Source organism: Pinus tabuliformis, chromosome 3_1 (assembly GCF_031772625.1).
Source record: "Pinus tabuliformis cultivar Carrire ecotype Pingquan chromosome 3_1, CPIR1, whole genome shotgun sequence".
In the NCBI taxonomy this organism is placed as follows: domain Eukaryota; kingdom Viridiplantae; phylum Streptophyta; class Pinopsida; order Pinales; family Pinaceae; genus Pinus; species Pinus tabuliformis.
The window spans coordinates 709,570,844-709,642,932 of record NC_142301.1 but is presented as its reverse complement, the minus strand read 5'-3'; the positions used below and the strand labels follow the sequence as shown (position 1 = coordinate 709,642,932).

Below are 72,089 nucleotides of genomic sequence, written 5' to 3'. Positions count from 1 at the left end.
GTTATAATAGTCAATCAATTTGTTAAGAAGTAATTAGTGTGTATCATTTCCCTCAAGTAATAAGAATATAGTTTTCCTATGAGTCAACACATGATTCATCTCTATTAGGTTTATTATCTAGCAAATTTCCTTTAAATAAAGTTCCACTAGTGTGTGTAGGAACTATATTATTTAATACATAATCAAGCTCTATCAATTCTATTAATGAGAGAGACCTAGCACTCCTCAACACTCACGGCACACCTTAACATGCTTTGGAACAATACACTAACATTCCTTGGCACCTCACATGTCTTGGAACATCTTTGTACCTAAAACATCTTGCCATGAGTAGGACACCCAAGAACATGTTGGCATGACCTAGCATAGCATATCACTCCCCTATCATGTGTTGGCATGCCCTGTAGTCCCTAGTATGCCCTGGAACACCTTGGCATAATATTGCATTGACAAACATTAGCACTTGGCATGTATTGGAACATATTATTAGTGTGCCTAGCATGCCCCTTTTGAAAACGATAAAGTCTCAACTTATTAACCCTCTTATGTGTTCATTTCCTTGCATTTTAGCTTGGTTATTCATTTTTTTTCCTTGAAACTCCTTGACACATATTGGCATACTCTGGCACCATGCACATCCTAGCATGTCTTAGCACCTGGCATGCCTTGGCACTATTTGGCATATGTTAGCACACCCCAGAACTACCTAGAGCACTCTAGAACTTCTTGACATTCCCTGATATTCCCTGGCATGCCTTACCCGTGCTTAGCATACCTTGTCACTCCCTCCTTGGCATGATAGCTAGCACTCATTGACACTCCCCGACACACCCTCATATTCATTCACTTCCATGCATTTTGACCTAGTGCTCCCTTGTGTTGTCCTAGTACTCCCTAACACTCCTCAGCATGCATTGGCACTCTCTAGAACACCTTAGCACTCTTCGATATGCTCTACCACTTCATAGCATGCATCACACTCCCTGACGCACATTGGCACTTGGCACGTGTTGGCACTTGGCAAGTCTTAGCATGTTTGGCATGCGTTGAGATGACTTGGTATGCTTTGGCATGGTTTAATATTAAATTTATTTGAGATCAATTATTGGAAACTAGATGAGAAGAAACGAAGGAATATTTGGCACTTAGAATGCATTGACACTTGGCACTTGGCACCTATTGGCACCTAGTGTTGGTGTGCCTAGCATGCCCCTCATGGAAAAGGTAAATTTATGACTTATTAACCCTATTATGTGCTCATTTCCTTGTAGTTTAACTTGTTCCTCCCTTTTGTTGCCTTGATAGTCCTTGGCATGCATTGTCACACCCTTGTACATCTTGGCATGCCTTAGCACTTGGCACATCTTAGCTTGTTTGACATGTCTTCGTACTATCTGGCACATGTTAGCATTCCCTAACACACCTTGGAAGTCATGACCTCACAACTAGAATTACATTTTTCCATGACTTTGGAACCTTACATTCACTAGAACACCTTGGCACTCCTAGTTGTCATGCCCTCTGTTATCCTCCATAATGTGCGCAGCGAAATGGAAAAGGAGGGGCAGAAAGGTGATTTTTGGCCTCTTTTTTGCAAATTTCTCAAAAACTGAGCCCTAGACCAGGAAAGTGGGAAAATTTGTTTTGAGAGGGAGTCATAATATTTCCAAAAATGCTTATTTTCCATCATTTGGAGCCCTGAGGAAGAAGTGCAACATGAGCTCACTGCACTCCTAGACAAAAAATTGCCAAAAAAATTGCAAGTCTGCACCAGTTTGCACCAAAACACAAAATTTTCTCCAAATCCTCCCAAAATTTGTCCAGAGATGTCTGATGAGGTATGTTATGCAATCATGGATGCATCAACAATAAAATATAACTTACCCTTCTCCTCTTGGCTGATTAGGGTTTCCTTGAGTTTTTCCTTCAACTGCTTGATTTTGACCTTGGCAACCTGATTCCTTGTGTAATAATGGATGTCCATTTTCTTTTGCAACTTCTTATCCATGTTGGCCTTGTCAAGGAACTTATCAAGGTGGAAATTGACTTTTTTCAATCCAAAACTCCCTATCCTCATTTATTTCCATGGCAATCCTCTCTTCAAAGGTCAATTCTTCCATTGGTGGCTTTTGTTCTCTTTCCCTCTGAAGTGCCTTCCTAATAACCATTGTCCTTGGCCTCTTCCTTGCCACATGTCCTTCATGCTTCTCAGTGTCCTCATGGTCCACCACTTCCTTGCCTTTCATCTCTTGTTTCTTGGCTTTGAATTGCTCTTTCTCCATGACTAGCTATTTTGCCTTAAGTTGATGGTTTTCTTGCTCAAGGAATGAAATGATGAATTTGGCCCTTTCCAAATTGTCCTTGAGATCCATGATCTAAGAATCCTTCTCTTTGATGACTTGTTGCAGGGTTTGATGCTCATCATGTGCCTCCAAGTCAACTAGGTCAAAGTCATGCTCAATGGGCTCCTCATCATGCAAAGAAGCCTCATGATGTGATGGTGATCCTTGTTCTGTTGATGTAGTAGACTTGGCCCCTTCCTCAATTTGAGGAGAAAACACAAGGCTTCTGTCTCTCTAATATGTCTTGGTCACCTCAGGCCTAGGTGCCTTGGAAACCTCATCATGTTTGCTTGATGACCCCACCTCTATGGGTTGTACTAACATGGTTTGGTGCTGGCTCGGTGAAGTAGTTATATGCGTTTTCAAGGTTGCCTCAATGAAGGTGTCCCATGCCATGTTCTTATCTTTCAACTAATGGAGTAATATAACCTTTATCAAGATATGGTGAAAGAGGTTGGGATAATGCACTTTGCCTTTCAATTTCATCCTTTCAGACATTTTGGTTAGGCTCTTATACAAGTAGCTGGACAAATTTAGAGACTTGGCAGCTGTAAAGTGCATGAGCAGTCTTATGTGGTATTGATATAGCCTAGAAAATCTGCCCTCACATGTGAAGAACTTCATGACAGCCTTCATCAATGGTGCATATCTCTCCAACAAGTATCTGAATGGGAAAACATGTGAGTAAGCTCCTTTGTATTGTGATTTCAAGTAGGGTTTGTACTCTTCTAGGTCTAGGTTCATGCCTTTGAACCAGTTTTCACCATGGTTTGGTATGCCTGTAGCTTGAGAGATGGCATCCACTGAAAACATGAAATCAGTCCCTGCAATGGTGACATTTTCTTCCTTCAAGGTGAGGGAAAATATACTTGTGAGATGCTCATGGTAACCTACTTCCTGCACTCTTTGACAAAACCCTAAACAATTGACATCTTCAAAGCATTTCATGAAAAATGGGGAGGAGGTGATTTCATTGCAATTATAGGGCTCAAACCTCAGTATATTTCCCCCCTTTTTGTACTTCCTCTTCTCTGATGGTGATGAGTCAAGCTCCATACTTCAAACCCTAGGTGAAAGGCAAGCAAAAATAGTGAAATTTGCTATTGTGAGGGAATGAGGTGGTATGATGGACTTAGGAGTTGCCTAAATTTGTAAGGAAATTTAGGAGGGTAGGGGATGATGTCAGTGAGTAGGGGAAAAATGAATTTTGGGAAATGAGTGAGGGGAGGGGGTGGAAAAGGCCAAAACACAGGCCTATCCTAGAAAGAGATAGGGTAGATTAGGGTTTAGAGGAAAATGATAGAAAATGAGGGGATAAGGCTTTGTGATGGATGGAAATGGCGTATTAGCTGCAAACAGAGGCGTAGGGACAAGGAATATAGGTTTTAGGGCAGCAACTCATCATTTGAGGATCAAAACCATGAAAATCATGTAAACCCTAGAAGAAGAAGTATTTGATCATTTTCTTGACATATGAGGTAAAGGAGGGCATGAAAATGATTAAACTTACTTGTTATAGAGCCTGGAGGATGAAATGAATGAAGAGGAGCTTTGAAAAATGAATTTTGGTCATCAAACAACAATTTTGGACAACTCTGCCTTGTGCTCAGTGAAGGCTTCCTGTGCGTAGCGTGCTATCCAGGTGTGCAGCGAGAGTTAATTTTTGCCAGTGAGGGCTATGGAATCACAATTTTTTACAAAGTAGAGGGAGGATCTCGATGCTAGGATGGTAGACAAGTGCAAATGAGTGTGAATGAGCTCCTCCATGTGCTTTTATAATTTGATTTTGGTGTCTAAGTGATTAATGAGGTAGGATGGCCCACCTCACCAATTCACTTTCTTTTTTAGTTTTGTAGCCTTAGGACCTCTTCTTGTAACTTTAGAACCTTAGGAACATCATTACATCTAAAAACACAAATTACATTTGAAATCAAGTTTTATTGAACAAATTTACCTATTTCTACTCCTCATTTGCTAGATTTATACATGAAATGACTGATTTTGTGACCTTAACCTTAATGAACTAACGGTGACACCGAGCTAAATGGAAACCATGATGACGTGACTGAAGTGATATTAATGATGTTTTCATGATGTCAGACTCAACTGAGTGATGAAAGTGACCGACATATGAACTTGTTGAGAGTGTAAATAGCCCTAGACACACTAGCTAGTGACCAAATTTTTATTTGAAGACTCACTGAAATGACAAAAAATTGACTTGACACCCTAACAACACCTTGTAAGAGCATATTTGATCACTGGTGACAGACTGAACTAACTGACACTAACACCCTCATAGATAACCTTAATTTTTTTGTGACTTGGGAAACCAACCAATTCATTAGCAAAACAATATTGTGCCCAACCCAAAGTCTCCCTTTCTCTGAAATTTCTTTGTCCATGCCTTATCACAACCATAAGCTTGCCTCCTGCAAGTCCTATTCTAAACTTCTCCTAAAACACTTCATCCTTGGGATACCTGGAATTTGCTAACACTCCTTGGCACACACTCTTATTTGTTTATTTCCAAGCATTTTGACCTAGTTCTCCCTTGTGTTCCCCTGACTCTCCCTAACACTCCTCACCATCCATTGAAATTGTTTGCCATGTGTTAGCACACCTTTTCATTCCTTGGCATTCCCTGGCACTCCTTAGCTATCATGCCCTCACAACTACCCTTACTTTTTTTAGACTTGGCCGGAACCCAACCAAGTCTTGCCCCAACTACAACAACTTAACCAAGTTATAGTTACTACAACTAGACAATGCCTTGTTCACCTAAGAACTGCCTATAACACATCTTAGGCTACTCATGTCTAATCTCAACTCATCCCACTTAACAAGTTACCAATTCAAGGCTCACATCCAACCATGGCCATAAAACAACAAAGAAACACAATTTACATCTTGACATGCCATAGCACATGGCATGTCTAACAATCCCTTAGCCCTATGTGGCGTGTGTTAGCATCCCCTACATTTCTTGGCATGCTTGCACTCCCTAGTACACCCTAGCACTCTTTGACATGCCCTGGCACTCTAGCATGCCTTGGCACTGCCTAACATATAACCTTGTCACTCCCTCCTTAGAACACTTGGAACTCGTTGACACTCCCTATCACACACTCTTATCTCTTCATTTCCATGCATTTTGAACTAGTTCTCCCTTGTGTTTTTGTGGCACTCCCTAACATTCGTTGGCACGCATTGACACACCTTGGCACATGGCACATCTTGGTATGTTTCCTTGGCACTACCTAACATATCTTTTCGCTCCCTCCTTACCACACCTATAACTCACTAACACTCCCTATCACACACTCTTATTCATTCATTTCCATGTATTTGAAACTAGCGATCCCTTTTGTTACCTTGCCACTCCATAACACTCCCTGGCATGCATTGGCACACCCTAGCACCTGACACATCTTGGGATGTTTCCCTGACCTCTAGCATGCCTTAACACTGCCTACCATACCTTGTTACTCCCTCAGCACACCTATATCTCACTGACACTTCCTGTCACAAACTCTTATTTGTTCATTTGCATGCACTAATTTTACCTAGTGCTCCCTTGTGTTTCCCTGGCACTCCCTAACACGTCCTAGCACATGTTGACACACCCTGGCACATGGCACATCTTGGTTGCATGTTTCCCTAGCAATCTAGCATGACTTAGCACAACCTAGCATACCATGTCACTCTCTCCTTAGCACACTTGGAACTCACTGACACTCCCTATCACACACTCTTATTCATTCATTTCCATGCATTTTGACCTAGTGCTCCCTTATGTTTCTCTAGCACTCCCTAACACTCCTTAGCACGCATTGGCACACCTTGGTGCTTGGCACATCTTGGTATGCTTCCCTAGCACTCTAGCATGCCTTGGAAACAATGCATAGCATACCTTGTCACTCCCTCCTTAGCACACCTGGAACTCACTGATTGTAATGTTCTGAACTAGGAAAAGTAGTGCTATGCAAAGTGGACAATAAAAATAACACCATAAAATTAAATCAAACCATCATACAACAAAACTGTTTTGCATGTGTTAGCACGCCTTTTCATTCCTTAGCACGCCCTGGCACTCCTTAGCTATCATGCCCTCACGACTACCCTTGCATTTTTTGCAACATGGGAACCCAACAAAATTCTACCTCAACTATAACAACAACTTAACTATAACAAGCTTGACCAGGTTACAATTACTACAACTAGACTATGCTTGTTCACCTAAGAACTTCCTATAACTCATCTTAGGCTACTCATGTATAATTTCAACTTATCGAACATAACAAGTTACGAAGACAAGGCTCACATCCAACTTTGGTCGTAAAATTAAACAACTAAGCAACAAATTTTACTTCTTGACATGCCATAACATCTAGCGCACATAATAATCCCTTGGCACTATGTAGCACGTGTTAGCATCCCTTGCATTTCTTGGCATGATTTGGCACTCCCTAACACTCCTTGACACTTAGCACACCTCGTACTCGCTAGCTCACACTCTCTGTCGCACTCTTATTCATTCATTTCCATGCATTTGAAACTACTGCTCGCTTGTGTTTCCCTGGAACTTGGCCCTAACACTCCCTAGCATGTGTGAGAGACACACCCTGGTGCTTGGAACTTCTTGGCATGCCTTAGCACTTGGAATGTCTTGGAATTCCTAAAATGCCTTGGACCTGTCTAGCATGTGTTAGTACTTCCTAGCATTCCTTGGAACACCTTGGCACTCCCTAGTTGTCATGCCGTCATAGATAGCCTTAATTTTTTGCAACTTGGGAACCCAACCAAGTCATTGACAAAACAATGTTGTGCCCAACCCAAATTATCCCTTTCCCTGAAACTACTTTGCGCGCGCCTTATCACAACCATAGGCTTGCCTCCTGCAAGTCCTATTCTGAACTTATCCTAACAACCTTTGTCCTTGGGGCACTTGGAATTCACTGACATTCCTTGGCACACTGCACTCTTATTTGTTCATTTCCAAGCATTTTGACCTGATTCTCCCTTGTGACGCCTTGGCACTGCTAGTATACCTTTTCACTGCCTCCTTAGCACACCTGGAACTTGCTAACAATTCATTTCCATGCATTTGAAATGAGTGCTCCCTTGTGTTTCCCTGGCACTTGGCCCTCACACTCCCTAGAATGCATGGATAAAATATTTACAAAATTTGCCCATATCCTACTATCTAGGGTTTGGTTTTTGACTAACTAAAAATGTGATAAATGAAGATCTAATCATGGGATATGATAGAAAAATCCTCAAACTTCATTATCCAAATAGATTTTAGGTCAACCATGCCAAGTTGGAGGTCCACCAAGTCGAATTTCAAAAAGTTCTAGAACCCCGTCAACAATTATGGCCTAGCGAAATTGTGAAAAATGGGTCTCAAAGTGCCACCTATAACTCCAAGATAGTAACTTCTGTGTAAAAAATGAGAGAGAACTTTTTTTTTGGGTATGTTATGAACAAAAACCTCCTCCCATTTTCAAAAATAATTTCCCATTTGTTTAGAATCCAAGCTTGAAGTTGGTCACACATAAATGCAATAAATCCTGGCAGAAGCACAACAAATAGTTGACTTGAAATTTTGATGACTTGAATGAGGTTTTGAGTGTTGTTGAAGACCTATGAAGAAACTTGGAGATGTCCACCAAAAACATCATTTTAGCCTCTTCAAACTTGATTCCAAAACTGACTGTCCAGAAGTGCAGCAAGGAAGACAAACTCATATCTCTTTAACAATAACACCTGTGCAAAACCTGAAGGAGGTTATTGTGCTTGGTTCCATGGTTAACCAAAACCTCCTTTGGTTTTCCAAAATTCATCTCCATTTGGTCATAAATATCTTTTGAAAATGATGATAAAAATAGAGTCAAAAGCACAACAACTCTCCTATAGCAATTGTATTTTTGGCATATCTCCCAAACGGTAAATCCAAATGGTCTGAAATGTTTACAGAAAGTTAATATCATCATAATTCATCTCCAAAAAAACTTTCAGCCCAATTAGAGTCACAAATCTTGAGGAAATCCCAAAATGGTTGTAGATGATGATGACTCATTTCTCGAAAACCGTGCATCCTTTTGCGCTGAAATTGAGTGGGTGTTTTCATTTCATCCCTAGTCATCTCCTATAAGAATTTCGTGGCAAACAGGTGTGAGGTTTAAGAGATATGATGCGAACATGGTGACTAGGTAAAAGCGCAACGCAAAAGAGCAGCAACTTAGGGGAAGGGAATGAGAGGGAAGGGAGGTAGGAAAAATTATGGGAAAAATATGGGGGATAGGTATGGGTGTTAGGAAAATAATAGATGTGGAATTTCTCAAAAATAGTGAGTAAAAGGGGGGGAAGGTCAAAACACAAAGCTAGGGTAAAAGTGCAACAAATTTCTACAGTTTTTGGTAAAATAAGGAAATGAAAGGATTTTGATGAGGGGAATGATGGAGAATGGTCAGTGAAGGATGATGAAGGAGGTATAAGCTTAAAACTAAGGCCTTTGGCTCCTGAATGAAGCTATGAACCATGGAAAAGGGAAAGCGCAACAAAAACCCTAGTAGCAGAATTTTGACTCAATCTCTGAGGAAAGAAGGTGCAAGTATGATTGATAGGGTTTGACTGACCATGATTAATCAAAAGACTCATGAAATATGGAGATGACCTACCATGATGAAATGATATCTTCATTTTTGGAGTGGGAGTAGAAATGACACCTATACAGTGACTCATACTCTTTGCTTTATAACTTGGCAAATTTTTCTAGTATAGACCAAAATTTGGCTTTTGACCTTGATTGACTTGAAAGATTAACAAATCCTGATTACTATGGAACATAGGACCCTAACAAAGACCATATCGGATGTTGATCAATATCACCAAGTTTTATGCACAATCGTCATGCTTCTATACATCGAGTACCCATATGGAAGAGTCCTTATTTCATCTAGTATTTAACCAAGACATACCATGCACATGATTTCAAATATATTTCTGCATCTAACTCTTCCTACCATATCTATGAATACATGAATTCTACTTTCTAAAGAACAACTCTTATTTAAAGATGTGCATACCTCTTTCCTTCATTTTGTCATCCAGTCAACTTCTTTCGTGAACTGCCTCTTTCTTTGAAGAAAATGTCTATGACGAGGCTCCTTTCTCAAGCTGAGAAAATACTTCAATTATGCCTCCATGCTGCAACTAAATTAGTAAACTTCTTTGATGCTTGCTTCCATAATATGCCAGATTGCATCCACAGACTTCTAGTGGAATATACACTTTCCAAGATTCTTCCATATATTAAAGAACCTTTTCATCAAGGATCCTTATGATCCTTTCATGCTAGAAGACTATTTCTATAACATGCCATGCCTGCAAGAGGACATCTTTGAGGTAAAAAATATTTGTCAATGTATCATCAGTGAGAAATTCAGCTTGTTGCAAACAAGGCAACGTCCTTGTCACTGCTACAGTGATATGAAACATAAATAAGGATCCTTTAAAAGGGAAAAATGGTGGTTGTTACCATCTCCCATGGATATGCACGAATTTGCTTGTCAAGGAACATGGATCATTGCTTTATAACTTGGCATCAATGGGATTGTTTACTCCTGGCTCCTTAAGCTTCAAAAAGAAGAAACATGCCCGGTCAGGACTTAGGAGTCAGGACCTCAGAATGTTGACCATTCATCACATGTTCTGGGCATATCTCTTTTCTAGTTGTTGGTGTAAAAGGCAGTAGCATGGCAGCACCATACCAACATGTCTTCAGTGAATAGGTTTGTAGTATTTTCCAGACTAGCCACAACCCAAGTATGAATTAATTTGCAACAAGCCTTTAGGCTTAAATAGAGGTTGTTAAAGTAGCTAAAAAACCTCTTTCCAAATCTGTAATTTTATTACCATTCTAAAAAATCCTTTACTCAAAAGCAAGGGAACGAGTCCTTCCAACTTTCCTTGTCATAATACTAACAACCTTCAATCGCATTGGAATGACTTGGAGGTCAATGATCCATGTGTGGGGTGCCTTCTAAGACTAATATAGTCTCTTTTCCATTATCAAAACTTTCATTAATTATTTTAAACACCATATTAGCTACTTATGGATCCACAATTAATTTTCTTTTATTTACCTTAGTGTGGGTTGTAACATACATATACAATATAACTACTGCTTCTATAAAGAATTTTCTTGATTTCAGTTTTGGATATAATTTATGTTAATTTAGTTGTAGGATGAATCCCATGATTCAAATTCTGATAAACATGCAACACTGGCTACCTTAGAATACATAAAGTTAAGCCATTGTACTAGTCTATAATCAGCTATAAGAGAAGATAAGATAATAGTTATTGAGAGATTATCCAAAATGTGAAACATGCCTATTGTAGATAATTCTATAAGAAGGTTTGTTTACTAGCTTCAGTAAGATTTTTTCTTCCTACATCTTGTATTGGCATAGAGAATATTTATTTCATTTTCCATGTAAAAGCTACAAGGTATAATGAACAATTCTAGAGGTCAAGCTACTGTTTGGCTATTGTTTGTATATCCAACATACAAACAATAGCCAAACAGTAGCTTGACCTCCAAAATTGTTCATTGTTCATATATCATCGCGTTCCTATGTCGCTTGAGGGCTTCCTCCAACAATATTTTGAAAGGATCTCTTGCTCCCTCGTCTTTCTTTTCTTCTGCCATGGGAGCTTGTCGGGGTTTGCGAGGTTGGTCTTGCAAAGGTTCAACCAGTTCGAGCCCTAACTCCTTATACCCTGACTTCATTGGGGACATGCAAAGAGAAAAAATAGAGAAAGAGAAAACTGCTCTGATACCACTAATCTGGACTTATGCACGAATGCGACAAAATATAGATAAAAACATAAACACAAAGATGCAGTAGAAATAAAGCTTCACTTCATTAATATCAAAGAATTGAAATATGCTTACAGATAGAATAGAAATAAAATAGCTCGGGCGATGGTATCTTATATTTGAGAAGAGATGTGGTGGATACATGCCTCTGAACTATGTTACAATGAGGCTCAAGGGCCTTTTTATTATTGAAGAACAAGAGAAATCCCTAAACAACCAAAACCCTAACCTCGGGAGATGGAACACCAAGAGTTTGTGGGCCTCGTTGGGGTTAGTTGGGCAGCCAACTTCCTAGGGTCATTATAATTTGGTCATATTATCTTCGTTTGGTGCATACGATACCTCGTTAGAAATATCTCTCCGAGTACTAAAGGATTTACAGCCTATGAAGACGAGCTTGCTGTAGACCTAAAAAAACTCCGTTTAGGGGGTCAAAATTGCTCAGGAAGTTCAGGACCCAAAAAACTGCTAAAAATAGTAAATGCTGCTAGAAACAATGAAACTAGTGAAACTCGTTGGAGGTCTAGGTGGAATAGGCAGGTGACCACCAATATCCACCTGGATCAGGCCACCATCAACAAGTAGGTCAAGTGTTGTCTTGTTCAGGATAGACTGGTTGTTAAAGGACTAACACCGAGCCCTAGTTGTATTCCTTGTATCAATGTGATTGTAAAGGGTCATGATCCCTGGTATGGGAGCTCTAGCCTGTTGTATTATAGTTTGTAATATAATGAAGAAGGGTTTGAAAAAGTTAAAAATTGTCATGTGCATTAGTTGATTCCCTGATGTGTGTATATTTCATCGTGCATTAAAGTAGATGTGTTGTGGTACTTGAGTGTGTTTGCATCAAAGATTCTAAGACCAAACCCAAATTATCATTTGTCGTGGAAATTCAACACATGCCTTGTTCACCTAAGAACTACATGTAACTCATCTAAGGCTACTCATGTCCAATATCAACTCATCCCACTTAACAAGTTACCAAGACAAGGCTCACATCCAACTGTGGCAGTAAAACAACTAAGCAACACAGTTTACATCTTGACATGCCATATCACTTGACACGTCTTAGAATGTCTTGGAACTATGTGGCACGTGTTAGAATCCCCTGCATTCCTTGGCATGATTTGGCACTCCCTAGCACACACTACCACTCCTTGATATGCCCTGGCACTCTAGCATGCCTTAGCACTACGTAGCATATAACCTTGTCACTCCCTCCTTAACACTCATTGACACTCCCTATCATGCACTCTTTTTCATTAATTTCCATGCATTTTGAACTAGTTCTCCCTTGTGTTTCCATGACACTCCCTAACACTCCTTGGCACACATTGACACACCCTAGCACTTGGCACATCTTGGCATGCCACCCTGGCACTCTAGCATTCCTTGTCACTCCCTCATTAGCACACCTTGAACTCGATGACACTCCCTGTTACACACTCTTATTCATTCATTTCCATGCATTTGAAACTAGTGATCCCTCGTGTTTCCCTGACACTCCCTAGCATGCTTTGTCACACCTTGGCACCTGGCACATCTTGGCATGTTGCCCTGGCCTCTAGCAAGCCTTAGCACCGCCTAGCATACCTTGTCACTCCCTCCTTAGCACACTTGGAACTTAGTGACACTTCTTGTCACAAACTGTTATTCATTCATTTCCATGCATTAATTTGACCTAGTTCTCCCTTTTGTTTCCCTGACACTCCCTAACACTTCCTAGCACGCGTTGGAACACCCTGGCACCTAACTATTGGATGTATGTCTTACACTAACATGGCAACTCAATTTTGTGCCTTACCCCTTCGATTAGACTCCAATAATAACCAAAGGATCATGTCTTATGAGTCTTCAATGCCTAAAAAAATGCTCGACACAATACTCAAGAATTTGTTTTTATTCACTAAAGAATGAGGCTAGTTGTGTTTGTGTCTCTTCCTTTAACAAATATGTCCACTAACCATGTGACATGACCTATTATCACCACATTAAGAATAGTTTGACTAGGTGGCGAAAGGGCCAAGGGGCTCCTTACTCATGTTGCAAGGGGCAACACCCTATAATTCTAGTAGTTGCTAAAAAGACACCCCTTTTATCTAAATCCTTTGCACTTGCATTATAATCTGCAAGTGTAGTTTCATACAAATTAGTGTGCTATCATACCACAAGAAAGTTTATGAAGGCTCTTTATCATAAAATAAGATTTCATTGCATTTCTTTCACAAAAAGAAAAACACTACAACATGAACAACAATCCAAGAAGAATGAAACTTTGTGGCCTCAGGAAGATGTTTTCCTAACAAGATTGCATTCCATCTAATATTAGCAAGGGTCACTAGCAACCCAAAGACTTTGCCAAAGCCCATGTAGATTTGGCCAAGGGACAAAACTAGAACACATGTTTTAGGGTTTTAATTCATCTACAATGGGAGCACCATGAGTTCTAAACTCTCAAGTATATTAATATTCTATTTACAAGTATGTCCCCCATCATTAGTGATTATACAAAAAAGACTCTTTATGGCCTTACCATCGATTTTCATAGGGTTCACCACAAGGAGACCTAGGTTTTTCTTTTGACAAAATAATTTTTTCAAATAACGATCAAGGATAAGGTTAAAATAAAGCCACATGCAATACATATTAGGCTCATGTTTCATGAACATTAAAGAACAACCCCATTTTCAATCTCACTACCAATATTTAGGTGATTGAATTATTAACATAAAAATGAGACCAATTGAATCAATTTATAAACTTGTTCCAAAATAATATTATTAGGGTTAGCTAACATGTATGTAAGCTTGAACCACCACTATCGAAACTAAACCCTTAGATGCTAGTTTAAGTACATAATAACATTTATTTAAAATGAACAATGGTCCATAATTAGTTTCTAGAAAATTTTAATAAAAATAAAATAATATTGATTTAAATTAAGTTAAAGTCATAGTAACAATTGATTTCTCCAAAATTCTAATAGAAATCATAGTATGATCAAAGTTCCAATAAAATTTTGAAGTAAATCGAAAGTATCTCATACTTCGACCAGGATGCACTTTTTCAATTTTTATGGGATAATATTTATTTCAAACTATTATTTTAACCCATTTTTAAAAAGCTATTGAAACGCATCTTTCTCCATAAATTTTAATTAAAATTTAATTCAGTTTTACATTATTAGTTTCATCTCTGATAAAAATGCCGTCACTGGAAAAATGTCGACAGAGGTTCCTGTTCATCACCAGAGCTCGACATCATCAAGCATAGACTTATCTTCACCATATTCAATGGATCCCTTGCTTCTCATCCTAAAGCTTCCTTATAGTGCTCTCAGAGTACCCCGCATGCGCCTGAAGGTGCCCTCCTTTTCGCTGCCCTCAACGATGATTGTCTTCTCCCTCGTCTTGGCCACCTATTTCTTGGTGGTCTTCAGCTTCATCTACGATGTCATCGTCGAGTCACCGGGCATTGGGAGCGTGAAGGGTCCTGTCACATGAACATAAAACCGGTTGTCTTCCTATCTGGAAGAGTGAAAGGGCAATATATTATCGAAGGGCTCTCATCGAGGTTTATGTTCTTACTTGGTGGGGTGGGGATAATTTTGCTGGACTTGGCCCTGGACAAACACAGAGTGAGGAGCGTCAAGGTCTCTTTTGCGGTGGCCAGGGTTTCTTCTTTGGCGATCGCTTATATCATGAGTAAGTTATTCGTTCGCATCAAAATTCCATCTTATTTATGTTAATCGGGGTTATGAATAGCGAATCTAGACGTTTTAGGTCCATTGCTAGTTTAGTAGAACATCTGCACTGTTTGTTTTTTTGTTTTTTTTGTTTTTTTTTGTTTTTTTTTTTAATTTTTATTTTTATTTTATGTTTAGTGTAACAGTTTTGGCCTTTTTGAGTAATTAGCTGGCGTAATGGAAAGGCTTTGAAGCCTTTAAATTTTTTATTGCTAGGTTTTGAAATTCATTAATGATATGGTTTGAAATTTGTTAAATGCGAGGATTGACTTAGCAAAAGAGTTGTTACCCTCGTTTATGTGGATGCTAGGGTTGTATAGTTCAATTGATTAATAGTTATATTAAGATTTATGGTGCCTGAATTGCAGATCAAGGAAAACAATTTTTTTATTTTTTTTTTCCCGAAGAAAAAATCGCAACAAAAAGTTACAATACCTGCACTATGTGCATTCAGCAAAAAAAACCATCTGTCAATGGCCAAAGCCGTGAGTAGTACAACCTCCAAATAATTTGTGTGTGATAAAAACCACCCTGAGATCAAACATCAAAATTGTTATGTCCACACAACGTGGGAGCAGAACTGATATATACTGATCTGTTCATAATAAGTCCTATCTAGCAGTAAATAAAAATCAATAACTGACCTTTGTAACCGAAATATTTACATCAAAAAATCAAATATCTTACAAACTGTTAAAAAAAGGGTAGAGAAATATAATCTGTAGCTTGACACAGAGGAGAAACACAAAGCATCACATATCTATAAAAGAGTGGTGCTGGAAAATTTGGACTGTCCCATTCATATGTTCTGTGACCTGCCAATCGCTCATAGCCTTTCTAGCACCTTCCTTGGATAGAAAATTTGCTTCATGGTTCCTTTCCCTATAGATATGACAGTAGAATATATTATTAAAAGCTTGTTTAATCTGAAGAATTTCTTCTAGAATGGGAAGGTGTGTGGTTGTGACATCTTTGAACTTCATTAAACCAATTAATCACATTTAAAGAATCCCCAAAGACTGGAAGAGAGAAACAATCATATTCTAGAGCCTAGCAGAGTAGAATCTTTAAAGATAGAAGTTCAGAAAAATTATTAGATCCTTTGCCTAGACCAATTTTTGACTTCATGAAATGATGTTCATTTATGAAAAGAACGAGGCCACCACCACAACTACTGTCCTCACTTTGAAGCACCGTCAAAATAAGACCAAGGAATGTGTTGATTGATCTCTTCTTCAATGATATTGCGAGGCACGTGAATAAAGTCTTTTGATGGAAGGAGAGCATAAATTGCACACACTTCAGCTCAATAAGATTGGGTGCGGATGAGGAGTCCCTAAAAGTGGCTTTGTTCCTGGCAAGCTAGCCCCCCAACAAATGAGGGGAGGGATGTTTCTGAGGGTCTCGTTGTTTGACGAATCCCACCGCGACTTCCAAGCCTCAATCAAGCTATTGTTTCCTCTCCAGAAACAAGTGTGAGATAGACTCTTCAACATTTTTACATAAATTACACATGTTGGGACCTTCTTTTTATATTTTTTGTAATTTGTCCCAAGTTGTCACTTTGTTTTTTAATAAACACCATAGAGAAAGTCTTGACTTCTACTATCTGGTGACTGTATCCTAATTTTGGGGTATATACCCGAGAAGGAGAGTGAACCCAACACAAAGGGTCCACCCTATCTCTTTTTCTGACATTTGACCTTCTGAGAGAGATAATATAATCCTACCACATATCGGCATGCTCTCCTTAAAGGCCCAAATGAGCCACATTCTGCCAACCTTGCCACCAGAAAGTAGTCCAATCCTCATCCACAACCTGATTGTGGAAAACTTTGTCGTGCTCATTCAGGAAAGCCACAAGATCCAAAGGAAGTCTAAAATTAGCTTGGCAGCCAACCCATGGTTCCAAACTGATATTAACTTTCTGCCCATTGCCCACCTTCCAAGTGAGGCCACCTCCAATAATATTAAATGAAGCTATAACAACTTTCCAGATAATTGAAGAGTTTGGCACCATTTTATTCAGTTTTCTGATCCATTCATCAAGCGAGAGGGGGAAATGTATTTCCTGAAAACTACCGATGTCCACAGGCTCTCTGTGGAGAGAAGTCTCCAACTGACTTTTGACGAAAAGGTTTTCCTCAAAATAAAAAAATTCTATCAGCCTGTATGGACTCCCTCTTTAACACCATTAAGTCCCACTATGGAAGGGATATAATGAACAATGCTTTAAATTTTGAGAAGATGAGAATCTCGAGAGCTAATTAATAAGCTCCGTAATTTTCACGCTCTCTCTTCTCAAAAGCAAATCTCATTGCCCTAATGATGGACTCACTAAGCTAGTCCGAAACGATGGTTTCAAATCTGTTCACACGTTTTTCCTCAAAATAAAAAAATTCTATCAGCCTGTATAGACTCCCTCTTTAACAAGATAGAAAGATGTTTAAGGCCCCATACACCCCATGATTTGGGCAAAGCATGAAGTATCCCTGAGAGGCAGACATGCTATATTTTGTTGCGTTTAAATTCCCTAAGAGATGCACGGTCATTTCTGTTTCTGATACACCTCCCATGAAATTAAGTGGAACTAGCAAGGTGATCTCTATAGGATTGTAGACTCAAGCATTGAAAAACAGATCAATGAGATCACGTTTCCTCAGCAGCTCGTAATCTGAATGACAAATGAAAAAGAAATAGATATTTCTCTTTACAACAAGCCACTATTCCATTCTGTCTCCTCTTACTTCAGACTTTATCTCACAGTAATCTGATTTGGAAGGCCAAGTCAGAGATGGACATATGCAAGCATTCTGAGCAAGACAGGTACAAATACATTAAACTCAACAGATTGGCAGTTGCCTGGAAAGTACAGAGAACATTTTTTTCGATTCTGCATGGACAGGCAGTGATTTCAACGATATTTAACCATACAATAACTTCTATTTTAAATTCGATAGAACCAAATTGAGATAAATGAGAGCTTGATACGTATTTATGTAAAATAGAGAAACCAAACAGCTAATCAGGATAGAAGCTTGGGGTTTTGTTGTATGCTGTTTGAGTTGACTATGTATTACATGCCCAAGAAATGATGAATGGCAAGCAACAATTTAAAATAGGGCCCATTGAGACAATGTTTGGTCAATCATGCACTCTCTTTGGCTGCTTTCCTTCGTCTTTTAACTGCTCATCCTCGATGTAGATGCACGAAACCTATGAATTTCCTCGATGTAGATGCACGAAACCTATGAATTTTCTTTCCCTATCAAGGCCAGCCTATGATTAATTTTAAATATATTCCTCTTGTATGGGCTTAATCTCAAACTGCAAGAACAAATGACAACGGAATTGGCCAAATAGATATACCAAGCTAGAACAAACCTTTTTAATTCCCCAAAAAATCATAAAATTGGACAAATTACTTATCACTGCTTCTGTCCTGAATCTACAGACAGGTACTGAAAGCTCCTCAGTGAATCCTCAGGCGTGCCCTTCATTGATGCATTTCGAATACCAAATATCTTTGACATAGCAATGACAACATCATAACCAAACTCAGTGACCCTTTCATAGGAATCATTGTCTCCAGCAACACATAATGAAGCCTGGTCAATCACCTCACCTGGCCAATAACACGCACAACAAATTCGCTCCAATGCGCATAGTGGTTTGGCCCTCCACAACCCTCAATTTCTTACAACGATTCAACCTCAATTTTCTCCAAAGATTCGGCCTTCAAAAACCCATGAATTTTCACAATGATTCGGCCTCTAAAACCCATGAATTTGTACAACGATTCAGACTCCAAAGACCCACGAATTTGCCCAGTGATTCAGCCTCCAAAAACCCAAGAATTTGGACAGTGATTCAGCCTCCAAAGACCTACGTATTTGTACAGCGATTCGGCCTCCAAAGACCCACGTATTTGTACAGTGATTCAGCCTCCAAAAACCCACGAATTTGCACATTGATTCAACCCCTTAAAACTCACGAATTTGTACAGCGATTCGGCCTCCAAAAACCCATGAATATGCACAGTGGCTCGGCCTCCAAAAACCCGTGAATTTGCACAGCTATTCAGCCTCCAAAAACCCACGAATTCGGCCACTGCGAGTATCACGGATTCGGCTCCAGTGAATGGCAGACTTGGCCTCAACAATTAATGGATGCGGCCCTCACAAATTTGGCCCTTCTGAACCCTCGAACTTGGCTTGTGCAAATACAACAAATTTGGCCCAGATAGATAATGAACTCAGCCTCTGGAAATACACAATAAATTGGGAGCTAGTGTTTCAATCCTGTTGAAATTTCACATTCCGGGAACAAAAGATAAATCTTCCACTGCTAATCAATCACCTCAGGCTGGTAGGAAAGCAGCTCTGACACCACTGTAATATCCCTTTTTCAATATTCAATACTATTTCTGACAAATTCCTTCAAGATTTTTTCTCGTAAACATTCTGCAAATTAAATTGAAAATAAAACAAGGAATTTGCTGGAAATATCCCTTTTTAAAATTATGAAAGGGCAGACCATTTGACTATCATATGTTTGATATTGATGGGTATTCCAGAAGGCATTATGTCTTCCTTGTTGGGTGGCAGAGTGCCCCCATTTATCTTTCTGGGGCAGATGGTGTGAAGCCCATGTAAGCAGTGTGTTTCTCCCTATCATTGTGTATTTACTATTTGCATATAATTTTCGTGGACACGATGAATATTTCCTTATTTTCCATTATCTTTGGGTTTATTCTGGAATCTGCTATATTCTCTGTTTTTGTGCAATATAGATCATTTATTTTCTTTACAGTGAATTTGCTTGGAAATTTTTTGCTATTGCTTGTAATGTTGGCCCGAAAACTTATTTCAGGTAAATAGCCATCTATTAGAGAGTTGCCGCTGATACCTTGTTCAACACAATTTTTCTGTGCAAATGTCATGTGACATGCCTCATGTTCATTCTTTTCCTCTACTTTCTTGTATAGAATGCAATGACGGAGAATCCCAGCTACCCATCTTAGAGTTCCCAGTGACAGATCACAGTGATTCCTTTGAGGTAAATTAGACAGAATTCAAAATAATTCATCATTAATTTTTCAGATATTAATAGTAAAAACAAATATAGTATGTTGTTCTCCATAACGTTTTCTCAAAAAGTTGAAGACTTTTTTTCATGCATCAAGATGCAAATGCTGAATTTTCAAATACTGAATATTGCAATTTGTAACTTAAGAGAATGATCTTTTGTTGCCATTTAGTCTGGTCACAATGCTGAGAGCTCAGTGACACTGCTGAAGAGTTCCCTTTCAAGAAATTCAGAGAAGTATGAAGATGGAAAGCTGGATGTAAATGTCAGAACAATTAATGTTTCTACAAATGCATCTTCAACTGGATCAGGGACTGGAACTCCTTCTGCCAGTAGTACAACAGGTTTTGGTTTTTCCAGTCCTCGAAAGAAAACATCAGAATTTAATGTGGGTAAATCCATCTTTGATAAAATTCTTAATCCAAGCATTACACAGCGCCCAGATTTTGCTCCTTATAGAATTGTCCTTGGAGACGTAAGGGAAAAGGTTTGTTACTCCATTGATTCTGTTTCTTGTTTGCAAAGAATATGTTCATTTTGTCAAATATCTTGGGGCATCTAAGTTTGGATGTATTTTATGTTTGTTTAGATCAGCTAATGTTTTGAATTGAATTTATCGTAGTTAGGATTAACGTTAAAATTTGAATCGTACCTTGTTCTCCTTTCAAATGTTTCATATCTAATGTGCGTCTGTTTATACACTTGTGCTTATAGCTTATCACTACACGTAGGCGGATTGAAGAGATCTTGGAGGGCATTCCCTGTGATTATGACCCTAATCAGTACTATGAAAATTCAGCACAACTTTTAGAACCTCTGATGCTTTGCTATGAATCAATGGTATTTCTAAAGTTCTCTGTTTGGAGTGAGCATCTGCTTTTCCTGCCGGGGTGAAATGTGCATCATTAATTTAGTTCGTTTTCTGCAGCAATCATGTGGGTCAGATATCCTAGCTGATGGACGCCTGGCTGACCTTATTCGGCGGGTTTCAACATTCGGAATGATATTGATGAAACTTGATCTGCGCCAGGTATTTATCATAAGTATGGTTCAAATGTTCAACTTTATAATTTGAACAATCGACTGTCAGATTTATCAAATTTTGGTGGATCAGGAATCTGGCAAACATTAAGAAACTTTAGATGTCATTACGGAGTATTTAGACATGGGTACCTATAGTGAATGGGATGAAGAAAAGAAGCTGGAATTTCTTGTAATTGTGCTCAAAGGCAAGCGGCCCCTTGTTCCCCCAACTATTGAGGTAATTTACTCCATGCTAGCATATAAATAGTTTGACATGTATGTTTATTATTATTATAGTATGTGCAAAATGTGTTGGTTGTATGATACTTTATAATTGCATTCTGTTTTATGTTAACCCGATTGAAAATTAAATGCTTATAGATGGTTGGGGATCAACAGTTTGCACAACTTCAGTTGGAATCATTGCAATGGCAAAAATGTGGGGAAGATGGAAGACATATTTTGACCATGAAAATTGTGACATCACAAGAGAAAGCAAGGATTGAGAGGAACCACTAACAAACCCTAAAACCTGCAATAAGAAAGGAGAAAACAACACTTGATAAAGAGTGAGCAAGTGCACTAGTTGTGAACCATAGATGCACTAGAGTAAAATACCATAAGAGTGCTATATAGAGATAACTGATCACAAATGTCACACCAAGATAGCGAGAGGGTGCAATAGTGTTAAATTTGGACAACTAGGTCCAAACTCCATGTTCTGATGCTCAGATTAAGAGGCTAATATTTTTGTTGGATTCCTCTTTCTGAGAGGTGTAAAATCCATATAAAAATAGTCTTAATCCGATGAGCAAAACTTATATTTTGAATTTATTATTCTTAATAAATTATATGTGCAAAGGTCAGCCAGTTTTGTAATGTAGGCTCACATGCCCAACAGATGTGTCACACACCCTCATTGATGGATATATATATACAGGAAAAGTTGGAGAGAATTTGATCACAACACAACTCACATCTTCCTCTCTCATCCTAAAAGTACGAGCTACCTGGAGGACGAATTTCAGCCACACGTGGGAAGGACGAAGAGGATTTTTCTGCTGCTAGGGTTTCTGCTGCTAGGGTTTCGCAGAAGTTTGACCAGCGTTGACTTTGGTCAACGCTTGGTCCAAACAAGCTGAAAACTTGTGGGAGGTTCGATTTTTGAAGGCCATACTACCTGGCACAAAAATCGAGGTCAAAGGGTTGACTGTTTTGCTGCTGCGTTGACTTTTAGCTTGCTGCCCCTGCGTTGACTTTTCAGGACAGCGTTGACTTTTGTAGAACTGACTTGGGTTGACTCATCTACTGGTTGGAGGGTTGTTGTGACACATGCTGGGCTGGCTGACCAAAGGAGACTTTGCTGGTTGAAGCATCCTGTTGACCGCCGAAACAAACACATACATTTTTCTTGTTTCTGATTTGTCCTCTGTAAGATCTGCTTATATGTTCTATCTGCATTTTGCTTATCTACTTGTATGATTGCTGTGAGAAAAGTGAAATTGCTCTTAGCATAGAACATCTACAAAACTTTACATGGTATCAGAGCTGAGGTGAAGACAAACTCTATCTATAGCAATCATCATCGAAGGAAATGGATTCCTCTAAGCTTGAATTCAGGGAGAATGACAAGCTGACTGGAAGTGATGACTTCCATGCCTGGAAGATGTTATTAGATCTCAAATTAGAAGATCATGATCTCCTAGATCATGTGACAGGGAAGATTCAAGAACCTCCATCAAATGCCTCTGCTGCTGTTAAACACAAGTATAAGAAGGGAGAAATCAGAGCAAAACTGCTGATCAGGGAATCCATAAATAAGAGTCTGGTTGCCTACATATCTGAACTAGGCACATCCAAGGAGATGTATGACAAACTAATACTTATGTTCCGAGTAAACAATGTGAACCAAGTGCTATTCCTCAAGAACAAGTTGAAGAATATGAAGAAGGGCCGAGACGAGTCTATTCAAACTTTCTTTATGAAGTTGACCGAAACCAGGAACAATCTGCTAGCTATTGGGGAGACAATAGCTGATCGTGAGATGGTTCTCACCGCACTTGGAGGACTTCCATATGAATGGCAAGTATTCACAACTACCATTCTCAACAATAATACCATCCCTAACTTTGATGAGCTTCTGTCTAGATGTATGCAAGAAGAAACAAGGATGAAGGAATTTGATAATGAAAGAAATGCTGCCTATGTTGCTCATTCCCGAAAGAAGAACTCTGGTGGTTCCAAGGACAAAGGAAGGACTAAGACTCAAAAGAAGAAGGGTAAATGTTTCACCTGCCATAGGACTGGACACTATGCTAGAGAATGCCCCTTCCAGAAGAATTCTCCCGATAGTGACGACAACAACAACAACCGAAGGAATGGGAATCAAAGAAATGACAAATCCAAAGGAAAGAGGAAGGCTCACTTTGAAGGAAACCATCCACCTTCTAAAAGGACCAGAAATACCAGGTATGAGGAGTCTAATGTTGTTGATAAAAGAAATGAGTATATTCTAATATCTGCTCTCTCAGCTGCATCTCCGCCCGACACTATGGATGTCTGGCTAATCGATAGTGGTGCCTCAAGACACATCACTGGATTCAAGGAAACACTTTCTGACATGGTTGAAAGGGATACTAATCTAGAAATTATCCTTGGGGATAATGCCACTTATCCTGTGAAAGGGACCGGGACTGTGACCCTCCACTTGTCTCAAGGACAAGTCCTCCATCTACAAGATGTACTCTATGTACCCAAATTGAAGAAGAACCTTGTGTCTGTATCTGCCATGGAAGACAAAGGATTCAATGTAACTTTCTCTGATGGAAAGGTACTCATGTGGAAGAAGAGCTTCAAGGAAGCTATCTCAATTGGTTTTAGAGTTGGTACACTCTACCAGGTTGGAGGGAGTCCGTTGGGAGCTATGACTTGTGATACTATCCGTCAAACCGAACTATGGCACCGAAGATTTGGACACCTTCATTACAAGGCTCTTCCCGAAGCAAGGAAGGTGGTGACAGGGATGCCTGATTTTGGAAATAATCATAAAGGTGTATGTAAGGGCTGTGCTGAAGGAAAACATACAAGGGGACCTTTCCCCTCAAGTGTCACAAAGACATCTGAGATATTGCAACTGGTCCATTCTGATCTTTCCGGTATGTTGCCTGTAACATCCCTGGGGGGATGTTCTTACTATATGACATTTACTGATGACTTCTCTCGCAAAACCTGGATATACTTCTTGAAGAAGAAGGATGAGGCTTTCATGTGGTTCCGTACCTTCAAAGCCTTGGTGGAAAATATGACCGGAAAGAAGATCAAGATTTTGAGGACTGACAATGGCACTGAATATGAGTCAAATGAGTTCAAAGACTTTTGCAGAGAAGCTAGCATTAAGAGGGAGACTACCACTGCATATACTCCTGAGCAGAATGGTGTTGCTGAACGCAAGAATAGGACTATTGTGGAAGCTGCCCGTGCCATGCTATGTGACCAGGGTCTTCCAAAGTTTCTATAGGGAGAAGCTGCAAATACTGCTGTGTACATTCAAAACCGATGCCCTCATTCCGCTTTGGACTCCAAAACTCCCGAAGAGGTTTTCTCTGGTAAGAAACCTGATGTCTCACATTTTAGAATTTTTGGATGTCCTGTCTATTTTCATGTGCCGAAAGAAAAGAGAAGTAAGCTGGATGCTACTGGGAAGAAAGGAATGTTTGTGGGCTACAGTGAGACTTCTAAGGCATATAGAGTCTATGTACCTGGTCAAAGGGAAGTAGAGATAAGCCATGATGTCACTTTTGACGAAGATGCTTCCCTGAAGAAAGTAGTAGATCTTCCTAGATCTGAAGAAAACCATGAAGAAAGACCTGGAAATCTGGAAGAACCCCAGGATGAGACTATGCTTGATGTTGAAGGGCCAATGGACCCTATTGATCCTTCCCCTTCTCTAGGAAAGAGGCCATCATGGCTCAGGGACACCCTCGAAGATGCTGAGGGTCATGCTGCCCCAAGGGGAACATTCCGAGAAAGCAAGAAGCCGTGTAGATACCAAGGGTATCTAGCTGCCATGAGTACTATTATACAATCTGAACCTGGATCTTTTGAAGAAGCCATCAAGCATAAAGTCTGGAAGAATGCTATGCATGAAGAATATGAGGCTATTATGAAGAATGATGTCTGGGATGTGGTCCCGAGACCGAAGGACAAATCTGTTGTCACCGCTAAATGGCTCTACAAGATTAAACATGGATCTGATGGGAGCGCTGAAAAGTTTAAGGCAAGATTTGTTGCCCGTGGCTTCTCTCAAAAGGAAGGAATTGACTATGACGATATATTTGCACCTGTGGCTCGATATACCACCATCCGATCCATCATAGCCCTTGCTGCTACGCAAGGATGGAGTCTTCATCAGATGGATGTCAAGACCGCTTTTCTGCATGGTGCAATAAAGGAAGAGGTGTATGTAGAACAACCTCTGGGATTTGAAGTTCAAGATCGAGACACTTATGTCTGCAGGTTGAAGAAAGCCCTCTATGGGTTAAAGCAAGCACCCAGAGCTTGGTATGAGAGGATGGATAGTTACTTGATGAAGCTGGGCTTCACTCGAAGCAATGTTGATCCAAACCTTTACTTTAAGGTTGAGGAAGGAAAGCCTCTCATTCTAGTGCTGTATGTGGACGACCTCTTCCTGACAGGTGATGACCCTCTCATTCATCAATGTAAGAGGGAGCTTGCTGCTGAGTTCGAGATGAAAGACCTAGGACTGATGCACTATTTCCTAGGCCTGGAGGTCTGGCAGAGACTTGGAGAGATTTTCCTTTCTCAAGGAAAGTATATTGTGAAGCTTCTGGAAAGATTTGGGATGGTGGACTGTAAGTCCGTGTCGACACCAATGGAACTCAACTTTAAGAAGTTGAGTGGCAGCGCTGCAGGGCCTATCTTGGCCAATCCTACTGAGTATCGTCAACTCATAGGAGCTTTGATGTTCTTAGTGAACACCCGTCCGGACATATGTTTTGCAGTGAATACTTTGAGTCAACAGATGGTTGAGCCTCATCATTTTCACTGGGTTGGTGCCAAGAATCTTTTGAGATATCTTCGGGGCACGATAAACCATGGGCTGAGATACACTGTCGGGAGTGTGATACTCCGGGGATATACTGATGCCGATTGGGCTGGCAGTGTGGTGGATCGTAAGAGCACATCTGGATGCTGTTTCAATCTTGGTTCTGCTTCGATCTCATGGATGAGCAGGAAGCAGAAGTCGGTGGCTTTGAGCACCGCGGAGGCCGAATACATTGCTGCTAGTATGGCCTGTTGTGAAGCAGTTTGGTTGAGGAAGCTCTTTAGTGAGCTGTTCCAACATGTGCTAGATACCACTGTAATACTCTGTGATAATCAGAGTGGGATTCGTATGACTGAGAATCCTGTGTTCCACGACCGATCCAAGCATATTGATATCAGGTACCACTTTATCCGGGATATGGTACAACGAGGCGCCGTAAGGCTCGATCATATAGGAACTGATGAGCAGGTCGCGGATATTCTCACTAAGCCCCTGGGGAAGGTCAAGTTCCTAACCTTCCGTGAGAGTCTTGGTGTCGTGGAAAGACCCTATGATGTGGGTCCTGTTGGACGATGAGCTCTGGGAGCTCTGGGGGGCTTTGGGGATAGCTTCTCGGAGCTATAAGCACTCATAATGCTTCTGCCCCACTCTTGTGATTATTGAGCTGGTTCGCCACTCATTTAATCTGTGCCCCGTATGCATCCTACCCATTGAGTTCAGGGCTCATGGGAAGTACCTCTCATTTGGCCAATGAGGTGTGGAAAAGCTAGAGACTATTAGCAAAGACTGATGGACGCATCAGAGATTGCCGTACTCTCTATCTAGGATGGCATGGTCCAACCACTTGATCTGGGATCAAGATTTGTGAGGTCTGGGACCTCTGGACTGAATTATGTCAGTCGGGGAATGATGTCTTTGTGACTGACCCACTTCTGTTCTGAAATAAAGAAGCCAGCAAAGCAAGTTTCGGCGGGATGACTCACGATGTTAATTGCACTAATAGATGGAGTTCTCCCTAGTTGAGAGGGAGTGTTAAATTTGGACAACTAGGTCCAAACTCCATGTTCTGATGCTCAGATTAAGAGGCTAATATTTTTGTTGGATTCCTCTTTCTGAGAGGTGTAAAATCCATATAAAAATAGTCTTAATCCGATGAGCAAAACTTATATTTTGAATTTATTATTCTTAATAAATTATATGTGCAAAGGTCAGCCAGTTTTGTAATGTAGGCTCACATGCCCAACAGATGTGTCACACACCCTCATTGATGGATATATATATACAGGAAAAGTTGGAGAGAATTTGATCACAACACAACTCACATCTTCCTCTCTCATCCTAAAAGTACGAGCTACCTGGAGGACGAATTTCAGCCACACGTGGGAAGGACGAAGATGATTTTTCTGCTGCTAGGGTTTCGCAGAAGTTTGACCAGCGTTGACTTTGGTCAACGCTTGGTCCAAACAAGCTGAAAACTTGTGGGAGGTTCGATTTTTGAAGGCCATACTACCTGGCACAAAAATCGAGGTCAAAGGGTTGACTGTTTTGCTGCTGCGTTGACTTTTAGCTTGCTGCCCCTGCGTTGACTTTTCAGGACAGCGTTGACTTTTGTAGAACTGACTTGGGTTGACTCATCTACTGGTTGGAGGGTTGTTGTGACACATGCTGGGCTGGCTGACCAAAGGAGACTTTGCTGGTTGAAGCATCCTGGTGACCGCCGAAACAAACACATACATTTTTCTTGTTTCTGATTTGTCTTCTGTAAGATCTGCTTATATGTTCTATCTGCATTTTGCTTATCTACTTGTATGATTGCTGTGAGAAAAGTGAAATTGCTCTTAGCATAGAACATCTACAAAACTTTACAAATAGTATATGGTGCCTGCAGGATACACTTTTAGAGAGAAAAACAGCTCACACTGATTATTTACAAATGACACTTAAGTGTGTATTTATAAACATCTCAAGAAATAGCATGCCCTCCCCATGGGGGCTTATGGACCCACATTAGATTGACTAGGTCAGCCTTAACATATGTTGCAGTAAACTTGGGACCCCCCTGTTAATTTTCCACTCTTCTATGCTAGTACAAGTTATCAAAAAAAGATTTACAGTATAATCCTTGTAGTATATGCGTAGATTAAAAATTACAATGCACTTCATTTAGGACCTGAGATTGGAGAAAACCGTTGAGTTGTATTGTCATCCTGGAATTCCCTTTTAGCGGGAGTGTTTTAAGTCAGGGAGGAACGAAGTTGCAGAGGCTGAAGAAGCTGTTTTGGAGTGAGCTAGAGGAGAATGTTTCTGAATTTCTGCTAGTCACACAACCTAGAGGCCTTCGAGTTGAGAGCAGAGAGCCTAAAATTTGTCATGAACGTGGTGGATAAGATGTAGGTGTTGAATGGGAATGTCTAACAGCGTCTCGATCTGGGACTCCAAGCTTGAAATCCAGATTTGAAGAAGGCAATGGGAGGACTTGAGGTCTTTGAAGTCACCAACCTAATGTTGTTGGGCTGACTCAGACTATCTTAGCTTGGCGAGCCATGAGACCTGAGGTGGCAGAGAGGAGGCCTTCAGAAAATGTAGGGAGATCAATGACAAGGGAGAAGCTTTGATTTCCTGGAGGGGGCAAGAGCCAAAATAGAGGATGTCGCAGGGAAACAACAAGACACTAACTTTTGAAGGGTGCCATAATTGTCTTTCCCATTAGGTTAGAAGCTCTCATTCTAAAATGACGGCACATCTAAACTAGGGGGCCCTCATTCTAAAATGATGGCACATTCAAACTATGGGATCCTCCATTATTGAGAAAATCCAATGAAGAGCCAAGGGAATGCATGAGAAAGGTACAGGGGGGAGACTATGATGGGACAAGGTAATCACACTTGATAGGAGATAACAGAAGCACATGGAGCAAGGGTTATGAAGGGTATCCATGTGTGAGCCATGGGAAGAGGCAAAGAATGAGGAGAGAGCCATGAAGGGTTCGAGAGGGTGGAGCGACATCCATTGACAATTAAATCACCTTCTTTTGCTTGTAGAGCCAAATTGGCTTGGAAATCAACTTGATTATTGTTTATCTAAAGGACATGAAAAAATGAGAATCGAGGAAATGATGGAAGAGCTGCATGAATTCGCTGGAAGACTGAATTCAAATTGGCATTTGAGGGAGAAGAGCGCACCTGGACGTGTTGAATTGTGTTGTTGGAGTCTCCAACAATGGTGAGCTTTTGGATGGTGTGGGCTGCCTAGTCTTTAGGGCACACAGAGAGTCGATTTTTTTCCTTTCACTCCCCTCCCTTTTAGTAATTTTGTGGAATTATTTTGGGCAGTGCCAAACATGGTCCATTAGACTAGACTCATAGATAATCCTAAAAATTAACTATAACACTTAATAATTCGCAGAAAACCATAATGTCAAATTGCACCCAATAACCAAAATAAAAATGAAAAGGAGATAAAGGATCGAGTTCCATTTTGAAAAAGCAAAACACCTTGTATGAAGTTAGGTTCTACTGTAATTTCTAAAACTTATGAGGCAAAACTCATCAAAGTTCAAAGAACAATAATCCTGTAATTAAATTTAAAAATGAAGAAACCTCTTCATATTTTGGTTGCGAATACGATGGCCTGAAACCTTGGCTCTCATCCATCATTACTGAAGAGTCTGGCTCTGATGTTTGCTACACCCCCTCGACTCTCTTAGATAGTTGAATTGCCAATACCTTGGTCAAGATTGAAATGGTTCAGTCTATTATTAATATTCAGGTTGTCATCTGTTATGTTGTCCTCCAGGTCTATGATTTTTCCATCTGTGAATTTTGCATCATTATCCTTTATGAGCTTCAGTAGAATTTTCCATTTAAACTCAATGTTCTTAAAAACCTTAGCTTCATTATGCCAATCCTCTTTGTTCAACTCCATTCATTGTCAATCCCCTACATTATCTTGTTGTTTTCTCCACCTTTTATAACCTTAGGCCACCTCACATGATACAATCTCTTCTTGGTAGTTGTATCATGGATGTGATGCCACCATGGCTTGGTGAGCTAACAAGTTTGAAGGAATTGTATATTTAACATGACTAGAGGTGCCAATATTCCCATACATCCACATGTGTCATACATTCCCTTATTTTCTTTCAACATGGAGTGGTATGAATTCTCACTTAAATTTGCTTTAGTCCCAAATGATCTCAGTAGTTACAAATCTGGTTCCTCATTTTATTGTACCATGTTGTTACATAGGAAAACCTTATTAAAATAATCTTTGCAACAAGACACCTAATTTCCTTTGAGAGATCTTGAATACTCCAATCTCTGATACCCCATTTATCTAAAACCCAACTACTCGAGGGTAAAGTCTCTTTCAATATTGAGTGTATCATTTCCTTATTCAGTACTTAAGTTAGTCCTTGAATTGGAGCCTCAAATTCAACGTTTGTTTGATATGCCAATGGAGAAAGCAAAAATGATACTATCATTGTGATGCATTATTACCTCATTATTCCCAGATCTTCCTGCTTGGACCCTAACTGCCCCATCAAGATTTAGTATGAACCAACTCTCAGGAGGTACCTCTCTAGGTAAGGGGTTTAGTTTGGTGGCAAATTGTATCAAGTTGTGGATGCATGTCTATATGTGCTCTTGTTTTGACTATTTTTAATTTTCTTTTCTTTCTTGACAAACTTTGTTGTTTTTTTGTGTACTTTGTTTTTAGTTTATTTCTACTATGTCTGATTTTCACAAAATTGGGAAGATCTGTGACACTACAAAATATGATTGAATGGTAAGATAATCTGCTTCACATGTGGATTATTACTTATCTTTTTGTATGCCTATTCTAACATTTGGTAAGAATTTTTTGCTTGTCCCTTTGAAGAGGCAAAGTTCTAATTTGCATATGCTAAGTCTCTAAACTTATGGAATCGATAATCTATGTAATTGAAGAGGAAAATAGAAAGTGTAGAAAGTGAACAAAAATTGTAGCCATTATGTGTGTAATTATATCATCGTTTCATAGTTCCATGCATTATGCAAAATCTACAAATAGATGGTTGCTCTTCAGACAAGCAATCTCGTGATTTTGCCTTCTTGAGTAGCCCATCATGAACAACTTTGTAAAATAATGCTACATTGTGTGACAGGTTTCATTTGCAGTTTAACTCTTAGTTGCATTATGAGTAGACATTGTTGGGCCCCTGACCAAGTTTTCTAGTCACTGTCTTTGACAATATCTTCTCAAAATGTATAAAAATTGTTTAGAGACTACATCAGAATCTAGAGCATATTAGATTGGTTGCCTATAGAATATTCATAATTGTGCTTCTATTTGTATCAAACAGAGTGCTATGTTCTTCATTCATTTCAGATATTCGACAGATAGCTGAAGCATAGTAAAATTTATTAACACTGAATGGTTTTTGGAGCAAATTTCATTTGGATATATTTTTGTGCATCAACAGTTTGCATGCAAATTTATTGATAAAATTGTGATTATTGAAGCATTGAATTTTCAAGATACGTAGATCCCTTGTAATTCTAGCACCTATTTCAAGATATAGTTGTTGCATGAGTTTGATAACTTTTCAACTATATTAACTTGGACTGGATTGTGTCCTACATGAGTTACACTACTTTTTGCTTACTATTTTTTCTCTTAAATAAATGAATATCCTTCTATATAAGTTTGGTGATTACAGGCTCCGCTCTGGTCTGTTGTTGAGAAAATATATTTTATTTTCATTTTGGCGCGGTTGATGATTGTTTGTAATCGCGACTGCTGGAAGCTGAGACCATTCTGTGGATCTGTCTCAGCTTTTAGTGGAAATTAGACAAGGAGTGTTTGGATTGGACTGAAGGAGATTAACATGAAGTAAGGAGTTACGAGCAAAGATGATATGAAAACAAATAAATTTTATTTTTATATTGTAAGGATTTCTTCCAGCAATGATTCTAAAAAATTTGGAATGACTCGGAATCCATCTTTAAAATGCTAACGTTTGCAGTCTTACCCATTGGAAAGGTATTTGTGATGTGTTTCCTTTGGTTCGTCATGGCTACAAAGTATGTCAACATTTTAACTCCCAGCAATTGCAAGCTTCTCAATGGGTAATCTTCCTCTTTATCTTTTTCTACTCATTGCATGTTGTAGCATGTTCATTTTTAGTGGGGGAAACAAAAAAATTGTATCACAATTACACATAATTACATTGGTGCCCAACGGAGGGTTCTACCAAGACCTTTATTCCATATTATCACTGGTTTACCTATCAAAGACCACTGCCTAAAAGATTCTAACCATTTGAACACAAACCATTAGTTCCTTGAGGGTGTAGACGGATTGGCAAAGTCTAGTTAGACACATGAGCTATGCCACGAGGTCAAAACCCAAGGGAGTAGGGTGGGTGCATCCCCATAAGGTGGCTCTGGCTTGCTGGCAAGGGCCATGATAAAAAAATTTGCATTTATCTTTTACTATCCATGCCAAGATCTGATCCTTAGGTGCCTTTGCTTCAAGAATTCCTAGATGAAATGTATATATTCCTTTCAAATGGCCCTTTCTTCAACTACCATCACCTTGACCAATGTGTTAGCACCAAATTTCTATTCAAAGCTTCATCTTGTTTAATTTCTTGGGGTATCGTTGGTGGACATGTTGAACTACAAGCCCCTTTGTGTCTAGCAAGAGTCTCAAAAACTCCTGAAAGTGGTTTCCTCTACGCACTATGTTTCAAACTAGATCAATGACTGCACTATACATATTTTAGATGTCTTTTGCTGTTCTTTTCAAAATAGACTAGGAAAATAGAGGTAGGCAACAATATTTTTCCTCCACCCAAAACAATGATAACTGTGCTTCCTATGCAATTTATTTTGGTTGGTGGAGGAAAGTAGGCCTCTTGCCTTAAATAAGAGAGCCCCGATTTAACATGACTAGAGGTGTCAGTATTCCCATACATCCACATGTCACACATTCTCTTATTTTCTTCCAACATGGAGTGGTATGAATTCTCACTTAAATTTTCTTTAGTCCGAAATGATCTCCTTAGTTACACTATCTAGTTCCTCATCTTATTGAACCATTTTCTTACGTAGGAAAACCTTATTACAGGAATCTTTGCAACAAAACACCTAATTCTCTTGACAAAACAAAACAAAACAAAACAAACCAAAATTAGTACTTGAAAGGTAGAACTTAAGAATGACAAGCTATCTGATCTGGATCTAGAGACACAACAGACCGTGGAAAAAGAATGATGGTATTGATGAGTCTTCCCGAGAAATAAGCTCTAACTGTTAGACCACTGCCCAAATTTCAGTTATCTGCAATGGCAATAGTGACTCTAGCTTTATTTGTATGAATAACGACTTTGGCCATTGTCTTATTTGTTTTCTATGAATGATTTTGATTTTCAAACTCCAACTATTTTGTTGTTAATTAATTAAAGCTTTGATGACAAACTTATAGTTTTCAAAACTCTTTTCTAAATCTATTTTCTTGAGCAAATTTGTCTTTTTACTTTAGGTACTGTAGATTGCTACTGTGTGACATGATATGATATAATTTCCTTGATAAATAGACAGAAGTGTTGTACAACATAGTCCTTTTTATATTTAAAGAAACAATATTTCCAAATACAAAATTTATTAATTAAGAGCATCTTTTAGACTTCTTTGCTAAGTTATGATTATATTTCGGTAGGGGATTTTGTGTACGCTGATATTGTGTTGTCTCTTTGTTTTTTGCCAGGTAACAATGGTTAATAAGGAATGTGTTATTGAGCATCAGGAACACATCTTAATCTACTATCGACAAGAAACTCCATGGTTTTTAGGCATAGCAACAAAAATGCAAATGTCAGTGAGATATTCAAAGTCCGTGTTGGATGAATTTAATACTAGTGATGATTTTGATTCTTTATCAGATAAAGAATGTCATGAGTCAAATTCAAATAAATAGAAGCAACTCAAGAATGAAGGTGAAGCTATTGCTTTTTGTCAAAGTCAAATTTTTTTATTTGTTAGTTGTAGTCATGTTTTGAGTGCGGACTTGTGAAATTCCAAATTGCATGTTGGTTTATGTAAAGAGGATATATATATAATTTTTTTATTATATGTCGTTCATGGTTTCCAGAGATCTGTGTTACATTTGCACAAAAGTTTATATATCATTTAGATATCTAAACACCAAACAACAACAACAGTGAGATTTTTCTTTCACTCAACCTATAACATATTGCATCTGTCTTCATCAATGTTCTTCCATATGCTATCCACTTATGCCATTTCCTTTGCAATATTTGGTGCATTTGCTAGTTATAGGTCATTTATAGATTATAAATGTCTTCATAGTTTCACTTCTAATTGAGTATTCAACTGAACATATTGATTCTCTTATACATAACTATTTTTCCTTCCACCCACTTTTCATAACTTCCATCACCATTAGGTCGGGACTTGCAACTTCAACGTTGCTTTGCTTGTTTAGTAAAATATTGCTGAGCTTTTAATTTATTGAAAGTTGTAGAATTTACAATCTATGAAGTTTCAAGGTCTAATTTTTAAAAGTCTAATTGTTTAAAGGGTGCTAGCTCAATGGAAGAGCACCTGCTTTACAAGCAGGAGGTTGGTGGTTCGATTCCATCGTGCCTTGACATCCATATGAATGGCGACTATCAATTTTTAGTGATGGAGGCTCTTTGACCATCACCAACGAGCTTTGGTGACAATTTTGATCCTCACCAAAATATGAAATGGTGATGGTCAACAAACGGCACCATATATACGCATCAATAGTGACGACCCTTTAAGGTCCGTAACCATAAATCATTTTTGTTGATATGAAATGGTGATGGTCGTTGTCCGTCATTATAGTCATTATTCGTGACAGACCTTGAATGTCACCACAACACCTATACTTCAGGCAATGCGGTTTTTGGTGACGGTCAACAAACGTCACTATATATATGCACCAATAGTGATGGCCATGAAAGATCCATCACAATAAATCGTTGTTGTTCATATGAAATGGTGACGGTCACTATCTGTCATTATAATTAATATTTGTGATGGACTTTGAATGTCACCATAACACCTATACTTTTAGTGATGCCACCTTTGGTGACGTTCAGTTTTTGGTGACGGAGGCTATGGTCTGTCACCATTGCTCATATGAAATGGTGACGGTCGCTATCCGTAATTATAAATCATTATTGGTGACGAACTTTGAATGTCACTACAACACCTATACTTTTGGCAACGCCACCTTTGGTGACGTTCAGTTTTTGGTGACGAAGGCTATGGTCCGTCACCATTGTTCATATGAAATGGTGACGGTCGCTATCCGTCATTATAAATCATTATTGGTGATGGACTTTGAATGTCACTACAACACCTATACTTTTGGCGACGCCGCCTTTGGTGACGTTCAGTTTTTGGTGATGAAGGCTCTTTTGACCGTCACCAATGAGCTTATGGTGACATTTTTCGCCCCTCACCAATGTACTTTTTTCTTGTAGTGGAGAATTTCTGTGTATCCGTTGGCAAAGTCGCAAATACCCCAAAAACTATCAAAAGCTCGTATTTCTCACGATTCATAGGCGTCGGAGAGCTTAACAACTTAATTCTCAAAATGCCAAGTGTTTTTCGCTGGACAACCACTTGTAATTTATAGGGCATTTTGAATTCAAATCCGACCGTTCCCCCCAAAATCGGTTTATTAATGTTGGATTGGTGATAGATTTTCAAGGATCTAAGCCATAAATTTCGTCTTAAATGCTGGCCGTCCGCTCCATTTGGCCTCACTTCTGCGATCTTTTCATGAATAGTGACTTTAAAGGTCACTTTCTGACCAACTTGTGCGATTTCTCCGTGGGTAGCGCAGCTCCCTCCGCGATGCCGCGGACCCAGTGACACTTCCTTGTTTCGCACCATTTGCCAATCGCGTAGCTCCCCAACTCGGGCAGTGTAGTTTATAGTCCTGCGCCTCCTTCTAACTGCCTAGAGCGCTAATACTGTGCTACCTTCATTTAGTCACATGGTCAGACCACCAGTGTATGGCTTCAAGCGACTTCCATTCACCTTTCCGGGGAAGGGTTCTCCATTCAATTTGACCAACTATACCACTCCTCCATCGGTAATTTCCTTAATGACGTAGGGCCCTAACCAGTGCATCTTTAATTTCCCTGGAAATTGATCAAACTTACTATCATATAGCAAAACCAAGTCATTTACCTTAAATGTGCGCAGCTTAATGTGTCGATCATGCCATGCCTTTTCGAGCTGCTTTTGGATCTACTGGTGAAATCTTGCTAAAAATCTTCATCCAGCTGTGCGAGCCTCTCCTATAGGGATCCATGATCCATCATACCTGTGAGCACTACTATGCGCAGGCTAGGGACGATATACTCCATAGGCATTACTGCGTCCACACCATAGACAAGCCTAAAAGGGGTTTGTCCAGTCAACTTCTTGCATGTCATTTGATAAGCCCACAACACTGCAGGTATGAGAAGGTCCCAATCACTTCGCTGAGCATTGCAAACCTTGGTCAGCGTGTTTTCGAGTACTTTTTTGAACGCTTCCACCGTCTTGTTAGCCTGTGGGTGATAAGACGTACTCTTCTGATGGTATACCTAAAATTCTTCCGTCAGCACACTGATCGTCTCATTCAGGAAGTGCGTACCACGATTGTTCATCAAGATCTTCGGACAACCAAATCATGTCAATACATGCTTAAATAGGAACTTTGTGACAACGGCGCCCGTGCAATCCTTCACTGGGTACGCTTCTGCCCAACGAGTCAAATACTCTGTTGCGGTGATAATGTACCTTGCTCCCGTCTTTCATTGTGGCTGAATGGGTCCTACAAAATCTATCGCCCACTTCTCGAAGGGTTGCAATGTCATTTGTGGATTCAAAGGCATCTCATCCCTCCGCGATGGTCTGTTAATCCTTTGACACACATCGCACGCCTTGCAATATGCTTTTGAGTCTTGATGAAGGGTTGGCCACCACAACCCTGCGCGTAGAATCTTTTATGCAGTTGCTCTCCCTACATAATGGCCTCCTGCGGCGCCCCCAGGAGCATCCGCGAGGATGCTTATTCTTTCGAACTCAGTTACATACCGTCGTAATATCTCATCGGTCCCCATCTTGTACAGATGCCCAACAATGATAGAGAAATCTGCCGCACACACCACTAATTCCTTCTTTTGCTAGATAGTGTATCTTTCCGGTGCAGTTCCTGTTGTTAGGAAGTATATTATATCCTTGAAATGACCATCCATGATGCACACTGCAAATAGCTGCGCGTCAAGCAATCCTTCTTCCAAGTTAGTAGGTTCCTCCCCTATTTCGATGCGTGACAGATGGTCTGGTCCTGCGTTCAATCGTCCAGGCTTCACAACCACTTCAAAATCATACTCCTGGAACAATAAGAGCCACCTGTAGATTCTCCCCCCCCAACACAGGCTTATTGACCAGGTACTTCAGCGCAGAGTGATCCGTATACATCTTAAAATGGCCTCCCAGCAAGTAGTGCCTATACTTCTGGAGCGCATACACCATAGCTAGCCCTTCGCGCTCGGTGGTGGAATAATTCTTCTCTGCTTTGGATAATCTTCGGCTTGCGAACGTGATAGGATGGTCCAAGCCTTCTCCGCCAACCTGTGTTAGTATTGCTCCCAACGCTATACATGATGTGTCGACGTGCACATGAAACTCCTTCTTCCAGTCCGGGAAGACTAGAATCAACGCAGTGACCATCTTTTCTTTCAATATATCCAAGCTCTTCTTACAATCATCATTCCAACAGAATGTGACATCCTTCTTCAGCAATTTTTCTATAGGCACGATGATCTGGGGATAGCTTTTGATAAACTTTCTATAGTATCCCATATGTCCCAGGGTAGCGCGTAGCTGCTTCACACACTAGTAGAAAATGACTAATTAATTACTAAGAAAACAACTAAAATTTGCATATAAACAACTATTTTTCGGTCAGTGACCAATAGTAGCTAATTTACAGTGTCTTATAACGCGACCGACTTTTAGTCGTTTTTAGCTTAGTCATTAATTGGTTGTCTCACTTTTATTGTCTAGTAATATATTTAGTCATCAATTTAGACATTAATTTAATCATTGATTTGGTCATTAATTTAGTCATTAATGATCACAATTAATGACTAAATATACAACAAATATATTATTAAAAGATCACCCGAAAAAAACCAATTAATGACCAAATAAATATGACCAAAATGTTAGTCGTGTTATAAGATACTGTAAATTAGATACTAATAGTCATATATATGCAAATTTTAGTTATCGTTTGAAACTAATTAATGACCAAAGATATACGACTAAATTTTAGTCATGTTATAAGATACTGTAAATTAGCTACTAATAGTCGTATATATGAAAAATTTAATTGTCATTTGCAATCACAAATTTATCATTTGCATTAGTCATTTATATTTTTTGGTAGTATCATATTCATTATATAAATTACTACTTTAGTAGTTTATATTCATTTCATTTATTTTCGTTAACAATCGTTATAAACAACTAATTTAGTCTTATATTCATTTTATGTGTTCATCATTAATAAATATAAACTGCTAATTTAGTAGTTTTAGATTGATTTTATGTTTTCATTATTAATTAGCATAAATTAATTAGTATGATTTTGCAACTAAAATAAAATAAAATAAAAAAATATCATACAATGTATATAATATGAAAATGCAAAATTACATATGTTAATTACAATACTAAGTAATATCAAGTGCAACTATAAATAATTTCAACCACAAAGTATATTATATAAAATGTCAAGTATTACAATGAGTTTCCAACTTAATATTGGTTGGAATACAATTTACACACGAAATATTGTTTTATCACTTCAAAACATTATCATTGTATTGTTAAAGCATTGCAAGTGAATTCACCAACTCTGAAAATTTGACCATTAGTCTTTATGTGTGTCTTATGCGGGATATTGGCTCTATGGGTACCACTAGACCAATGCTCTTCTCTTTCTCTTTAATTTGCATTTTGTCGTTCTAGTGTTATTGTTCTCCTCTTTCTTTAATTCTTGCTTCTTACCATCAAAGAGCATTTCTTTTCCTGAAAAAAATACATTGCAAATTATAATACATGAAAGTCGATGAACACTGGAATATAAACTATAGTAGACTATAAAAGATTTATACGATATATACCTCAACATCAGCGATATTGTTAATGTCATTTTTCCCCATAAAAGAAAGAAACTCGAACAAGTTTTTTTTAGTTGGGAAATAATGACCACTTTGTGACCACATGACCTATATAAACAAAGCAAATAAAACGTCACGATAGAATAAATTTTGTACCTACTATGTTCTCAGTGTACAACATTTGTTCATGAAATGTTATCTTCAACTAAAGTAATAAATGCAAATAGACACAAATTTCTATCCCAATATTTTGAATTCCCATGCTTATGGTACATTACAATTTTGATTTTATCCAACATAATCAAACACATCGGAGCTAGCAATTCTTATTAAGAATGTTTCATGCTTCACTTTTGTAGCTGTATCGTTTCCTCTAGTTATGTTTAAGAAGCAATGACACTTCAACAATAAAACTAGTCAGTGGAAATCTAATGGGTGGAGCAAAGTATTGCTGACACGAGATTACAACAATAAAGTAGAAAATAATAAGACAACTTTATTGCGATACTACCCAGGAATATAGCTTCAACATAGTAATCTTCAATTGTCAGCATACCATTCCGAGAGAAAAGGAATCCAATTCCCAGAAGCCAACAAATTATGTATGCCCCTTGTTTTCCCTGTAATTAATTGAGCAAGATTAGCACATGCAATTTCCATTTAAAATCTCTAAAATGATTCTATAAATATTCAAAGAAAACTTAATGTTACTCATTCATTTTTCTCTAATGCACACAAAACTGAATATGCTAACATGTTTTTGAGCTGGAGAGTTATGTAATTCATTTGTCCAAAATCATTGCTTATTGTCATGACTATTTTTTTTAATGATCATGCAATGGGCCTATATAATATTTGATCAAAAAACATATTTTTCAAAATATATTCCATTTTTCTAATTCAAAGCTAAATTTTCTTCCAGTTTATGGCGTTCAAACAAACCGAAATCTTTTTCCTTTAACAAGTCATTGTTGTAATATATTACTAAACGAGCAGCTACGTAATGAAGTTATTAGTGGTGGAATACTAATAAATCACAAATACATGCAAGAAACAACACCACTATGTCCTAGGCATGCCAAGTCTTTATCCTCTTGGTTGGAAATATTACTTCATGAAAACAACATATTTGACAGAGAACTTTTCTGAAACTAACCAATGCTAGTGTATCCAACAACAACGACATTTCTATTGGCATGCCCTCAAAATGTGTGGAAGTATCAAACACGTGTCTTGCACTTCCCTATACACACTCCTCTTTCTTCGTGTCTTCATATGAAGCCCTCAAGTTCGATACTCTTGCAAGTACTGCTACAAAGTTCTAGCTCTAAAGGCACTCAAATTTCAAATAGATGAATGTATTGTATCTTGGTTCTAAATGATAGACAAAGTGATGGAAGCATCCACTAATCCTAAGCTCGATTATATGTCTCTATGAAATGGAATTAAGGAAAATGTTTCTATAAAGCTTTAGGTCCAACTCAACATGGACAAAGAAACAAGGTCTATCAAGAATTGATCATTATTCTTGATCATTTGTGTGTACTACCATGCATAGAGAAATACATAAACAAATATGATGAATCCTAAATAAATACAATGTGGTCATCTCCCTCCACTTCAAAATTATACCTTGTAAACTTGTGATCACAAAGAAGAATGATAAGGAAAGAAAAATGCTTGCTACCAGAAATGAAAATGATTTCAAAATGAAAAAAATATTTTCAATTGAACCTGGAGGTAAAAGAATAACTTATTGCTCTGAATATTGAAACTGCAAACCCAATTTTGTTCAATATTTTGGCTGCCCACAACAAAAATTCATTACTACCCTTTGAATCTCTAACTCGACAAACAAATAACAATCTCCAAGCATATAACTTCAAAAAAGGACCCTCTAAAGCTATTGTAGTTGTCCACATTTAGGACATAAGTTAGGCTTCGAATTGGTGAATGATTTAGTTTTTTATGTAGTTCGCTTAAAATGACATCAAATCAATTTTGACACCATAAAATAACCCATGGACAAGGAATGTTTAGACGTTCTTGCGTAAGAAGTGACACCCCAGAGTGTTTCCCCTCTAAGAAGGACATCTCCCAAATGTCCCCTATTTGGAAGAGATGCCCTAAGAGAAGCAGGGCATCACCAACATCCTCCAAGGTGTCCACTCATATATAAAATGTAACAAGGAAGAACAATTTTCGGGCCACTTCCCTTTAACTCGTGCAATATAGACAAAAAGCCATAAACAAGCATAAAAATTAAGAGATTGTGCAAAAGTTGTCTGGTCTTCTAATCTAAACTTGATGTGAGAAAATGACAAGAAATTACCCATCAAATATCCATGCATCCATATGATCTCACACATTCCAAATATAATTACCCATAGCTGTGTTGCAGCGCTTCTGTGTGCCTTCAAATTTCATTACAGTCATAGGATGAGCCATATGAATTCTAGGTGCTTTTCAATTATCTCTCTTCAGCGGTATCCACTCTTGAAGCTAACCTGGGCCTGCATAAAGTGAAGGACATGTTATAAATCATATCATGTATGTACCGTTATTAAATCAATGATTTCCACTTAAAAAAGAACTCATAAAGAGAACTGTAAGTAAAGAAACAATTTATGGGCCACTTCCTTTTAACTCATGTAATATAGACAAAAAGTCATAGACAAGCATAAAAATTAAGAGATTGTGCAAAAGTTGGTTAGTGTTCTAATCTAAAGTTTATGTGAGAAAATGACAAGAGATTACCCATCAAATATCCATGCATCCACATGATCTCACACATTCCAAATATAATTACCCATAGCTGCTCTACAGTGCTTCTGTGTGCATTCAAATTTTATACAGTCATAGGATGAGCCATATGAATTCTAGGTGCTTTTCCATTATCTCTCTTCAATGGTATCCACTCTTGAAGCTAACCTGGCCCTGCATAAATTGAAGCATAAATCATATCATGTATGCTTCCATTATTAAATCAATGATTTCCACCATCCAAGGTTGGAAGGAAGAAACTCTGATTGGGTCTATGGCCACTCCTATGGGACTGGGAGTCAACTAATAACTTTGTAGTGGCCATGCATTCATTATAGAAGAGGCATGTGAAACTGCATTGTTGCTCCTCAACTGTTAAAATTGGAAACTAGGGCCAAAATCCACATGGGTCATCTTATTTATGATAATTGATATTTTTCTTGGATTCCTATTTCTGAGAGGTGTAGGATTGATCTAAAGATCATCCGATTCCGACATGTACAAATAAAGTTATGAATTTATTTTGATTATGGACAAATTGTCAAGGTCGGCCAATAAACTTATGTAGGCTCAAAAGCCCAATAGTCATGTCTATTCATCCTCAACGTTTGCTATAAATACATGATGCCTTAGCCTCATTTGGACACACTCATCTTCACACTTCTCTCTCTCTCTCCTCATAGATTGGGTACGGATTTATGGGCCTCTCTCTCTCCACACGTTTGAAATTTCAGGAGAGCGAAATTTCAGGAGGCTGAAATTTCAAGAGACCAAATTTCTAGACAGTTTGACCAAGCATTGACCAACATGCGTTGACCTCCTTTGACTGTGTTTTTGTGAAAGCTATCTCTGTTTGGGCAGGCCACATTTATGGGCACAAAAATCGAGGCTAAACGTTGAATGTTGACCAACATTGACTGCAGCTAGGGCTGACCACAGGTGGTCTATTTGACCAAACTTTGATTGGGTTGAATTTGACTGTTTTGAGGGTTGTTTTATCTTGTTGTTTGGAGGCCGAAGTTGATTAAAGTTAATCGATTTGATGAGGGTCAAATCTGCCCTGTTGACCAACGTTGACTTTTCTGGTTAGGGCTCTTTTGCTGTTGTTATAAATTATTAGATTTGTAAATTGTACTCTCTCTCTCTCTGTTGAAATATTGAAGACTAAAAGAAGATTTGATCAAGGGTTTCCCCACATTGGAGTTTGTCCTTGGCTAGTGCCACATGTTGTGTCCTCTTGTCTTGGCTTGTCTTCTACTGTTTATGTTTGGAGTCGTCTACAGAGGCGAAGGAATTGCCCGGACAATCAAAAGTGGCCGGAATCCAGGCAAACAAAATTCAAAAAATCTTGTAGATGTAGTGTTTGAATCATGTTTTTGATGGTGGAAATGGATTCAGCACCATCAAAAACATCTAGGGCACCTAGAATTATGAATGTTAAAAGCTTTTACTTGGATTTACAAAAGTCAACTTTCCAAGCAAAAAAAGCACAATTTTTAGACTACGGCTTTATGTTTATGTTTTATCTGTGTTTTACTATCATGTTGACGTGATTACTAATCTGAATATTGATACTGGGCTAATAAAGAAATTGAAGTAAAATTTCTCTAAAGCATAGAACATACCATTGTTGCCTAAAATTAACATCAACACTGATGTGATCTCAACCAGTGTGCCTCTCTCTACTATGGACAAGAACTGAGGTACTGCTGCTGCAGAACCTGCTACACCTCTACTGAAGGAGAACATATCAGCAACAAGAGGTAAAACTAACATTGTGTCTCTTAGAAAGCCACCCTATTAGGAGACAGACTTCCTTGGAACATTGACACTGATGCAACATGGAAAATTATTGGAATTGAAATCTATTTCATATGCAAAAGAAGAAATGAGTATCTGTTTAACCAAAGTCAGCATAGTAAATGCTTTACTTGGGATGATGGCTTCCTAATTTGTTCAAATTTTCAAACCTCCATTTGCAGATCTAAGTATAGGTTTGCAAGGTGGAGATAGAGATTGGGTATCTATGCCAACCTCTAAAGTTTTAAGGTAGTGCACCTTGCAACATGAGCAAGGAACCCTTTACTAACCCTGCCCATTCTGCTCGGTCTCTTTGGTCTAAAGGTCACCTTTGAGACTGAACTAGCCATGCATTTTGGGAGCATTGTGAAAGTCACCATAGCTAAATCCTCCATGTCCCTCCCAAAATGAAAAGTTTTGTTGCCTGGATCTCATTGTCTCCAAGGATGAGAAGCCTCCCAAACCCAATCAATGAGATGATGTTTGGGAACCCATTATCACTGGTCTTAGGTCCACTGTTCAAGGTTGGGGGCCACCCCCAAATGACAAAGAAGATCCTTTGCCCAATAGTAATGATTCCTACTATTGCATGACTTGACAACTTGAGTGGGCCAACTGGCCCTACTTTATTTCATTTAAAAGTTTGTACTATACATGTGGCCTATCTGGAATATTTTATTTTTTGGCTTGTAAGTTATCTAGATATCTAGGCTTCAGGGTCTCTTAGCTCCCGACAGCTTCTTAATGCAACTGGCATTTTTTTATAAAGTGCCTTGTCCATATTTTGATTTAGTAATAGTAAAAGAAAGCTTTAATAAAAAAACAACTAAATACACCTTTAAGCTTTGCAATTTCCCTAGAGTCCATATTTCAAATTTCAAGCAGCTAAACCAAAAACACTACTAGAAACGTAAAAGGAAAAAAATATTTCAGTGCTGAAGCACAAGAAAAAAGGCAAAGGAACATACGATAATGTCATTAAATAAAATCGATAGAAAACCAAAAGGAAGGGCCAATATGACTACCCAAAATTTCCCCAAAATACTAATGGCGTGAACCGAATAGCTCGTGCAAGATGATTGTATAGTTCTCCTCTTGGTCTCCACAATCTGTATGCCTCAGTCTGAATAAAATATCAAGTAAGAACAAGGCAAATTAGTAAAAGGCTAAAATCTAAGGTGTCAAAAAATACAAAGGTTGTGGCATAGTAAGGTATCATTATATACTAATAATAAACATTAGAAACAAAGAAAAAAGCAATTTTGAAAATTGAATGAGATATCTCAAGGAAACAACTTCAATAATTTAAATAAATGATTCTCACATTCACCAACTTGACCAAAGCAAAACACAGGGACTAAGGGACAGCCAGTTTCAATAGCCACACGGACAAATCCATGCCTCTTTCTAAAAAAAGCAACCTATGAAAATGTAGTAATTTTAAAGTAAGTTCACCTATTCATATACTATTTCCTTGAAGAACATGATACATTTGCATAGTGCCTAAGTGATATTTCTCTCTAAACCAGTGCTTCTAAGTTCCCACTAGCTCTCATGTTTCTCCCTATTGATCTATTGTCTGTTTCACAAAGACAAAAGAGAGCATTTCTCGTTCAATAAAAACAGAACCTCAGAATCATTACCATAAAATGAACATTTAGTATTTACACAGACAGTGGAGAAGAACTGACCTTTGTACCATACTCCATATAAAATATTTCTCGAACACCACCAGGAATAACAATGCAACTAAAACCAGAGGTTAGAAACTTAATAAAGTTCTTCCGAGAAGCAGCCACCAATCCCAACCAAGACCATATATGACGTAAGAGTGGTGTGCAGAAGATCTAACCAAGCGAATCAAAAAATCATGAATCAAAGTACATCCATAGTGTTCTACATGACAGTCTCATCCATCCCTCGCAATTTCTAACAAAATTTCATTATGATTAAGAAAGTTACCAAAACAAAATGTTGATAGTTTAACTTCATCTGATCTTGTTAGTATTAGTATTGGGCTAATAAAGAAATTGAAGTAAAATTTCTCTAAAGCATAGAAGATACCATTGTTACCTAAAATTAACATCAACATTGATGTGATCTCAGCCAGTGTGCCTCTCTCTGCTATGGATAGGAACTGAGGCACTGTTGTTGCAGAACCTGCTACACCTCTGCTAAAGGAGAACATATCAGCAACAAGAGGTAAAACTAACACTGTGTCTCTTAGAAAGCCACCCTATTAGGAGACAAACTTCCTTGGAACATTGACATTGATGCAACATGGAAAATTATTGGAATTGAAATCTATTTTTGCATATGCAAAAGAAGAAATGAGTATCTGTTTAACCAAATTCAACATAGTAAATGCTTTACCTGGGATGATGGCTTCCTAATTTGTTCAAAGTTTCAAACCTCCATTTGCAGATCTAAGTATAGGTTTGCAAGGTGGAGATAGAGATTGGGTATCTATGCCAACCTCTAAAGTTTTAAGGTAGTGCACCTTGCAACATGAGCAAGGAACCCTTTACTAACCCTGCCCATTCTGATCGGTCTCTTTGGTCTAAAGGTCACCTTTGAGACTGAACTGACCATGCATTTTGGGAGCATTGCGAAAGTCACCATAGCTAAATCCTCCATGTCCCTCCCAAAATGAAAATTTTTGTTGCCTGGATCTCGCTGTCTCCAAGGATGAGAAGCCTCCCAAACCCAATCAATGAGATGATGTTTGGGAACCCATTATCATTGGTCTTAGGTCCACTGTTCAAGGTTGGGGGCCACCCCCAAATGACAAAGAAGATCCGCTGCCCAATAGTAATGATTCCTACTATTGCATGACTTGAAAAATTAGGTGGGCCAGCTTGCCCTACTTTAATTTCAATATATTTCGTTTTAAATTTTGTACTATACATGTGGCCTATCTGGAATTTGTTATTTTTTTGCTTGTAAGTTATCTAGATATCTAGGCTTCAGGGTCTCTTAGCTCTCGTCAGCTGCTTAATGCAGACCACATTTTTTTATAAAGTGCCTTGTCCATATTTTGATTCAGTAGTAGTCAAAGGAAGCTTTAATAAAAAACAACTAAATACACCTTTAAGCTTTGCAATTTCCCTAGAGTCCATATTTCAAATTTCAAGCAGCTAAACCAGAAACACTACTAGCAACATAAAAGGAGAAAATATTTCAGTGCTGAAGCACAAGAAAAAAGGCAAAGGAACATACGATACTGTCATTAAATAAAATCGACAGAAAACCAAAAGGAAGGGCCAATATGACTACCCAAATTTTCCCCAAAATACTAATGGCGTGAACTAAATAGCCCATGCAAGATGATTGTATAGTTCTCTTCGTCTCCACCATCTGTATGCCTCAATATGAATAAAATATCAAGTAAGAACAAGGCAAATTAGTAAAAGGCTAAAATCTAAGGTGTCAAAAAATACAAAGGTTGTGGCATAGTAAGGTATCATTATATACTAATAATAAACATTAGAAACAAAGAAAAAAGCAATTTTGAAAATTGAATGAGATATCTCAAGGAAACAACTTCAATAATTTAAATAAATGATTCTCACATTCACCAACCTAACCAAAGCAAAACATAGGGACTAAGGGACAACCAGTTTCAATAGCCACATGGACAAATCCATGCCTCTTTCTCAAAAAAGCAACTTGTGAAAAGGTAGTAATTTTAAAGTAAGTTCACCTATTCATATACTATTTCCTTGAAGAACATGATACATTTGCATAGTGCCTAAGTGATATTTCTCTCTAAACCAGTGCTTCTAAGTTCACATAGACCTCAGAACCTTAGAATCATTACCATAAAATGAACGTTTAGTATTTACACAGACAGTGGAGAAGAACTGACCTCTGTACCATACTCCATATAAAATATTTCTCGAACACCACCAGGAATAACAATGCAACTAAAACCAGAGGTCAGAAACTTAATAAAGTTCTTCCGAGAAGCAGCCACCAATCCCAACCAAGACCATATATGACGTAAGAGTGGTGTGTAGAAGATCTAACCAAACGAATCAAAAAATCATGAATCAGAGTACATCCATAGTGTTCTACATGACAGTCTCATCCATCCCTCGCAATTTCTAACAAAATTTCATTATGATTAAGAAAGTTACCAAAACATAATGCTGATAGTTTAACTTCATCTGATCTTGTTAGTATTAGTACTGGGCTAATAAAGAAATTGAAGTAAAATTTCTCTAAAGCATAGAACATACCATTGTTGCCTAAAATTAACATCAACACTGATGTGATCTCAGCCAGTGTGCCTCTCTCTGCTATGGACAGGAACTGAGGTATTGCTGCTGCAAAACCTTCTACACCTCTGCTGGAGGAGAACATATCAACAACAAGAGGTAAAACTAACATTGTGTCTCTTAGAAAGCCACCCTATTAGGGGACAGAGTACCTCGAAACATTGACACTGATGCAATATGGAAAACTATTGGAATTGAAATCTATTTTTGCATATGCAAAAGAAGTAATGAGTATCTTTTTAACCCAATTCAGCATAGTAAATGCTTTACCTGGGATGATGGCTTCCTAATTTGTTCAAAGTTTCAAACCTCCATTTGCAAATCTAAGTATAGGTTTTCAAGGTGGAGATAGAGATTGGGTATCTATGCCAACCTCTAAAGTTTTAAGGTAGTGCACCTTGCAACATGAGCAAGGAACCCTTTACTAACCCTGCCCATTTTGCTCGGTCTCTTTGGTCTAAAGGTCACCTTTGAGACTGAACTGGCCATGCATTTTGGGAGCATTGCAAAAGTCACCATAGCTAAATCCTCCATGTCCCTCCCAAAATGAAAAGTTTTGTTGCCTGGATCTCGCTGTCTCCAAGGATGAGAAGCCTCCCAAACCCAATCAATGAGATGATGTTTGGGAACCCATTATCATTGGTCTTAGGTCCACTGTTCAAGGTTGGGGGCCACCCCCAAATGACAAAGAAGATCCTCTGCCCAATAGTAATGATTCCTACTATTGCATGACTTGACAACTTGAGTGGGCCAGCTGGCCCTACTTTAATTTCAATATATTTCGTTTTAAAGTTTGTACTATACATGTGGCCTATCTGGCATTTGTTATTTTTTGGCTTGTAAGTTATCTAGATATCTAGGCTTCAGGGTCTCTTAGCTCTCGACAGCTGCTTAATGCAGCCCACATTTTTTTATAAAGTGCCTTGTCCATATTTTGATTCAGTAGTAGTCAAAGGAAGCTTTAATAAAAAAACAACTAAATACACCTTTAAGCTTTGCAATTTCCCTAGAGTCCATATTTCAAATTTCAAGTAGCTAAACCAGAAACACTACTAGCAACATAAAAGGAGAAAATATTTCAGTGCTGAAGCACAAGAAAAAAGGCAAAGGAACATATGATACTATCATTAAATAAAATCGATAGAAAACCAAAAGGAAGGGCCAATATGACTACCCAAATTTTCCCCAAAATACTAATGGCGTGAACTGAATAGCCTGTGCAAGATGATTGTATAGCTCTCCTCTTGGTCTCCACCATCTGTATGCCTCAGTCTGAATAAAATATCAAGTAAGAACAAGGCAAATTAGTAAAAGGCTAAAATCTAAGGTGTCAAAAAATACAAAGGTTGTGGCATAGTAAGGTATCATTATATACTAATAATAAACATTAGAAACAAAGAAAAAAGCAATTTTGAAAATTGAATGAGATATCTCAAGGAAACAACTTCAATAATTTAAATAAATGATTCTCACATTCACCAACCTGACCAAAGAAAAACACAGGGACTAAGGGACAACCAGTTTCAATAGCCACATGGACAAATCCATGCCTCTTTCTCAAAAAAGAAACCTGTGAAAAGGTAGTAATTTTAAAGTAAGTTCACCTATTCATATACTATTTCCTTGAAGAACATGATACATTTTCATAGTGCCTAAGTGATATTTCTCTCTAAACCAATGCCTAATTAGTCAAATACTAATTGGACTAATCTTCATTTTGAGATTCTACAATTGGAAGTTCCCTTGGATGATCTCTAGTAGTAGTAGTACAAAATTACTCTGAACATATCTATGGAACCTCCTTTTTTTCTTGAGTATTTGGATCAATCCCAACCTTTGATAGGTTGGGATTTGGGGTTCTTCTCTAGCCTCTCCTCTGTTGGAATCAAATCTATAACACCCAAATTATCTTTTGTGCTTGAATTAGTGAACTTGTCTTCTCCGGGGAGTAGTGTTGGATACTTTATTTTACCTAAGGGTTAAGAGACTATTTTATGAAACCCTACTTATCTTAAGCGAGTGAAGAGATATTCTTCTAGCGGTTTCTAGTGAATTATCCATATTAATGGCAACCAATGCACTTGAAGGGAAGTTGCAGACAATTGGAGTGTTGTACATGGGTCTAGTTTTCATATGAAGTTCTATTTCCTTCTTCGAAGCTAACATTCTATACTAATTTGGTCATTGGTATGTGCTCAAATGCGTTTCAACCCTATCTAGATATCTACCTATTTTTCTCCCTATTTCCTTAAGAAATTCACTGTTCCAGTGGTTAAGCATAGAACATACCATTGTTATCTAAAATTAACAAGATGACTCTATATTGTTGATTATTATAGCCACATGTTTTGAAAATGATATCCTCATGTTGCCCATCAATTGTGTGTTGTTATCACTCAGGGTGTCCTTAAGCTCCGAAAAGGATACGGCCGAGGTAACCACAGACCAACTTTGGACTGCAGGTTCTAGCCAACCTGCAATCAGAGAGGGCTCTGTCTTTTAGGTTTAGCTTTGTTTAAAATGATTTTAGGCTAGTTATTGAGTTCAGGGGTTTTTGTTTTGTTTTTTGGTGGGAAGGAAGATGTCTCAAGTAGAGAGGCAAAACATAGTCTGGTAAGTTTCAAACCATTGGGCGTGGAGTCAAGGAGTGAGACTGCTGGTGCGTTTTCTTGGTCACAAGAGAAATAAGGAGCAAGGTAGCTGCTCATGAAACAACACTTAAAGCTTAAAAGGATGGAATGAGAGATAAGGAATGAGAGGCAATAAAGAATCTCACTCGGCTTAAAAGGGGGAAAGGTGAATGAGCTCTGTCTAGGAGCAATTAAGAATTCCTAGACAACTGTCAAAGATGAAGGGATTAGGGGAAACATGAGCCATAGGGAATTCATATTCATTACTAACCTAGATGAAAACATAAAGAAATAGCAGAAAATGAGCATAGAGGGCGTTTAAACCAATTCTAGATTATTCTTTCTTTCTACTATTTTAGACGGTATACCAATGGAAAAACAGAGGGAGGAAAACTTATTGAGTCATGTTGCAACACAAGAATTCCAAATTCACTTCTTCAAAACCATTAGACACAGAGCAGACAGTCTTTCCTCCAAGCCTTTCAGCAGTCTTTGATTACAGAAAACATATCAGGTATACAGTGCGAGTCTCCCTTGAAGACTATCAACCAACCGACCCTTAAAACAATACAGAGGGTCGTATATATAGGGAAGATTTTTCTAAAATTATCTATTATAGCCGACCTAACAGGTCTGGCATAAAACTGATTACTTTTAACCTAATCTTATCCAGAAATAAATGCCAGAAAATATCTTTGAGCTATGCTGGGGCCAACTGTAACAAGATGAGTTAATGTCTGTCCTGGTGGCTGTGTGCTATTCATCTCTCATAACTGTGCATTGGTCTTTGCACCCTTGCTGTTTCGGCGACATTGAATGCTTCTGACTGTGATTTGCGAGCTAGGACGGGCTAATGATGCCTGATTTGACTTTCTGGGGGCTTCATTAATGTACAGATGCTTTGAGCCCCTAAAAAAATCTTTGCTGATACTCTTTGGCGTCTTTTCTTTCATCTGATACTCTGACAAAATCTGGACTGCTATTCTGATGTGCTGCGGGTCTAATCACGCATTGATGGCTGCTGTTCGGCCTCTACATCCTCTGGAACTGTCTTCTGATCCTTTCGGTATGTTCCGCGAAGAAAACGGGTCATTTTTGCGCCTTTCGGGCTTCCTGGGGCCGTATGATGAAAAGATTCCCTGAAGATTCCCCATTCAGGCCCAAAAAATCTAGCGATGAGGGCGCAAATCGCTCATCAAAAACTGCCTCAGAATTTGATTCTGGGGCTCCGAAGTGTGATTTTTGCCCTTCGCGCCAAAAAAGTGCTGATAACGTCAGCATGACGTGGTGGGATGACATCAGCATGACGTCATCATGTACGGACGGTGACGTGGCATGACACGTGGCAAGGGGCCACGCAGGCAGATGACTGGACATGTGACTGGGCAGAGGGGGTGACGTAAGCAGTGACTGTGCAGGGGGTGACGTATGCGGTGACGTCACCGGGCAGGAGGCGGTAAGCGGTATTGTGGCGCACCACCTTTGGGGGAGAGCGGTTTCGTGAGGGGGGCCTCCGCCACAGCCCAGGAGCTGACGCGTGGCGGGAGTACGGCGGCAATACCGCCCATCTCCCGGACGCTAAAGCTCGGGCGGTTCGGGGATGGGGCGGCCCGCCCACCGTTGATCTGTGGGGCGGGCGATCCAACGGTTGGCGGTAGGCGCGAGGCGATGGCGGGATAAAAGACGGGGAATATGCGAAGAATATACCATTTTTAATATGCGCGCGGGTGGGTTATGACTTAGGGAAAAGTGGGTTATAGGTTTAATAAGCGGCGGGGTTGATGTTTTATGCGAAAAACTTTGGGTTAGGGGCGGAAAAAGGGGGTTATTTGCGCGCGGAGTATGATATTTATATTTAGGACTTAGGGAAAAAGGGGTAAAACATGGTTTTAGAGGATTTTTTGGGGGTTTTTTGGGCTAGGGGGGAGGTTATTAATCTGGCCAGGTGTCAGATTAATCCCTGCTATGACTCGGATGGGCTAAAAACAGCCCCAGATGGACCATTTTTTTCCGGACTTATAAAAATATGGCTATATTGCCAGGGAGGGGATATTTACATAGGGGGGTTATATGTACATAGCTTTAGTAGGGGAATGGGAAAACTGATAGGGAGTTATATAATACTGTTAGTAGTTAATATGAAGGTGACTAGCAAGCGCTAAGGTCAGGGACCTTAGGCTATATTTGGGGAAAAGAACTTGTAAAGAACTGAGATCCTTGAGTGAAGCAGATCTTCACCAAGGCAACTGATATGGAGTATGATGAGACTAAGAGGCTTAAGCAGATCTTGACCTCTTTGGGGAGTTAATAAGTGACTTTTTTTAGAAGAAGGGGGAGTTAGTTATATCTGCCTTTGAGCTGCTTTGCAGGAAAACTGCCTGCACTGTGATCTGAAAAGATAAAACACTTTGTACCACAAAATTGATCACAATTTATAATTCTGCAACCACACAGCTACCTACCCAGCCTATTTTTCTAACATTTTTTCTTCTTTTTAATCGGGTGCACTTAGGCTTGCAAACCCAGATTTACAATTTTTCTTTGAACATTTCCTATCTAAATCTATACTTATTTCTGCTAGGGCCTAGATTAAACAGTTGGGTCCCTTTGATTCTCTACCTATCTACAAATCTGCCAAGATTGAACTGTTTGGACATATATCATTCTCTATATTCTAAAACTGGAAATTGAAACCTAGGGAGGTCAGGATTTAGCTGTTTGGCCTTCCCTTAACTGAAAAACTAATAAAAAATGGAATACAGAAGTGGCATTTGGACCAGCACACTTTCATTGCTTCTTGTGGAAATATGGAACATTGCAGCTTGCAAAGTATGACATATTTGGCATGTAAAAATGTCAATCATGAAAGATGAATACCTGCTGCAGCAGGAGGCTAACAGTGGCTCCACTTGGGGATGGCTTTTCCTTGTGAAAAGCCAAGAACAGCAGGTCAGACTGCCTTGTATTCAATTGCTGCTGTATTCTGCAAAATTTTTGCTTGGCCGGCTGCCTTATTAATCCTACCTACCTACCCTAACCAGCACTTACTTTGCCGTTAGGTAAAATGAAACAACCAATGTAGCCATTTAAGCATTATGAACATGAATGGCTTTTGCTGCTCGTGCTTGCTGTTACTTGAAATGGAGTTCTTGCAATCTGATATGGCTTTGTTGATCTTTGAGAAGGTCAGGTAACTGCTGACCTTCTTTGCTGAAATAAGAAACTGTACAAAAGGGTCCTGTAGCATATATACATTATTGCTGGACTGAACTAAAGAACTGTACAAAAGTTTGGGATAGCTATCATGCTTTAGAATTGGGGGATCATCAACCACTTGATACTGTGCTTCGCAGCCTGCTAGCGGAGAAGAGTAGTGATTTACCTCATCACACAGCTTACCATCAGATGAATTCTGCAAAACATGGGATGGTACCTGTAATTCTTTGAAAGCTGGCTCAGATGGCACTTGACAGATTTGTGCTGACTGTTCTTTTTCTGTTTCAAATATCTGAGATAGCTGAAAATCAACAGGCAGGGAATCCAATTGGATTTTTTGGTCACATGCTGCCGCTTCTGAGTCTTCCTCAATCTGACATTCACTGGCACTTTGGGGCTGCAAATCTAGTGTTGATGCTTTAAGAGCAGGGCCTGGAATTTCCTCTAGCTGATCAGTAACAGAACATGGTGACACTTGATTATTAACAGCATGATAATTTTCCCTAATAAACTGAAAAGACTTGAAACAAAATGGTAAAGCTCCTTCACTGAATTTAAAATTTTCTACCTTTTCCTCCTTCTCTTCATAGCTGAAATGGGCATGCTGAGCATTGGGTTCAGGCAACTGAACCTGAATTGAGCTTTCTGCCAAAATAATGTCTGACTCCTCTGTAAGGCTGATTTGGTCGTCAGGCTCATAATCATCAACATACTGATCATATTTGGGCAGACAGTTGAAAGAAGAGAAGCTATTATATTCATATATTATATCAGGAGACTGCTCCATCATGTATGGCGGTATGAATATGTCATCTGTTTTGTGGCAGGTTTGTGCATGTATATCATTACTTTCCTTTTGCAAAACAGATCTGTTCAGGCGCTCTAAACATTCAACTTCTATTGTGCACATCTGCTTTAATTCCTCTGCTTTCTTTACAAAGATATCGAGTTCATCCCCTTTTTCTGCTTTTAACTTCCCCTTCCTAACTTTCAGATTAGCCTCTACATCTACTGCCATGTTCTGCATCTGTTGCATAGTAGAGGGGCTCCTTTCTCTCAGATGAAATTCTATTTCTGGATCAAATGCTGCTGGATAATGTAATAGGGCCAAATCAGGGGGAGGTCTTATATTTAATGGTATTGAATGATAAACTTGATTGAATCGGTCAGAAAATTGCTGAACAGATTCATTTGGAATCCTTTTTAACTGATTATATTCTTCTATGAGCACGAGGAAATTGACTTTGATCATCCATCTATCAAGGAAGAGTTTGAATAACTGCTGGAGATTTGAGATGCTTGCTTCAGGCAATGCTTTAAACCAAGTCCTAACTTCACTTTGCAAAGAAAGGGCAAACAACCTAACACTAACATCCTCATCCTCCACTTCAAAAATGTTCAAATAATCTTCAAAAGCCTGAATATGCTTTTGAGCAGTAACTCCACTCTCTCCATCAAATCTTGGGAGATACACGGGATGATTTTTGGGCAAAGGATTAAGCACGGGAGGCAGAATGAGTGGTTTATATCTATCAGGAACTTTACGAGGTACGTGATTGTGTACAGGGACTAAATGACTGGGTTCGGTATGAACATGGATAGGAAGATTTGTTTTGACAGTAGTGTCCTCCTTGACTACAAGGTGAGCATTAGCAACATTTAAAGGATGCTGTTCGGGTGTGCAAGGAGGGCTTTCTTCAACATTTTCTACGGGAAAAACATAAAAGTCAAATTCAAACAATATGTACAGCAAAATTTTATGGAGGAGAAAGAACATGACCTCTTGGATAATAATCCAGGTCAAAAGCCTGATCTGCTCATAAATTTCTTTTGGGTTCATTTCTCCAGTGGAGTCTTTATTATGAGGATGATGTGGAGTCGCCAGGTGGATACATTAACTTTGAGTGCCTGATCTCTGTCCACCATCAAAGATCAGAGCTAGACTTGAAAAAAGGTTGTGAAGGTTTGGGTCTTCCCAGTGGAGCTTTCCAACTTTCTTTGTGAAACTATCTGAGGAAGTTCCCTAGTGGAGTCGCCATTATGTTATCACTCAAGTTGTCCTTAAGCTCCGAAAAGGATACGGCCGAGGTAACCACAGACCAACTTTGGACTGCAGGTTCTAGCCAACCTGCAATCAGAGAGGGCTCTCTCTTTTAGGTTTAGCTTTGTTGAAAATGATTTTAGGCTAGTTATTGAGTTCAGGGTTTTTTGTTTTTTTTTGGTGGGAAGGAAGATGTCTCAAGTAGAGAGGCAAAACATAGTCTGGTAAGTTTCAAACCATTGGGCGTGGAGTCAAGGAGTGAGACTGCTGGTGCGTTTTCTTGGTCACAAGAGAAATAAGGAGCAAGGTAGCTGCTCATGAAACAACACTTAAAGCTTAAAAGGATGGAATGAGAGATAAGGAATGAGAGGCAATAAAGAATCTCTCACTCGGCTTAAAAGGGGGAAAGGTGAATGAGCTCTGTCTAGGAGCAATTAAGAATTCCTAGACAACTGTCAAAGATGAAGGGATTAGGGGAAACATGAGCCATAGGGAATTCATATTCATTACTAACCTAGATGAAAACATAAAGAAATAGCAGAAAATGAGCATAGAGGGCGTTTAAACCAATTCTAGACTATTTTTTCTTTCTACTATTTTAGACGGTATACCAATGGAAAAACAAAGGTAGGAAAACTTATTGAGTCATGTTGCAGCACAAGAATTCCAAATTCACTTCTTCAAAACCATTAGACACAGAGCAGACAGTCTTTCCTCCAAGCCTTTCAGCAGTCTCTGATTACATAAAACATATCAGGTATACAGTGCGAGTCTCCCCTGAAGACTATCAACCAACCGACCCTTAAAACAATACAGAGGGTCGTATATATAGGGAAGATTTTTCCAAAATTATCTATTACAACCGACCTAATAGGTCTGGCAGAAAACTAATTACCTTTAACCTAATCTTATCCTGAAATAAATGCCAGAAAATATCTTTGAGCTATGCTGGGGGCAACTGTAACAAGATGAGTTAATGTCTGTCCTGGTGGCTGTGTGCTGTTCATCTCTCATAACTGTGCATTGGTCTTTGCACCCTTGCTGTTTCGGCGGCATTGAATGCTTCTGACTATGATTTGAGAGCTAGGACAGGCTGATGATGCCTGATTTGACTTTCTGGGGGCTTCATTAATGTACAGATGCTTTGAGCCCGTAAAAAAATATTTGCTGATACTCTTTGGCGTCTTTTCTTTCATCTGATACTCTTTGACAAAATCTGGACTGCTATTCTGATGTGCTGCGGGTCTAATCACGCATTGATGGCCGCTATTCGGCCTCTACATCCTCTGGAACTGTCTTCTGATCCTTTCGGTATGTTCTGCGAAGAAAACGGGTCATTTTTGCACCTTTCGGGCTTCCTGGGGCCGTATGATGAAAAGATTCCCTGAAGATTCCCCATTCAGGCCCAAAAAATCTAGCGATTAGCGATTTGCGCTAGGCGCAAACCGCTCATCAAAAACTGCCTCAGAATCTGATTCCGGGGCTCTGAAGTGTGATTTTTTCCCTTCGCGCCAAAAAAGTGCTGATGACGTCAGCATGACGTGGCGGGATGACGTCAGCATGACGTCATCATGTACGGATGGTGACGTGGCATGACACGTGGCAAGGGGCCACGCAGGCAGATGACTGAACATGTGACTGGGCAGAGGGGGTGACATAAGCAGTGATTGTGCAGGGGGTGACGTATGCAGTGACATCACCGGGCAGGAGGCGGTAAGCGGTACTGTGGCGCACCACCTTTGGGGGAGAGCGGTTTCGTGAGGGGGGCCTCCGCCACAGCCCAGGAGCTGACGCGTGGCGGGAGTACGGTGGCAATACCGCCCATCTCCCGAATGCTAAAGCTCGGGTGATTCGGGGATGGGGCGGCCCGCCCATCGTTGATCTGTGGGGCGGGCGATCCAACAGTTGGCGGTAGGCGCGAGGCGATGGCGGGATAAAAGACGGGGAATATGCGAAGAATATACCATTTTTAATATGCGCGCGGGTGGGTTATGACTTAGGGAAAAGTGGGTTATAGGTTTAATAAGCAGCGGGATTGATGTTTTATGCAAAAAACTTTGGGTTAGGGGCGGAAAAAGGGGGTTATTTGCGTGCGGAGTATGATATTTATATTTAGGACTTAGGGAAAAAGGGGTAAAACATGGTTTTAGAGGATTTTTTGGGGGTTTTTTGGGCTAGGGGGGGAGGTTATTAATCTGGCCAGGTGTCAGATAAATCCCTGCTATGACTCGGATGGGCTAAAAACAGCCCCAGATGGACCATTTTTTTCTGGACTTATAAAAATATGGCTATATTGCCAGGGAGGGGATATTTACATAGGGGGGTTATATGTACACAGCTTTAGTAGGGGAATGGGAAAACTGATAGGGAGTTATATAATACTGTTAGTATTTAATATGAAGGTGACTAGCAAGCGCTAAGGTCAGGGACCTTAGGCTATATTTGGGGAAAAGAACTTGTAAAGAACTGAGATCCTTGAGTGAAGCAGATCTTCACCAAGGCAACTGATATGGAGTATGATGAGACTAAGAGGCTCAAGCAGATCTTGACCTCTTTGGGGAGTTAATAAGTGACTTTTTTTAGAAGAAGGGGGAGTTAGTTATATCTACCTTTGAGCTCTTTTGCAGGAAAACTGCCTGCACTGTGATCTGAAAAGATAAAACACTTTGTACCACAAAATTGATCACAATTTATAATTCTGCAACCACACAACTACCTACCCAGCCTATTTTTCTAACATTTTTTTTCTTCTTTTTAATCGGGTGCACTTAGGCTTTCAAACCCAGATTTACAATTTTTCTTTGAACATTTCCTATCTAAATCTATACTTATTTCTGCTAGGGCCCAGATTAAACAGTTGGGTCCCTTTGATTCTCTACCTATCTACAAATCTGCCAAGATTGAACTGTTTGGACAGATATCATTCTCTATATTCTAAAACAGGAAATTGAAACTTAGGGAGGCCAGGATTTAGCTGTTTGGCCTTCCCTTAACTGAAAAACTCATCAAAAATGGAATACAGCAGTGGCATTTGGACCAGCACACTTTCATTGTTTCTTGTGGAAATATGGAACACTGCAGCTTGCAAAGTATGACATATTTGGCATGTAAAAATGTCAATCATGAAAGATGAATACCTGCTGCAGCAGGAGGCTAACATGTGTCACAATGGTTGCTAGATGTAGGTATCTTGACAGTAACCACATCTCCAAATGGCAGGTTATTAATGTCTGGCTGCCCATCAATCCTTATATTATGGGGAACATAGTAGGCCTCTTTATTCAGAGAAAGCTTCCCAACAGTTTTTGAATATGAGTCCTAGTCATTAGCTGTTCTTTTATCATCAGGTCTGCAACTTCCCTTTCTCTTTGTTGCTTCTGAGGATACCCATGATTCCATTTGCTTTATCACTTTCACGAAGGTTTTGTTATAATCTTCAAAATTTTGAGCAAATTATCCCTGTCTTAGAAACATTTTTCCTAGTTACCTTAAGCCTTTTGATTTCGGTTTGATATTACTTGGTTTTAATCCCAGAACCGACCAAGAGCATGGATATGATACCACTAATAATCCATCTCAAAATTTCTTCCAAATGTCATTGTGTCTTCTGTGTTTGTTGGTTTTTCTTTAGTGAGAGTCTTTGTCAAACATTTTGAGAGTATATTGATGTAGGAGTATTTTCTTGTTTTTCACACATTAATAAGGAGAAAGGACCAAGAAACTAATTACATGAATAACCCAGCTCATAAATATAAATTATAGGGAACCCAACATATTACTTTTCCACTGAGATATGTATGCTACAACCCTTTAAAGCATTATTCCTCCATTAATGAAAACCCGGAAATACATAACAACAAGATATAAACAAGAGCATAGTGCATAGGTAATATAGAGGAACCTGGAAGGAAGTGGATGCTAACACAAATGTCAACACAGAGTCATTTTATAAGAATACTCCGGCTCTAGATCGCAGAAATATGTTTCCTAGGTACACAGGTAATACTCAGTCATGTAAATCAGGCCAAATACAATACATATCAGTCCAGAAATGAAGACATTCATGGTCCCTGGGGTCAATATAGTGCCTAGAAAATCACTGTTGGAGATCTCTGCTTAGCAAACGAATTATGGGAAGTTAGTGGCCTAGAATTGTAGCTTAATATCATCTCCTTTCACAAGGGATTCAACCCACTAGCTGGAATAAATCAGGCCTCAATGTTCAACCCCAAATTCTGAAGATGATTTTTGGCACTAATACTTGGAATTGCAAGATAGCTTAGCCCTCCTATAAGTTAAGAAACTCGATCCTTAGCACTACAACTCTCCCTGGCACCTTGAGACCTATAAATCAGATCTAGGATTAGTAAGCAACTTCTTCCTTGATTGCACAACTCGGCCCTTGGAGATACTATAACCCTGCAACCCAAATTATATTAATGATATCGAAGCTTCCTACAAACAAATATAATTAAAACTTTATGAAATAAGCAAACCAAATCCTGTAGGGTGGCAGATGATGTCCACTAAAGAAGGAGAGACCTAGTTAGGGTGGCAAGGGGATCACTGAAACTAGAGAGAGAGAGTTTCGCCTGAAACCCTCAAAATAGAGGTACCCAGAAACATGCATTGAAGATGACTGGGCAACACAACTAAAACCCCATATCTCAAAATTTTTGATATGTTGTTTGAAGATGATGTTCTCTTTAGAGTGGCAGTAGTCAGTGAACTCAGAGAAGCAAACAAAGTACATAGGGGTAGCACTCAATCCTATGCTTAGAAACGATAATGGAAATCAATCTAGAGAAATCTACCATAGACATGTATCATAGTAGTGATGACAGAGAGGAAATGGATTCAGGCTTTACTGCCTTACAAGTTAAAAATTTTGAAATTTCTATGAAGCCCTGGGTTTCCACCTAAAAGAGATTAACTGCTCCAATTATGACTTTTTAAATTGATAGATAAAATAATCTATTGGTTGTGCAACAGGGGAATATCCAAAGGAGTCACACTTGTTGCGTTTTCAGATTCGAACAAACTCTAAATGTCATAGCTTCAACAACAGATGCAGTGTGAATTCCAACAAAAAGGTGAATTACCATTTTCACAGGGATGCTAGCTCTAGCTCCACCCTTGGTAATGTATAGTTTCTCACCCAAATCTGATGAAAAATCACCAGTGCGCTTCAATGCTTCATAAGTTTTGGAAGCCATTATAGGTAGCTTTCCCCTAGTAGCCTTCACCACATCACCAGATACATGGGAATCAACCATCTGAAAGTCTTTTATCTCATCTTCCAACCGGGTCTCTAATTCTTTTAGAAACCTTGGTGATACAGTTGAACCTAGCTTTATTGATGTCCCATCTAATAAAGATGCAACTGCCCCTCCATCTCCAAACAATGCATGTCCAACCTGTTTTTTAGTAGTGACCATAACTATGAGAACCTCAACGCCTTGTGAAACTTTCATTGGACTCCCTTTTTCAATTCGAGATAAAATTGGTTCATATATATCAAAATCACAAACATGATAATTTGATTTAATAAGTTGTGTTTCCATGCTATATCCCATTGCTCCAAGGCCAATGAAACCAATATACCTCACTGTATTGGAAATGGCAATAACTTCTTGCGCAATCTATTTGGGAGAATAACCTTCATCTTGAGCCACAACATTGACACCTGTTATCTTTTGCCAAATCTTGACAATTGCAACATCAACTTCCTCAACATATCCACAAGTTGAGTCATGAATAAACTGTTGATGTGTTATAGCAGCCGGAGGAATAGGAAAAGCTAGTGACTTGGCTTCATCTAGCACAATTCCTAGATCCTTGAAGAAAATATTTAGAGAAAACTAGTTGAGGAACCTAATCTACAAAGACCCAAGAGCTTCCTGCAACATTGGATATGATGTCATATAGAATGTGGGTATTAATTCCATCCCATGCACCCAGTTCCCTGGCTTTAGGCGTAGCAGCTATATGCACACCTGCCAGTAGTGAATCATGGTCTTCCCCATCATTTAAACTGCATGGTTTAAATTTCAAAATATATTTTGGACCAAGGTGGCCCAAGCATGTTAAATATCCTGCGGAAAATGGGTATCTTTAATCTTTGGATTCATGTCCTGTCTGTACCCATCGCCTTCGCTTGACAAGGAGCAGGGGACCTCCAGGATCAAATGGAGGTGGCCAGTTTAGATGCTAAAAATGAATTATATATGTCCACCCTAAGTCTGGGCAAAAGGATTCATCTGTTAGCACTGGCACTAATTTGGAAGACCTGCTAGCCTATTTACTTAACCTTCTCAATAGGAATGATCCTTCAATATTTTCATATTCAAGTAGATGATTCATTTTCATTTGGACAACATGACAGTTTGCAGTGTGAATTTCTAATTTTTCCAAAAAGAAAGATTCCCAAAGATGATCATAAATGATTAAGCCTCCACCTTTATCATTATTAGTTGGAGCTCCCCGAAAACATGGAAGTAAGCCCCTTTTTAGGATAGGGAAGTTGTTGAAATTGGCAACTAGGGCCAAATTCCACTTTGGGCAGCTCCTTCAAAGAAGATAATTGTGGCATTGAATTCCTCTTTTTGAGAGGACAAAAATCAACCTAAAGATCACTATATTTGAATGAGGAAAATATATTTATGAAATTAAGCCCCCTCATGTGTAATTTATCAATGTCGGCTTGGTGATAATTTTACAAGTGAAACCCCTCTCCACCTCCTATAAAAGAGAGTGTCCTCCAACATCATTTGATCATCTCACACACATTATTTACTCTCTGAAATAGCTGCAGGAGGAAGGTGTTTCCAGCGAAGGAGGAAGGGCTAGGTTATTTTCTTGGCAGGGTTATTTGATGGGCTAAATTCCTTAGATATAAGGTCGAGCCTCATAGGGACAAGTTTGGGCATTTGTGTGGATTGTTCTAAGCTTTCTTATCTTCTATTACATGTCCAATGTTTGAGATGAAGCTTCCACTGTGTATAAAGGTTGATCTAAGGATGTTTTGGGTGTGATGTTTATGGTGAATCTCTCCTAAGAGAAAGCCACACTTGTTTGGGTCATCTATAGCCAGGCCGCATGCCTTATGTCCCATGTTTTGGAGGCCGAGAATCTACAGATAGGAAGCCATAGTCTATCATGCCTCTTTAGGGGGCTTTGTATATGGTTTTTGAAGCCTATAAGAGGGCTTAAGTGAAACGAGTATTTGGAGGGTCTATTTGAATGGAATCCATAGTCAATAGAATGTCTAGAAGGAAATGAATGGGGTGTTGTAGAAAACTGTGTTTATGCCCTAGCCAATCCTACCAGAATTGCATAGAAGTCAACAGTCCTTGGAGCTTGCTCAAAATGCAAGATTTGCAGCTTTGTTTGAGTCATCTCCTTGCTAAGGGAAGTGGTCTTAGACCTTCACATTTGCAAGTGATTTTGAGTTTGAATTATTGTATTCTCTCTGTTGAACATTTCATATTAATGATAAGAACAATTGATAAAGGGTTTTCCCCATCTTGGGGTTTTTCCCTGGCTTGAGCCATATCCTTGTGTTCTCTGTTCTTGGCTTGTCTCTTACTTCTCTCGTTTATGTTCTTTCTTCAGTTATTGTTTATATGATAAAAGTTATGTGATTGCTAATGGAATAAAATTGGATTTAAGTAACTAAGTAGAGAATATGTCCCAAAATTTAACATGGTATCAGAGCTAGGTGAGGAAAATCCCAAGAAAGAGAGAATGCAATCACTAAGAAACTTGTTGACATGTATCCATTACATCAAAAGTTAGAGGCATTCCCGAGCTGAGCTCCTTGTGGTATTAAATCAAATTCTTGGGCATAGTTACAATGAGTAGGTCAAATCTATGCTCATTTTGAAAGTCTAATTCTTTATTTCTGACCGAATTTAGAGACTCATGTGCATTTGTTTGTGGAAGGATATTCTATGTTTACAGGTCGAAATCTTCTGACTTTGGAAATAGGGTCGAGCCACTGTGGTATCTTGTTTGAAAAGCCACAATACTTGTTTTGGAGGGAGAAAACACCAATCATATAATTGGAGTGAGGCCGTACATTCCTAAAAGGATAACATAGAAAATAAGGCAGTTTCAATAACCAGGGTCAAGAGTATATCAGAAAATAGACACAAAATTGTGACCCAAAAGGTATATTCAGAACTCTGGGTATTTTTTCTAGGGATAGGACATTGTTTATGATGTCTTTTGTTAAAGGTCCATGTCCCCTAATCTTCAGTTCTTGTGATAATGAAGATTGGACAAAATTTTAGTCATTGTAAATACAATGTTTGGACAATGTTTGAACAATCATAACAATAATGTAACTATAATTCACATCATCTACATCAAATGAAAATCTGTGCCGTAGATTGTGAGGCCTTGTGGAAAATTTCAGAGTGAGTTCTAGTTTTTGAAATGATGGTAATATCGAGCCCTAATCTGAGCAGAAAACAGTAATTGAAGGAGCCTCCAAGGACCTCAGATCAGTCTTTGTAAGTGATTGGTAAGGGTTATTTTCTAAGGCTAATAATTGAAGCCTAATCTGGAAACATTCTAATTCAAAAGAAAAACACTACAACAGAGAAGACAATGGGTCATTAGATTGATATGATCTTTAATCAATATGAAATCATGCTTGAAACATCGCGACCTTGAATGTATAGAGGCATGAAGCAGACAACACTCGTTTGAGATATTGTCTTGAAGAAGTCATTCTACCCTCCTGAAGAATAGAACTCTAAGTATTCTACTCCTAATCTGATGTGCAAAGATTTGTCTACATAAAAATTCTGTGGTAAATTTGTCGCTAACATTTCAAAATATTTAAATGGAATCCACAGTAAAGAATATCACTATTATCTTGTTTTACGCCATCTCAGTTCTATGAAATAAGGCTTGTCATCTCACAAACAAAAAGCTCGTCACCTTGAACTCAATGTCCTATAGTAAGGAGAGTATTTGCTAAACTGTGGAGATAGTACGAGTCCCAGTGAAATAAGAATAATGACTTTAGCGCGCGCACACACACACACACAATCTTATCTACTTGAGCTTGTGGAGAATTTTGATTTACAATAGCAATATTGTGATTAAATAAGAGCCTATACCAAATCACTAGGTTGTTCAACAGAGAATATTTGGGTACGTTGGAAAGAAGGAAAGCTTCAGACACTGGAATCATTTTTTAAATTCATCTTGATGCCCTATATCAACCTCATTGAAAGAATCAATCTTGGAAGATCATCTCAGGCTTGTATAAAGATGTGTATAGGTTGATAGTGAAGTATAAATCAACAGTCTTGTGGGCACTATTCTTGGCAGGCATCTTTAGTGGCACATTTTTCATGAGTAGACATCTTCAGGGATTACAAGAGTACATCGATAGTCATGAGGACTTAATGAGCAACTGGTTAAATTGCTGATTATGAGCTTATGATGCCAATAAAAATACAAAATACTTCTCTTAATAAACTAAATAAATCAGTTCACATCCTCCATTGACTTGAGAAATAAGTCAACGTTTGTATTATCTCCATATCACTGATTCTTGGCAACTATAAGTGTTCATAATCCAATATCAAATTCTAGAGTATGGTTGAAGATGTTAGATCTGTAAGGACCAGGACTCTGGATCAGAAACCCTGTCATAATCAGATTTGAAGTTGTCTACATCAGTATGTCCTATCAAGAATCTGGAAAGATAGAGATTTATGTTTGGAGTCTAATCAGAAGGAAGTCTTGAAGCAGTCAAATATTATAATGAAGGATTGCAACCTTTGAATTTTTTTTGTTTTTTTAAGGACATGGACCAGTGCCTTGCAACAACCTCTATAATCATAAAGAACAGTGGGGGGATCATTGACTTCATGAAGAATGGTTGCATGGATTCAAATGCCTGGATGAGAAGGACCTTTATATGATGGATTGGTAGCTGTGATGAATCATCTGGTTGATTAGATTATCTCATGGGAGGAATTCTTCACCCTGGGTGAAGAAGGACCATGATGCTAATTTTCTCTCTGATTTGGAGTAAAGGGATTTACAGATGCAATTGTTGTACGATAAATCTTCATATTAAAATTGAGGGGTAGATTAATGAAGACTTGATTTCAAACTAAAACAATACTTCAAAGGGAGCTACAAAATCCCTGGCAGAATGTCTTATGTTTAACTTTGATGATTAGCTATATCTCCAAATATCCATTATGATTCATTAACTAAAAGAACAATCTTGGCAAATGGACCAAAGGAAAAATAGCAGGTTGTGGAAAACTCAATATTTAAAGGAAGCCATGGTCTCAAATGAAACCATTATTAGATGATGATCCTCTCATTTATCAAAATGAGAGGGAGATGGCTTTTAAATTCATAGTCCTAGCCTTGATGCACTTCTTCCTTAACATAGACGATTTGTGGGGATCCTGTTGTTTTGATTAAACACCTGATCAAATATATAGCTTACTATAATTTAGGTCTACCTATCTATCTATGACATACTTTTCCTGGAATTTGAGCTATCTGTGTGAAGAATGAAAAGAGCACATCTAAGTGATGGATCTCCTGGAATCCACCTTTATTTCATGGATGAATCAAAGACTACAGATTATTGCTCTGAGAGCACCATTGAGGTTGAATTTATAAAACAACATGCATGATTATGAAGCTAGTGGGTTGAGGATGCTCTTCAATAAGCCATTTGGGCACGTGCTGGTAAACACCATTGTATATTGTGATTCATCTTTTAGAGAATTCACGACAACTCCTTATATTGGGTACCTCTATTTGGATATGGTATAGAGGAAATCAATCAAGCTCTATTATTTCTGGTTGAATGTGAAGGTTACTGTCATCCATGCATAACCTCTTGGTAAGGACAAAATTATCTTCCTTCAGAGAGAGGCTGGGAGTCATGGATAGACCCTATTAAGAGGGTCCCAATTGAACATTGAGCTCTGGGAGCTCTTGGGGGCCTGAGGTACTTATTGATGTTATGAGCGACCATAGGGTGAGTGGTTCACCTTCCCCTATAGGTATGCTAGGTACAGGGTGAGTGGTTCACCTTCCCCTATGATACCTCATTATGATATATGACACATAGGGTGAGTGGTTTACCTTCCCCTATGGTGGTTGTCATGTGTGTAGGGTGAGTGGTTCACCTTCCTCTAAGATTGATGAGATATGCATAGGATGAGTGGTTCACCTTCTCTTATGGCATATGAGCAGGATGAGTGGTTCACCTTCTCTTGCGGATACCCCAGTGAGAGATGCATATAGGCATCTGCTTGTTGTCACATGTGGACATGTTGGTGGAACGTGGTTCATCCTTTCCCCACATGTAGGATGTTCATTCTCTACGATCGATGCTTGACATGTCGGTGGGATGTGGTTCACCCTTTCCCCATGTGTAGGATCCTTCCTACGATTGCTGGTTGGCATGCATGTAGGATGTGGTTTATCCTTTCCCTATGATGGTTGTGATATGTGACTGTAGGATGTGGTTTATCCTTTCCCTACGATGGTTGTGATATGTGACTATAGGATGTGGTTCATCCTTTCCCTACGTGTGGTTGTGAGCAGGGTTTATTCTTTCCCTACTATTGCTCCAGTGTCATCCTACCCATGTAGTCTGGGACACATGGGAAGTACCTCTCATATGGCCAATGAGTTGGGAAAAGTGGATAGGGACCATAGCACTACCGATGGACACATTGTGTACTGTTGTACTCCCTATGTCTAGGATGCGTGATGTTCAACAACTTGATCACTTGGGATCAAGTCCGACTGGGGTTCGACCCCTGGTTATGTGGACTGAATTTTGTTAGTGGAGAGTGGCAAGGTCTTGTGACTCACTCTCGATCAATTCTTCTTCATTATCTATATCAATGTTCAACAAAGATGAGGCGAGATGCATAGCTGGTTCATGATGATAGGATGGCACAATGAATTAGCATGTGGAACTCTCCCTAGTTGAGATGGAGTGTTGAAATTGGAAACTAGGGCCAAATTCCACTTTGGGAAGCTCCTTCAATGAAGATAATTGTGGCATTTAATTCCTATTTTCGAGTGGACCAAAATTGACCTAAAGATCACTATATTTGAATGAGGAAAAATATATTTTTGAAATTAAGCCCCCTCATGTGTAACTTATGAAGGTTGGCTTGGAGATAATTTTACAAGCAAAACCCCTCTCCACCTCCTATAAAAGGGAGTGTCCTCCAACATTATTTTATCATCTCACACACATTATTTACTCTCTGAAATAGTCGCAGGAGGATGGGGTTTCCTGCAAAGGAGGAAGGGCTAGGTTAGTTTCTTGGCAAGGTTATTTGATGGGATAAATTTCTTAGCTAGAAGGCCGAGCCTCCTAGGGACAAGTCTGGGCCTTTGTGTGGACTGTTCTAAGCTTTCTTATCTTCTATTACAGGTCTGAGGCTTGAGATGAAGTTGTCATTGTGTATAAAGGCTGCTCTAAGGATGTTTTGGGCATGATTTTTATGGTGAGTCTCTCCTAAACGAAATCTGCACTTCTTTGGGTCATCTACAGCCACGCCACAGGCCTTATGTACCCTATTTTTGAGGTCGAGAATCTACATCTAGGAAGTCGCAGTTTGTCATGCCTCTTCAGGGGGCTGTGTAGTTGATTTTTGAAGCCTAGGAGAAGGCTTAAGGGAAACGAGTATTTGGAGGTTTTGTTTGAAGGGAAGCCACAGTCAATAGAAGGTCTAGAAGGCAGTGAATGGGGTGTTGCAGCAAACTATGTTTATTCCCTAGCCAGTCCTACCAAAATTGCATAGAAGTCAATAGTCCTTGGAGCTTGCTCAAAATGCCAGATTTGGAACTTTTTTTGAGCCATCTCCTTGTCTAAGGGTAGTGGTATTAAACCTTCACATTTGCAAGTGATTTTGACTTTGAATTATTGTATTCACTCTCTGTTGAACATTTGATATTAATGATAAGAAGAATTGATAAAGGGTTTTCCCCATCTTGGGGTTTTTCCCTGGCTTGAGCCATATCCTTGTGTTCTCTTGTCTTGGCTTGTCTTCTAATTATATCGTTTATGTTCTTTCTTCAGTTACTGTTTATATGATAATGAGTTATGTGATTTCTAATGGAATCAAAATGGATTGATAAATGGGATAATATGGATTAGTGAAGTAACTAAGTAGAGAACATGTCCCAAAATTTAACAGAATTTGTTGATCTTCTAGTCCCGCATAATTCTTACATTTGAATCAAATGCCATTCCTCTCAGTGAAAGCTTTATTGGTTGGTGAGCGTATTTAATCTCATTGAGTACTGGATGAGGAGTTTGATCTAGCCATGTTATATCATCTAAGCAAGAATTAAGGTCATTGGGAGGTTCCCAAAATCACCCCCATATGCCTAGTATTTCTTCCTATCAGGTCCCTTCTTTAACAAGCCCTGATCCAACTATTCCCATATAAAGCCTCTTTGTAGTCTTGGTGTGCAACGAATGTTCCCTTTATTGTTTCCAATGCCTTCATATCCAGATGTGTTAAAATTGGCAACTAGGGCCAAATTCCACCTTGGGAAAGCTCATTTGATGGAGATGATGATTGCATTGGATTCCTCTTTTCGAGAGGTCCAAGATTGATATAAATATCATCTCATTCAAACAAGTAGAAGTGTGATTTTGAATTTATGACCACACATGTGAAAATTGTTCAGGTCGACCTTAGCTAAATGTAGGCTCAAGAAGCCCAATGGATGTGTCTCTTCACCCACAACGAAGTGTTTAAATAGAAGAGACCTCATACCTCATTTAGACATCAATCACTCATACATTCCCCTCTCTCTCTCTCTTCATCATATTGGTTCATACAGCTTGGGCGGTCTCTCTCTCTCTTTCTAACACATGTGGCAAGGAGGATGATTTTCTGGGTAGAAAATTACAGGCCAAATTTCAGACTCCAAGACCAACGTTGACCAAGGAGATTTTGACCTGTTTTGACTGTGGTTTTGAGGGAAGAATTTCGGTTTCTTTAGGCCGCATTGACTAGCACATAGATCGATGATTTTGGAGCTGTTTGATTTGTGTTGACTGCAGGCATGTTTGACCGCAGGTTGATCGAGTTTGATCAACATTTTTGTGATTGTTTTGGGTTGACTTTGACCACTATTGGAGGCCAAATTTGACTTCCTTTGACTGAGCTTAAAAGGAGGTGTTTTACTGTTGTTTTGACTAAAGTTGACTTTATGGTTAGGGCTGAAGTTTGATTGTAGTTGGCTACATAATTTGACAGGGCTGATTTGATTTTGTATTGGGCTAGTCTATTTGAATTTTGTACTCTATCTCTCTGTTGAACTATTGAATAATAATAAGAATATTTAATCAAAGGGTTTTCCCAACATTGGGGTTTTCCCCTGGCATCCACCAAATGTGGTGTCCTCTTATCTTCGCTTGTCTTTTACATTTGTTTTATGTTCTATCTGTATTTACTGTCAATGTGACTAATGGTTAATATGATTGCTACTGGAAATAATTGGAAATTGTTATTGGGCTGCTAAAGGAAAATTGAAGTAAATTGTGCTAAGCATAGAACATACCACTGTTATCTAAAGTTAACAAGATGACTCTACATTGTTAATTATCTTAGCCACATGTTGCACAAAAATATCGTCACCATGACTATTTGCAGTCAGTATGGGTCTATCATCACTTGTACTGTCCTCCTAAGCAAGTCTCAGACCTCAGCTCTTCAAGTCAATCTTTGAAAATGAGAGAAAGACATTGAAAATCAACAAAGCTCTGGTTCCGCACTTTCTCTCACTGTTGCATGCGGTCCCGCACCCCCTATTCACAATACCTGCGGACCTGCCCGCTCTGTCCCTAAAGGAGTGGGTGCAGACCCCTGTGAAAGTAAAAAAGGCGCAGGTTTATTCTAAAAAACTCACTTTGGGTTAATTCTAGATGATTCTAGAAGGAATTTTGACGTGGATTGTTCGCTCTTAGATGGTTCATGCATCCCAAAAGAGAAGGAGCTAATCCCTTGATGAGAGGAGCTATCCCTTTGAAGGAGGGCTTTATCCCTTTGAAGGAGGACCTAGTAACTTCCCTCCATTGCACTATAAATTAAGGCATTGGGCTGGTTGCTAGGGAGGTTAGAAGCTGAACATTTTTGAGGGTAAATGCTGGTGGAATTGAGACTTCGTAGTTAAGCTTGAGAGGAGAGATCACATACCTTTTGGCTTCATTGGGAAGAGAGTGAAACTTGTCAAAGTAGAGGAGACTTCTTGTTGGACCCTGGGAGGAGCTTGTACAACATCAAGGCACAAGTTGTAAAGTTCTTCTTTGATTTGAATTAATACAATCAGATTCATTTTTCTCAAAAAATTGTCTTATGTCATTTGTTTCATGAATTCCTTTATCATCATGATAAGTATGCTTTATGATATTGGCTTTTTAGGTGCTATTTAATTTGTTTTCTTGTTTGTGTTTGCAGATTCGCTATAAGGGAGCTCATTTGGATCAAAGGAGCAAGGCTTCCACAAACTTGCATTGGACCCAAGGTAGACCTAAAACACTTGTTTGCTTTTGTTTATATATTGCATATTTAGAGAAAGATAGTTTTTGATTGGCTTGCTTGTCACTATATATTGTTAGATTCTAGGAAGGTCAATCTTGTCCGCAAGATCGACTCATTCCATGTGACAAAATGGCGACTCCACTGGGGACTTGATTTTTTCCTTGTTTTTACTTTGACCTGAGAAACTGTGTTTTTGTTTCTGTTTTTGGTTTGTTGTGTGTGGAATTGGGTATATTTAGTAGATCTAGGATTATTTTTTGTTTTTCATAACTTTGGGAGAGGACCGCACCCTTGGCTTGCAACACAGTGCAGACTTATCCGCACTTTTGCTTTTCGCACAGAGCGGTACCGCACCTGTGTGAACTGTGGGCCTGCGGACCCTGTCAAAATTTTGGAAAACCTAAGATTT

At 39.0% G+C, this 72,089-nt stretch overlaps 1 pseudogene across 1 annotated transcript; it reads left to right on the top strand.

The window, feature by feature from the left end:
- Window positions 1-14,426: 14,426 nt before the first annotated feature.
- On the top strand, window positions 14,427-34,255 carry LOC149189161 (uncharacterized; annotated as a pseudogene). Its single transcript, XR_016255878.1, has 7 exons — window positions 14,427-14,936; window positions 19,965-20,035; window positions 20,238-20,552; window positions 20,780-20,905; window positions 20,994-21,095; window positions 21,180-21,326; window positions 33,906-34,255. The product of XR_016255878.1 is annotated as an uncharacterized LOC149189161 (transcript).
- Window positions 34,256-72,089: the final 37,834 nt, after the last annotated feature.